This window comes from Henckelia pumila, chromosome 1 (assembly GCF_033568475.1).
Source record: "Henckelia pumila isolate YLH828 chromosome 1, ASM3356847v2, whole genome shotgun sequence".
Classification (NCBI taxonomy): domain Eukaryota; kingdom Viridiplantae; phylum Streptophyta; class Magnoliopsida; order Lamiales; family Gesneriaceae; genus Henckelia; species Henckelia pumila.
In genome coordinates this window covers 176,864,543-176,936,631 of record NC_133120.1, presented here as the reverse complement: position 1 = coordinate 176,936,631, position 72,089 = coordinate 176,864,543, and the positions used below count along the sequence as shown (strand labels likewise).

The following is a 72,089-nucleotide window of genomic DNA, read 5'->3' as shown; positions in this document are numbered from 1 at the left end:
GATGTAGCATGATGATTCTTGTATGATATGTAATTCTAGCATGAGACTTTATTCAAGTATATGGTGATATTGTTCTTATTTAACTACATCTTGTTTGGGATATATGTTAGTTGTGGTTATAAGATTGAATTGTTAGTGTTCAATTATGCCATGAAATACTTTTACATGCTAGGAAGATTACATAGTTTGACAGCAAAAGTTTTGATCTTTTCTTCTGGAAATGTGCTCGCTCGATCGGGTGATTCCTACTGATCGAGCGAGGCTGTTATTTCTTGGACAGAAACTTGAGCAGTTGTGCTCACTCGATTGGTAGAAAATGACCGATCGAGCGAGGCCACAATTTTGTTGCACCCGAGAGTTGGGCCTTTGTGCTCGCTCGATCGGTAGCTTTTTACCGATCGAGCGAGGTTCTCTGATTCTAAAAAAAAAAAAATTTATTTTGTTTAGACTTTGATTCTTGTTTATTATTTATGATCATTTGATTAATGAGAGATTAGAACTCGGGTCATCACATTGTCGCTTATGCTTCTCGACAACTGAAACCACATGAAGTCAGATATCCAATTCATGATCTTGAATTGGCAGTTATCGTCTTTGCGTTGAAAATCTGGCGACAATATTTGTATGGTGAAAAGTTTGAAATCTTTTCTGATCACAAGAGTTTGAAGTATCTGTTTTCGCAATCTGAATTGAACATGCGACAAAGAAGATGACTTGATTTATTGAAGTATTTCGATTGTGAAATCAAGTATTATCCAGGGAAGTGAAATGCAGCAGCTGATGCCCTAAGTAGAAAGGTATGTGCTTTGTCCTTGTCTACTATAGGTGTATCTAATTTGATTGAAGATTGTTGTGTTTCTGGATTAACATTTGAGACAGATAGAAGGCCGATGAGAGTTTGTGCTATCAGTGCTGAGCCAGAATTGTTGATTCGAATTAAAGAAGCACAGAAATCTGATTTGAATGTTCAGAAGTCGATTGACATGATCAGATCAGGACATTAGTCTGAGTACAAGGTTAGTGATGATGATATCTTGTATGTGAATAACCGAATTGTTTTTCCCGATCTTTCAGATTTGAGACAGAATATTTTGAAAGAAACCCATTGCAGTCGATTCAGTGTTCACCCTGGAGGCAGAAAAATGTACAACGATATGAAAAATCAGAACTGGTGGAAGCAAATGAAGTCTGATGTGACTGAATTTGTGTCCAAATGTTTGAATTGCCAACAGGTGAAGGCTGAGAGGAAGAAACCAGGTGGCTTGTTACAGAGTTTATCTGTTCCCGAATGGAAATGGGACCACATTTCCATGGATTTTGTGACAAAATTGCCACGATCATCCCGAGGATACGATGCTATCTAGGTGATCATTGATAGGTTGACAAAATCTGCATGTTTTATTCCATATCGAATAACTTATCGTCATGATCAAATGACAGATCTTTATATTCAAGAAGTGGTAAGACTACACGGTGTGCCAAAGTCAATTGTATCAGACCGAGATCCGAGAATCACTTCGCACTTTTGGCATAGCCTGCAGCAAGCTCTAGGCACGCGTTTACATTTGAGTACCGCTTATCATCCTCAAACTAACGGTCAATCTGAACGAACCATTCAGACTCTCGAGGATATGCTTAGAGCGATGATACTTGATGTTGGTATTACATGGCAAGATTCTATACCACTTGTGGAATTCTCTTATAACAACAGTTATCAGACAAGTATAGAGATGGCTCCATTCGAAGCATTATATGGAAAAAAATGTTGATCGCCATTATATTGGGATGATGTGTCAGAGGTACCTGAATTGGGACCAGATATGATCAGACAGATGATTGAGAAGGTGAAACTGATACAGCAAAGAATGAGAGCAGCGCAGCACAGATAGACCAGATATGCGAATATCAGATGATGGCCGTTATGTTTTGAACAGGGGGATAGAGTATTCTTGAAAATTTCACCGTTCAGGGGCACAGTCAGATTTGGAAAACGAGGAAAATTATCTCCACAATTTATTGGGCCGTATGAGATACTCGAGAAGATAGGAAATCTTGCTTATCGAATTGCTCTTCCTACATCTTTATATGGTATACACGATGTATTTCATATCTCGATGCTTCGAAAGTATCAACCTGATGAATCTCATATCTTGCAACCTGATGAAGCTGAGTTGGATGAAACTCTTAGCTACTTTGAACAGCCAATTCAGATACTCGATAGGAAGGAAAAACAACTCCGAAACAAGACCATTCCATTGGTGAAGATTCAGTGGAATCGGCATGGAGTTGAAGAGGCGACGTGGGAAGTTGAAGATGATATGAAGCAGAGAATTCCTTATCTATTCCACTGATGTGAGTTCTTATTCAGTTTTCTGTTATTCCTTATTCTTATGAGTATACAGACTGCATATCTATATTGTTTATGAATTCGAGGACGAACTCATGTCTTAGTGGGAAAGAAATGTAAGGCTCGGGATTATTTGATTTGATCCGGAATTAATTTAATTTTAATCCAAGTATATTTAATTTGGGAATATTTGGAGTTTTGATTTAAATTCTAATATTCTTAAATTATTTAGGATTGAAATTGAATTAAAAAGAGGGCCGAGGTTGCAATTTATGAAGTTTTAGGGACTAAATTGCAATATTTATTGAATATATCCGATTATTAATTGAGTTGTCAGCATGTATACGTGCACTCTCTTATTTCATTTCAGAAAAATCGAACAGAGCAAGCCGAGATCTTCATTTTCTTTGAATTTCCGATTTTCAAAATCCCGTAAATTTTAAGCCGATCGTCCGATTTCGATTCCAAAAATAGTTCTAGAATCCTTGCGATGAGGGCTTTGATCTAAAGTAAGTGTCTAATTATTTCGGCATGTTTTGAAGATCGAAATCTGGTAGATATCAGAAATTGATATTATGTACACGTTCTTGAAGTTTTATACATTCCGATATCGAAATCGGATCGAAGCGTTTATCTTAATCGTACTTAATCATGAATTCCAGCTTATATTCGATGATTATAGCTGATGATATGAGGATTATGATGATGTTTTTCTGATTTGAATATGCGTATGAATTGTATTGAAGTTGGAAATGGTTTCGATATTTTGTCGGTTACCGATTTTCAGTCGTTATGCCGTCAATTCGTGTTTTGAGACCGTTTTGATAGTTTATGATTGAGCCGGAATGTTCTTTGACATGTTATTGATGTTGTAGAATTTTTATTCTTCAATTTCAAACTAGTTTTGAAGGCTAACGACTCAAGAACTTGAATTCGAACCGAAGAAGAAGTTGAGGTTGAAGTGATTTTGATTGAAGATCTATTGATGATTTTGAATTGATTTGAAATGATAGATTTGAACAAAGTTTGATATGAATGTTTTGATGTTATGTTTCAGATTTGAAGCATTCAAAACCGAGAAAATACGAAGGTATAAGACGACATCGCGAGTCAGGGATTTGAAACTCGAGAATGAAGCTTCTTGAGTTGTCCCGCCAAAATCACATACTTGTTTATTGTTTTGATTTGTTTTTGATGTTGTTGATCCATCTCAGGTAGTGGATCTTTGATTCGATATGATTACGATGATGATATGATATGCTATTGAATTGATTCTATGCCGAGGTCGGAGGCGACCTTATTTTCTAGTCTAGAATGACTACGATAGATGTATATCCATATCAAGATTGGTTACGAATCTTGATGGCAACGACGTTATATAAATCCATTCTCGATCGATATGTGTGTTATTTACTCTATTGTTGATTTGATTATGATTAGAATTGATATGATTTATTTAACGCTTTATATATGTCGATTATACTGAGAATGATTTCTCACTGGAGTTTATCCGGCTGTTGCTTTGTTTTGTATATGTGCATGGCAACAGAGGGGGCATGAGCTAGTCAAAGACGTAATTGACAGCTTGGGAGAGAGATGTAGCAAGTGTGGACTCTGGTTATAGCTGAAATTTTATGTCTAGAAGCATCAAACATCATAGAACTATTTTGGGTTGAAGTTTATGTATAAGTATTGATGTCGTTGTGACTTTTATCGCTTTTTGAACGACTATTTTGATGTAATAAGCGCATGGTTTGATGCTAGGGACTTAATACTTGTATGTATGCATGTTTCCAGATTTTATAGCATGTTTAGAATCCATGTTTGAAGATGAATCATGCCATGTTCCAAGTTTTGACAGCAAAAACCTATTATGCAGATTTTCTGGAAATGGAGCCCGCTCGATCGGGTGAACTTCACCGATCGAGCGTGGCCTGTGAATTTTAAAACCCGAGAGACATGTTTTTGGGCTCGCTCGATCGGCCGAATTCACCCGATCGAGCGAGGCCAAAAAGGATTTCCACCCGAGCGCTTAGATTCTTAGCTCGCTCGATCGGGTGAGTTTGCCCGATCGAGCGAGGTGATGGAATTTAAAAAAATTATAATAATTTTGCTCTTGGTTTTAATATTCCTTTATTATTTGATTAATTTTTAATTAATCATTAATTGCCCTAAGATAAGATTAGTAACCCGAGGTCCCCACAAATGTGTTTTAGTGGTTGCTCACGAAATTCCTACACACTATGGTGCATGTGATCAATATATATATATATATATATATATATATATATATATATATATAATATTTATTTATAGTTTATATGATGTGATTCTTATGTATGAAAGACAACACGACTGCAACAAATCGCACCTCAATTCTATAACAAAAAAATTCAAAGATTTTGTCCCGACTTTGAAACAAGTAACAGATTTTGGAATCTCCACCTCTAGTTGAACCTGTAACTAGCAACAGAGAATCACGATAGAAAACAATCAATAATTCAATTAGACCTTCAAAGAAACCTGTCTTTGACAACCCAATTGAAAATCGATTGACAAACGCCACAAAGCTATGAAACTTTGATAAGTTCGATTTTTGGGTAAAGCAAAAGCTTTGATAAAATTCTAGAGATAATTTTGTATTGAATAATCAATAATCAGAAATCTTAATTCTATATCAATAATGAATGTTTTTGTTGTATTTATAATACAACTACAAATAATAAAAGATATCGCAAAAACATAAAAATATATCTAAAGATATGATAATATCTTCCTAAAATTTTCCTAGTAGGAATAAAAGACTCAAAATAAGAAAATCATACCAAAAATATCAAAAAGTCTCGCACACACACAAAATGCCGAACTATGTGAAAGAGAGTGCAGGCGCGGGCGCGCATAGGACTCTGTCCAGAAATCTTGAAAACGCCGGATCAGGCACGGGCGCGCGTCAAGCAGGCGCGGGCGCGGGCGCGCATAAGGTTCTGTCCGCCAAACTTCAAAATTGTAAGGACGCGCGGGCGCGCGTAGAACAAGGCGCGGGCGCGCATACGTCACTGTCCATGACACTTATTTTTGTGTTTTCTTTGATATTTCCTCCACTTTCTGAACTACTTTGGACTTCAATAGTATTGTAACCTCCTCCAAATTGATCTTCAAGTACTCCAACTTGATTGCCATGAATTCCAAACCCTTCAACTCTCGAATGTAAATCATGAAGCAAATCTTGGAACAATATGAATCTTTGAGCGCCTTCTAGATTCATATCAAACTCCCCTTCTTCAAAAAGATTTGTCCTCAAATCTTTCCCTTTATCTATAAAAACCAAGCAAAGATCAGAAACTTTAAAAATATTTTTCACAAGCAACAATGTACTTTGCGCACTCAAAACTATATCAAGACACACGAAATTTCTCATACTCAAACTAAACACCTTATAACCACTAGCACGTATAAACATGATTAAAATGTCATTAAGCAAAACATAGAGCAAATTCCTCCCCTTCTTAGACCTAGTTAACTCCAACACAAAATTCATAGATAAATACAACCATTGTGCTCTAGGAATAAGGATTAAAGCACATGCAATATGCCGCTTACAACTCTACTCAACATATCTTTTCATGTGTAACCATAACAAATATTCATCCAACATACTCTTTAATTTGGATTTCCCAAAATTACACTTCAAACTGAAAGCACATATCCTTTCGTCAAACAAAGCATGCAATGAAAAATATATAAAGAAAAACTTATTTTCTTTAAACAAATACTTTCTCACATAAAATTTATCATGGACATTGCACAAGTATTTTTCAAACCATAAGAACCATGTAACCAAAACCGATAAGAACTCATACCTTTGTGATAGTGTAGTAACTACCACATTTTCCTTACCTCGTTGGTACTTAATAAACTCTTCACCAACAACCCTAAGTTCTTGAAAATTCTCACCATCCACAAGTAAAGCAAATTTTCTTGTACACAACACATTATCATTCAAACTTTAACACAAACTCTCATCTCTTTGTGTCGACACCACAAGTATAAAATATTCGACACGCCCATTCAAAATTTTGATATATACTAAGATATAATCAAAGTATAACAAAATAAATTTTCCTCTAGATGCATGCAAAATATATCCCATCAATCTCATGAAAGTACTACACACATTAGCTAGCCCAAAAGTCATCACTAACGAATCAAGAAAATAGGACTTACCACATATGCTACTCATGCACAATTGACTCACATCGACACAAACTAACTCATCAAATCTTTTAGTATGCACAAACTTAAGAGAATTAATATCAAGACTTGAAATGAAAGCATAATTCATAGCTCACACTTTCTCAAATCCTTCAACAAAGTAAGTAAATTCATGCAACATAGAATTAAGTTCATACATTTGGAAGTTTGAATTGAAATTGTACCTTCGAATTGCATCTACATCGTACCTCTCAAAGGAAACAACTTTCAAACATTCAACCTCACCTTGACATGGATCCAACATGTTAAGCCTTTTAGTTTTGTATCTCCTTTGCTTCTTCAACAACACATCTCCAAAATCCTGCAAAGAAGAACAAACGATGCTCGGGATTGAACCGGCTATATCATCACAATGAGATAAAACCACTTTGTACATAAGTACTTTAAGGATCTTATTCAATTGCAAAAAAATTTCATCCTCACAATTTCGGACCATAATATTTTCTTTTTTTATTGATCTCTTTCCTCTCTTTTCTTTCCTCTCTTTTTTTACCTCAAAGGTCATCTCACTCTTTTGAACTCTCTTTCTTTCGACCTCTAAATTTTCTTTTTCCTTTCCTTTTTCTATGACTATCTCACTTTTTTCATCACTCTTTTTTTCAGCCATATCACTCAAATTTTCAATTTTCAATTGATCCTCAAGAAATTCTTTTGGACTCAATTGAATAGAAAGATTACAAGACTCATCCAACAACAAATTACTAGTCTCACTATGAACATCCATAGGACTCTCATCTACGACAAAAATATTAGATGACTCTTCAACACCTACAAACTCACCTACCACTTCACATTTGCCAACATTAACACCACTATCAACCACACCATGTACAATAGAAGGTTTCTCATCAAGCCATTCACATTTCACCGCACATATTTCAACACTCATATCATCAATAGTTGAATTATCATCAACCTAAATTTTCTCAACTACTTCCACTTCACATTTAGATTCAACCTCTACACGAGAATCCGACACTTTCATCATTGCCTCCTTAAAACATTGGCTCATATCATGCATATCTTTTCTACGACACCATAAGCATGCAATATCAAAGGAACTATAATTTGAAAGTTTAGATGTACCTTGATGTTCACGTTTGGGATATTCACAGTTATTAGGAGCAAAACGTTTTCGCATAGCTCTCTTCATCTCATCCCATGTAGAAACAGGATTTATTCCATGTCTTTTCTTGTTCACCACAACTTTATCCCACCATGTGCAAGCATAGTCAGTAAACTCTTGTAAAACAAGTTTAAACTTCCTAACTTCAGAAAAATCACGGCCTTCAAATATATTATCTAATATTTTCTCCCAATTCAAGTACGATTCCGAATCCAAATATCCATCAAATTACGGAATTTTATTTTTCTTAAACATATCCAAATAATAATTAAAATATTTTTCTCCACGACAACCATCATCATCTCTATACACATCAATTTTTCTTTCTCTCCTACTCCCATAATCAAACCTCCTTTCACTCTCCCTATACCCATTGAATTTTCTTTCAAACATTGTACCTGCAAGAAAAAGGTTAGTAATAAAATATCCTCACCCAAATTCTCACTAGTCACTCCAAAGAAAATCACTCAATCACTCTTTTTTTTCCACTCAAATATATGGAATAACTTATGCTTTGTGATTTTAAATATCAAACTCACAAGTTCAAAACTTGTAAACACTTGCCAATCGACTCACGTAGATTGCACAAAAACAAGAAATTGACTTTATGAAGATTGAAATAAACTTGACACCCAAGACTCACAAGACAGAAGAAATTTTGACCACAAGTTTATTTTCTTCCTTTTTTTTATTTGACAATTTAGGTCTCTACTTTTTTTTTTGGACCGATTTCAAATCACTTTTTTTTTAAAATTTTCTCTTTTTTTTTTTTGAATTTATAACTTGTAGCACAAGACACGAGACTTGGATAACAAGTTTGGCACAGAAACGAATTAGAATTTCGGATAAGAATAGACTCAGATGAAGAACAAAAGATGAAGAACAAGAATACGAAGAACAGATATAGATGAAGATATATACTTACTTGATTCAAAACCTTGGCTCTGATACCAAATGATGTGAATCTTATGTATGAAAGGCAACACGACTACAACGAATCGCACCTCAATTCTATAACAAAAAAATTCAAAGATTTTGTCCCGACTTTGAAACAAGTAACAGATTTTGGAATCTCCACCTCTAGTTGAACCTGTAACTAGCAACAGAGAATCACGATAGAAAACAATCAATAATTCAATTAGACCTTCAAAGAAACCTGTATTTGACAACCCAATTGAAAATCGATTGACAAACGCCACAAAGCTATGAACTTTGATAAGTTTGATTTTTGGGTAAAGCAAAAGCTTTGATAAAATTCTAGAGAGAATTTTGTATTGAATAATCAATTATCAGAAATCTTAATTCTATATCAATAATGAATGTTTTTGTTGTATTTATAATAAAACTACAAATAATAAAAGATATCGCGAAATAACTTAAAAATATATCAAAAGATATGATAATATCTTCCTAAAAGTTTCCTAGTATGAATAAAATACTCAAAATAAGAAAATCATACCAAAAATATCAAAAAGTCTCGCACACACACAAAATGCCAAACTGTGTGAAAGAGAGTGCAGGCGCGGGCGCGCGTGAACAGGCGCGGGCGTGCATAGGACTCAGTCCAGAAATCTTGAAAACGCCGGATCAGGCGCGGGCGCGCGTCAAGCTGGCGCGGGTGCGCATAAGGTTCTGTCCGCCAAACTTCAAAATTGCAAGGACGCGCCGGCGCGCGTAGAACAAGGCGCGGGCGTGCATACGTTACTATCCATGACACTTATTTTTGTGTTTTCTTTGATATTTCCTCCACTTTCTGAACTACTTTTGACTTCAATAGTATTTTAACCTCCTCCAAATTGATCTTCAAGTACTCCAACTTGATTGCCATGAATTCCAAACCCTTCAACTCTCGAATGTAAATCATGAAGCAAATCTTGGAACAATATGAATCTTTGAGCGCCTTCTAGATTCATATCATTATATATATGTGTGTGTGTGTTTTAGTGGTTGTTAACGAAATTCATGCACAATGTTTTAGTGGTTGCTCATGAAATTCATTTTGGGTTTGGATCCTATGCAAAACTGAAACTGTTTGGCTTGTGTCTTGACAGATGTTGCAATACGTACTGGAACACGACACCAACAGAAAGTTAAAGCTAAGGCTAGAGTTAGACTCTATGTCCTTAACACGAATTTGCCCACACATGATGCTTATGGAATAAGAAAATCGTCTCCAAGAAACAACGACTTTAGTTTTGTAATAGGACCACTCCAAATTACAAAACCCAAAGAACTTTAAGATTTTTTTCGAACTTTTTGACAATGAACAAAATCTGATACGCATCAATATGTATGGACGAAAAATTAGTATATTTCTCGAGTTTCAATGTGTGTAATATTTTCCATTCTGAATGAGATCTATTTATGGAGATTGAAAAACCTCAAATGAAAAGGTGCATCACATCTAATGAGACACGTTTTTTTATCAAAAGATGTCAAGCATAACTACCTCATATATACAATCATTCGACCGCATGAACCAATACCAATTTGAATTATTGCCTAATTCAAATTTGAATGCTGAATTCAAATTCAATTTGAATTTGTATTTCAAATCAAGAGGCACCCATGGCACCTTTGCCACTTGTCTCATGTCTACTTTCCTTTTATATTTATTTTCATGTCATTTAATATTATATATGTATATTATATAATATTTTCTATTAAGTCTTTTCACTCGATAAAATTCGAACCATTATTTGTGAACACTTTATTAATTTCTCATTCACCCTAATTGGTAATCGAAAAATAATTTTATCACAAATATTTTATCGATTCTAAATGGGTACTACACAACCCAAATTTCTAACAATCCCTCACATGAATGGAAATTAATGCATGTATATAATGCTGACTCTTGGAAAGTTCAATCGAAATATTATTGCATCGAGAGAGGTAGCTTGTGGCTTTAAACTATCCGTAGTAGAATACCATCGGATTTACTGGCTGCTTAGTGAACACGATGTCTTGAGCTACTGACCGGCTAAATCGGTATGATTAAAAATCAACTGGCAAGCGTACCAGGTCAAGTTATAATATAGTGGACAAAAGTCCAGATGTCGAATCCACAGGGACTGTATAACTGTGACTACCAGAATATATTTATTTCTACTTAATCTAGACTAATCAAAAATAGTGATTTCAGATTTCAAACTAATAATTAAAAATTGCAATTAAAATAAAATTAATTAAAACACAGCTAGAAAATTTGGATTAATTCAAATATGGGAAAAGTTCGATCAAGGACTCACGTAGGTACCAGACAATTCATGTAACAAGCAGTCGATCTAAGACATCAGAATTAATCTTAATTCACGGGAATTTTCCTAATTTGTTCGAAGGACTTTTTCTAGAACAATCAAACCTATTCAAATATTGATGAAATAATCTTTCTTAATCCTAATCAAATTTGAATGCATGAATAACTGTGAGAATTCAGTTTACACCCAAACCGCATAATGAAACCGAATACTATTTCTAGTCAGTTTTACACTATGTTGAATATCAAATTGATCAAAATCAAAAAGTCCTCTGTCGACTTGGAATCAATTAACATGCAATCAAATAACTGGCCAGGAAATTCACAATACAAAATTTAAATTCGAAAATCAATAAATTAAAATCAAGTCTGCAATTCTGAAATAAACAAACGAGTTTTCTACATAAATTGTCTGGCCCAATCACGTGGCCTTGATCGAAAAAAAAACTACTCAATAAATAAATTCATGATTTAAACAAAGTTTTTAATCATGAAAAATCAAAAGAAAATAATAAAAGAGGAAGAAATCTTCTCCCAAGCAATAGCCGCCTCCCACGTTCTCTGCGTCTGAAATTCTGGAACTGGATCTCCGGAACCCTCAAAAATAATTAAAAACTTCTATTTATAGTGTTCGGATTCCTCAAAAATCAATTCATTACGCCACAATATTTTTTTCTCGGAAATTTTCCTCTTTGCGATCTCGCGCTAGCGCCCGGAATCATCCTCGCTCGCACGCAATTTATCGAAGCAGTGCCTCTTACCCTTTCTCGCGCGCATGCCTGGCATCATCGTGCATGCGCGCACCTTGCTCCAAATCTGCTGGAAATTTGTAGTGCGCGCGCGCGAGGCATTACCTCGCTCGCGTGCGCTATTTATTTTCCGAAGCATGCGCGATAGCTGATCTTCATAGCGCGATTGCCCTCTTCTTTAGCGCTAAATCCATGCGCAGCTGCGCTCATTGAAGCGCCCTTCACCATTCCTTTAAGCACGATAGCGCCCTTTTCTGCGCCAACCACCACCAACAGCGCAACATATAGTTTTCCATGTAGTGCTGACTTTTAGAGCGTTAGCACTAGATGTAGTGCTAACTTTTAGAACGATAGCACAAAATGTTGTGCTAACTTTTCTTTAGCGCTTCAATTCCTTTTTTTTTCTTCTTTTTTTTTTCTCTTTTCTAGCCTTCAAAACTCTTTTAATTTCCATTGTTCCTACAAATAAAACCCGAAGAATGAAATACACATGAATGCAATAAAACACATAAAAACACACAAAAAAATAAAAATGCACACAAAATAAGCATAAAAATATCACGAACTAATGCCTACAAAATGCACTTATCAACACTCTCATACTTAAACCTTGCTTACCCTCGAGCAAGACATGCAAAAACAATATGCAAACAACGACATAAGTAAGGACAATTCATGGGAGTGCACAGCCTCCGAGAAGTTCAATCACATAAACAAAATCACACCCGCTCTCAACTTTTCATAATACACCTTCGGTTTAACGTGAACGTGTGTGTGTGAAATGTCATTCCAGTTTCATACAACTTAGACCGAATTCGTTTCAAAACTGCTTAGCAACCTATGAAAAATCAGTGCAAGTTTCACTCTTCAAGTGCCCATTGCTTCCAACGACCTCTAGACTAAACCCACCTCCCTTGAGATAATTAATTACACACCTCCGAATTTTGAACCCGGTATTGCTTTAGCCCCAATAATTACCCGCAAACTTATCTATAACTAAGATAGGATTCAAAAATTTTCTCTTCTTTTTTTATTTTAATCCCTCCGTCTATAGCCCGGATAGAGCATCAACCCCATGTTACCCGCATACTTAGCTATGGAGCAATAATTAGGATTTCAATCATTGTCCAAGCCCGGATGGAGTTGTAAAAATTTTTTCTAGGTGCGCCCAAGATCATAAGTGTAAACTAGAGCCTCATCAAAATTCATAGAACACAATCAAGATCCACAAACCACCTATTGCCGTGCAATGGTCAAACAGACAGAAACTTCATCAAATCTTTCGTTACACTCCACTGGTCTAACACAAGTTCTTATCAATATTCACGGTTCAATCTACAGTTTCTCATGTCCAGTCAAGAGCAAAGTTTTTTTCAAAAATCCAATTTTTTTCAAATGAACTTCATCACCATTGGCTATTATGACTCATCCTACTCATGCAAGACAAAACAAACAACAACAAAAATAGACTAGATGCAAACAAATACGAAACACGACAGATGAAAAACAAACACAACCAACAATAATGCAATAACTAGTCTACCCCCCACCCCCCCCCCCCCCCATACTTATCCAAAACATTGCCCTCAATGCTTCAGAAAGATGAACAGAATGCAATAAACACACAAATGCAGGACAAACAAAAACACAATGAAGACAAAAATAACATTCTGTTTTTCGATTCATCCTTTTCCTTCTTGACGATATCCGTTGGGACGATATCAGCAGTCTAGATATATCAGCAGGCATGACAAACTGGCATGGGAAAGAAACAAAAATCAAATAAAAATAAAGATAAAAACCAAAAACAAAATAAAAAAAAAAGCAAAAACACTGGGTTTCCTCCCAGTCAGCTCTAATTTATAGTCTATAGCCCGACTATACTCCTTTCTTGAGTGGCGAAATTCAAGGTGGTTTATCCACCGTCTGTGAAAAAATCAGGTCAGTCCTGCACTTGCATGCCACACCATTAAAGAAATTGTGCAAGGGACTAATTCCTACAGAGAGTTGTACCTGCAAACATTCATCATCATAATCATGAGTCTCATCAATCACATAAACAGCAGAGCAAGATTTTAAAGTTGGGCTCTCAGTAGACGACTTAGGCATATTAAACATCACTTGCTCATTATTCAGTCTTAACACTAACTCCCCCTTCTCAACATCAACTAAATCCCTACTAGCAGCAAGAAAAGGACGCCCTAAAATCAGCGGAACCTCACAATCCTCATCCATGTCAAGAATAACAAAATATACAGGATATATAAAGTGTTCTATCTTGACTAGGACATTCTCTACTACTCCTCTCGGGTATTTAATAGATCCATCAGCAAATTTAAAAGAGATAGCAACAGGTTCAATATTTTCTACACCTAATTGTCGAGCAATAGAATAAAGCATTAAATTTATGCTCGAACCTAGATCACACAAAACATTTTCAAAAGATAGACTTCCAATTTGACAGGGTATAGAAAAACTACCTGGATCCTGAGATTTTTGTGGAAATTTATCTTTCAGCACCGCCGAGCATTCCTCATTCATTGTAAACTGCGTCAGATCATTCAATTTCTTCTTGTTCCTCAATAAATCCTTCAGAAATTTTGCATAATTAGGTATCTGAGCTAAAGAATCTGCAAATATGTAGTTTCTTGAAAATTTCAAGAAACTTTTTAAATTGATAATCAAATAACAGTTGCTTAGCTCTAAGGGGAAAATGTAAGGTAGAAATATCAACATTATCATTAACTTCAAATTTTGAAGTCTTACCTTTCTTACCTATCTTGGAGGAATTTTCAGCACGCATATCCTCTTGATTTCTGACTGTTTCGACCCCTCCTTCATCTTTTTCCTCGTCCCTCTGCTGCTCCTCAGACTGTGCTCGAGTCGCGACCATGATAGCATTCACGCCTCTGTGATTTGGTTCAGTGTTGCTAGGCAACGCTCCAGTAGGACGAGTAGAGAGTTGGGTTGCTATCTGAGCCATCCGAGTCTCCATCTTTTGTAGCATAGCTTCTTGATTTTGTAGCCGAGCTTCTGTACAAGCCACATACTTCATCATGATTTCCTCAAAACTCAGCTTCTTCTCCTCTTGGTTTGGCTGCCAGTTCTGATTATAATTGTTGTAGGAGTTGTACGGCTGTCGTCCTTTATTTCCTGCAAAATTAGCCGCTTCAACTTCAAACAACTGCTGCTCTTCTTGCAGATTCCCTTGTGCATGATTTACTGGCGCTGCTTTCATAAGCGCTACTTGATGTGTTAGAGCGTCGATCTTAGCATTCATGGCCATTAAAGCATCGACCTCTAGAACTCCATCCTTCTTCTCTCTCTTCACATCCGGCCATCCAATGTTACTCTCTGCCATGTTGCCAATGATCTCCCAGGCTTCAGCTGGCGTCTTCCTGAACAAACATCCATTAGTCGCAGCATCCAGCATAGATCGAACCGACTGATCGGCTCCATTTTAGAACGTCTGAGTCTGCTGGTTTTGAGATAAATTATGCTGAGGACACATCCTCAACATCTTCTTGAATCTGGTCCATGCCGCATGTAAAGATTCACCCTCCTTCTATTTGAATGAAATAATATCTGAAAATAATTTCGCCATCTTCGTAGGAGGGAAATACTTGTTCAGAAAAGTTTGAACAAGTTGGTTCCATGTAGTGATGGAACCCACAGGTAGATCATCTAACCACTCCGTAGCTTTTCCTTGTAATAAAAATGGGAATAACCGCAGTCGCACTGCATCCGATGTTACCCCATTAACCTTGAACGTGTCGCAGATCGAAAGAAAACGCTCCAGATGAGCGTAGGGGTCTTCCACAGATGTGCCCCCAAATCTTGCTTGCAGTTGGATCAGCTGAATATTAGAGGGCTTCAGCTCAAAATTTTTTGCCTCAACAGCGGGGCGAAGGATGCTAGATCCATAGCCTTCAGTTGGCGGATGGATTAAATCAAGAACAGTACGGTTGTCTGCCATCTCTCCTAGCACCTGAAAGTTACAAAGAAAAGAGAGGAATCCAGAATTTAATAAAATAAATTAAAGTAATGTGTAATCTCAATAGAAACAAGAATTTTGATATCACAATAGTCCCCGGCAAGGGCGCCAAAAACTTGACCGGCTAAATCGGTATGATTAAAAATCAACTGGCAAGCGTACCAGGTCAAGTTATAATATAGTGAACAAATGTCCAGATGTCGAACCCACAAGGACTATATAATTGTGACTACCAGAATATATTTATTTCTACTTAATCTAGACTAATCAAAAATAGTGATTTCAGATTTTAAACTAATAATTAAAAATTGCAATTAAAATAAAATTAATTAAAACACAGCTAGAAAATTTGGATTAATTCAAATATGGGAAAAGTTTGATCAAGGACTCACGTAGGTACCTGACAATTCATGTAACAAGCAGTCGATCTAAGACATCAGACTTAATCTTAATTCACGGGAATTTTCCAAATTTTTTCGAAGGACTATTTCTAGAACAATAAAACCTATTCAAATATTGATGAACTAATCTTTCGTAATTCTAATCAAATTTGAATACATGAATAACTGTGAAAATTCATTTTACACCCAAATCCCATAATGAAACTGAATTCTATTTCTAGTCAGTTTTACACTATGTTGAATATCGAAGTGATCAAAATCGAAACCTCCTCTGACGACTTGGAATCAATTAACATGCAAGCAAATAACTGGCCAGGAAATTCACAAGACATATATAAATTCGATAATCAATAAATTAAAATCAAGTATGCAATTCTCAAATAAGCAAACGAGTTTTTTACATAAATTGTCTGGCCCAATCACGTGGCCTTGATCGAAAAATAAAACTACTCAATAAATAAATTCATGATTTAAACAAAGTTTTTAATCATGAAAAATCAAAAGAAAATAATAAAAGAGGAAGAAATCTTCTCCCAAGCATTAGCCGCCTCCCACGTTCTCTGCGTCTCCTCAAAAATCAATTCCTTACGCCACAATATTTTTTTCTGGGAAATTTCCTCTTTGCAATCTCGCACTCGCGCTCGGAATAATCCTCGCTCGTGCGCAATTCAACAAAGAAGTGCCTCTTACCCTTTCTCACGCGCATGCCTGGCATCATCGCGCATGTGCGCACCTTGCTCCAAATCTGCTGGAAATTTGTAGTGCGCGCCGCAAGGCATTACCTCTCTTGCGCGCGCTATTTATTTTCTAAAGCATGCGCGATAGCTGATCTTCATAGCGTGATTGCCCTCTTCTTTAGCGCTAAATCCATGCGCAGCTGCGCTCATTGAAGCGCCCTTCACCATTTCTTTTAGCGCGATAGCTCCCTTTTCTGCGCCAACCACCACCAACAGCACAGCATATAGTTTTCCATGTAGTGCTGACTTTTAGAGCGTTAGCACTAGATGTAGTGCTAACTTTTAGAGCGATAGCACAAGATGTTGTGCTAACTTTTCTTTAGCGCTTCAATTCCTTTTTTTTTCTCTTTTTTTTCTCTTTTCTAGCCTTTAAAACTCTTTTAATTTCCATTGTTCCTACAAATAAAACCCGGAGAATGAAATACACATGAATGCAATAAAACACATAAAAACACACAAAATAATAAAAATGCACACAAAATAAGCATAAAAATATCACGAACTAATGCCTACAAAATGCACTTATCAGATACTCAACCTTTTGTGTAAACCAAGACAATAATACCTACACAATAAGCCTTCTCACATCCTTTTGTTCTCATGGTTGTGTCCGTTTTAGCTATGGACACGCTCTTGGATTGATAAGTATTTCATTAAAGCTGCTCATCTTCACACTTGCATTGGTGATCCCTTATAACAAGTATCCTACCATACTCGAATTTTTAAAGTATATGAATCATTAAAAGTATAAACTTAACCTCACAACATGGGATAGGCAACACGTTTTTCACCCTAGGAATGAGAAAACAACTTTTTTCAAAGCTTGTCTCAATTGCTGTTGTAACAACTCTCAAAACTTTGTTGTCCCATTAAACCAATGTAGTGACCCATACCGTGATCACCTACTAATCAATAGCTTAAGCATGCATTTAACTTAATTAAATAAAGGTCAGAAATAAATAGCAAAAAACATAACCAAATACAATACCAAGGAAAGGAATCTATAACTATTTAAGTTATACAACCAAATCGAAATAACTGTATAAAAACATAATACTAAAAACCCCACTAGAACCAAACTCCACCACTGCTGTCATCCTGCAACTACGGTCTCCCAGAGCCTCCTGATCCATCAAGTCTGAGACCTGCCCCGTGGAATAGGGTGTCCAAAAATAGTATGAGGACGTGAGCATAAAACGCTCAGCACGAGAGTATGAGTATACAATATTATATGTGCATGTATGCAAGTGTATGGGTACCAAGACAAGAGGTCAAGAAATCTTGCTCACAGACCGGCCCAGGTATATAGCACGTTGCACCGTCGCATCAGGAGGTGGCTCCTATACCCAGTGGATTATGTGATCTGATTACGATTCCACGTGTCCAGCCATCCACTACATGTAGGGTGAGCACCCTACTACTGACTATCTCAAGAATACAGGTCAATATGATCATGCATGAAGCATAATAACGTGACATAATATATGCAGATAAAATCATGCAATATAAACAATGCAACAAATAATACATGCATACTGATCAAGGTATCTCAAACAGTACTTTCGTACCTTAATTTTACTAGGGAAGCTACACCACCTCTGTGTCCAAGACTATAGTCTGCACTATAATGCAAAATACTCATGCATCATAATCTTATTCTAAAAGTCTTAACTAGACTAATAGCTACTCCCATTAGCTACTAAGATTCTAGACTTATACCTGCGTCCTTCGTCAGTCCTTTGATGAAGATGCCCCAGAACATGGGCACAACTTCTCTGTGACCGCCAGATGCCTTGCCAAGGCCTTCCCCTTGACTACTATGGCTAGAAAAAGCCACTAAACACTCAAGAGATGAGAGAAAGAGAGAGATTGTGAAATGGTGTGAGAATTCTAAATCTCGGAACCCCTATTTATAGGTGGAGGTCGGACGCTCCGATCGGGGGTCCGGATGCTCCGATCTCTGCATGCAGACCACGTCACTGCATGCACAGTTTGGATGCTCTGAACTCTACTTCGGAGGCTCCTAACTTTTGCGTGTCCGATTTGTGTTGACATCTCAACAGCTGCATGGCCAAACTGATTTCGGATGCTCCGAACTCAACGTAGCCTCCGAACTATGGATTGAGCCTCCGAAGGGTTCGGACCCTCCAAACTCTAGTTCAGACCTTCCGAACTGTCCTTGGTCAAAAATCCATAATTCGTCCAATTAAATCCAATTTAAGTCTCTAATATGTGCTTAACCATTTTTAATCATTTAATCTTGTAAAATGGAACCGGGCTACTACATTCTCCCCCACTTAATATATTTTTGTCCTCAAAATACATCTTAATTATGCAAACTGAACACTGAGTAAAAAATCTTTATTAATCAATAGTATTTTACAAGATACATCAAGAAGATACAATCATAATAATTCAAGATGCTCTAAATGCATACGACTCTCTAGTTCCCAAGTGGTTTCCTCTGTGTCTCGGCGCTGCCACTGGACTAGAACAAGAGGAATAATATTATTACGTAACACCTTGTCCTTATGTCCCATAATACGTAATGGTCACTTTACATATGTCAAATCTGATCCAACTGTACTTCAGACGGCTGCAAGATGTGGGACTCATCAGCCACATACTGTCGCAACAGCGATACATGAAACACATTGTGGATATAATAGATCGATTTATACACAATGGTTCCTCAACCAAGTCTTTTGTGTCCAATATGAATTTTTCATCACAATAGCCTTTTAATGATATTACATATCTCATATACATCTTCGATGTTTGTTGACTTTTAACCAATATCAAAACGTGTACAGTTTGTGACGTACATCAAACTTTCTATTACACTTGAATATTGCAATCATAATATGGGTTATCCATTGTTCTTATCCAAATGTAATTTGCATCTACTGGAGTTTCGATATGAATAGCATCGACTCTTATTAGCACCATCATAATTTAATGAGAATGTGTGAGGACAATTCCTTCACATGTTTTAATGATCTTAGTTCCACATATCACATGAGTAGTATCCATATCCCTCTCAAGTAAAAGTCATTTATCAACAAATTTTGTGTTCATAATCACTGTAGAAAGTGAACATTTCATTCAATCATCAATTCTATGATTGTTTACACTTTTGTTTCTTTTCATATTGACGAAACTTCTACAACAAATTTTCTTCTGTCTATAATTTATTTCTTATTTTATGTTGTAACGAACTTCAAATTCATCTCTATTTCACTTTACACAAGTTCCAGTTACAACTTCATTGTCATTTATTACGACGGACATTCTGTCTTAGTCATGTCCTAACAGTTAACACGACATGCTTCACAATATTAACATTTCTTTGCAATGTTTCACTGGTTCACCGATTTCGATTGTCACTGCAATTATTGACATCTTTTACTATTTATTACGTCTAAGAACCTTTTAAAAATCACTATGGTGTCTTGGTCTGTTTTTCACTCTACCTAAAATACCCTTTCTACTCAATTATTTTTGTTCTTCGGTTCTTCCCACGTTTATTTAGTCCATCTCTCTCCCACGCCTTCCAAAATACACAAATCCTAGCCAAAGCCTAAAATAACTGAATCGATCAATTCTAAAAATCCAAAACCCAAAGCCAAAAGGATGACATGGTTCAGAACTTCAGATGGTGCAGTAATCGCTGCAAGGGGCCAAGGTTGATGCTGACGAGGTTGTTTTTTAATTGCTACAAATCTCTAATTTCGATGTTTTTCTCTGTATTGCTGATGAATTATTTTTCATCTGTTTTCATTTTTTAGAATAAATTTCCCGTTCAAAGAAAATGAGGGCTACTCTCAAAAGCTAAGAGTACCACAGGTTTTCGTACATACTTCCTCTTTTTGCCCCTATTCTTTCCTAATTTATCGCTGAACTTTATCTATGTGTATTGTAGGGAACGGTTCATGCCTACATGGGTATGTGTTTGAGAGTCTAAAACACAATTGAAAGCTATAAATTTTTAATTAATTATTATCTAAGATGACTTTTTTGAATGCGTTTGTGCTTATTCAGTTATTTGTGGTTATTTCTGTTCTAACTTTTATAAGATACTCTGTACTTAAAGTTGTGATTTTTTTATTGAGAATTCTTATCGGTATCACTCATATGTCTTTCAGGTGCTTTGCATTTAGTGGAATTATTGCGTGCTTGAATTAATCCAATGTAAGTGTTTGAAATTTAACCAATATTCAAACCAATAGGGTCCATAACATGCATTTAATATCTTAAACTTTTAATTCATTATGGTTAGATTTTATTTTTGCACTGTAGGAATAGTCACATACTTCAATGAGTCAATTACAATTTTTTTCAAGATTTTCTATTATGTCCATTTTTTTTTAATAAATAAATATGGCCTACTCATTGCATTTATTATTTTTTTGTCTGAATGAATATTTATATTCAAGAGAAAAGGGTAAAGTGTGATTCAAAAGTATGCATTTTTACAACTTCAACAGAGGAGAATCTAAAGGTTTGTGCAGCAATTACAGTGGTTGAGAATACAGGAAACTGTCTGGTGGTTTTGGACTTCCTCTATTTAAGTGATAAATCATGAAATTGCAAGGTATGAACTGTAACTCTACTGTCTCTTTGATTTGAGTTGTACTCAAATTTATTGTTTTTTTTCTGATTATAACTTCATGAGCGCAGCAATTACAATGGTTAAGAATATAGGAAACTATCTGGTGGTTTTCGACTTGCTCTATTTAAGTGATAAATCATGAACTTGCAAGGTATGAACTGTAACTCTGCTGTCTCTTTGATTTGAGGTATAGATCATATTTGTTGTTCTTTTCTGATTAGAACTTAATGATCAATATAAATGTGTCATATTACGCTTGCACAAACATTAATTTATTTTCTCTTCATTAGGAAGAATCGGGATGTGCAAAAATATTGCTTTAGTGTGCAATCATTCAAAATCTAACAATATTAATTACTCGCTTCATATCGCCTCACTGATCGTATCTATTGATAAGTGCATTTTGTGTGCATTATTTTATGTCTATTTGGCATGCATTCATATGGTTTCTTGTGTATTTTTATATGTTTTATTTGTAATTAATCTCATGCATGAGCATTTCACTCTCCGGGTTAATTTTGTAGGAAATGGGTTTTTGAAGAATAAATTACGGAGCAGCCTTGGTAAAAAATTCAAATTTAATTTTAGGAAGCTCCAAATCAAATCTCCACCGTCCAGATTGTAGTTCAAGATTTTTACAGCTACTGTCAAAATTTCAGCTCAATCCGACGGCTAGAACTGAAGTTATGAATTTTACAAAATTGTTGCGCGCTGGAAAAAACAGTCGGCGCGCTGGCTGCTATTTATTACCGCGCGGGCGCATGCCTGTTTGAGAAAAAAGTTCAGAACAGAAGCCCCAGCGCGCGAGCTGCACTTTTCTACCGCTCGGGCGCCCGTGCGTAAGTTGAAAAAAAGATATTTCTGGGTGTTTTACATGGAAAGAACTCTTGGGCACTATAAATAGATAAAAATCTGACGTTTTAAGGGTTCCACACATCAGAAACGTAGGAGAAAGGCGGCCATCCAAGGAGAAGAACGAAAAGAGGGAGAAGAACGTGAAGAACTCAAGAACCACAAACTAGTTTTCTCTTTTCCTTTTCTTTTATTTGTTGGGATTTAGGGGATCCTACCCCCAAAACTTATGTTTTGATTTCTTCTTGAAGATTGAAATTAGTTTTTAAGGATTCTTGATTATATTATTGTGTTTATTGCAATTTTGGAGATTGATCAACTTCTTATTGATTTTATGTTTTATAATTGATACCGAGAGGAGATTTTATGACATGATAGGGTAATATAATCCATGGATCTACAACTTACATAGAGATATGAGGTTGGATACATGTTGATAGTCATAGTCCACCAGGGTGAAAGCTAGAGGATTCCAAAAATCGTTAATGCAATTGCAGTTGTTAAATAACACAAGGAAACTTGGTTATTACAATTCGTTAATTAGATTAATATAGCTCGAGAGAGTATATTGATAGATTAGGGAATTTCGTCAAAAGCATGACTTGAGAATTAAAATTCAATCATTAGAGTAGAAAAGGGGTAGGTGAACCGAGATCCTAACAATCGTTTATTTATTTTCTGAACTTAATTTATTGTTTTGCTTTTAATTTATCTTTTTATTTTAGTTTATTAATTTATTCTCTCTCTCGTTTTAATTAATTAAAGAATCATACTTGAGGTAATCTTGTCATAAATCAATCTCTGTGGGACGATACTCGTACTTTGTACACTATATTATTACTTGACTCGTGTACTTGCGATTTATTCGAGCTTAATTGATAGATATATTTACGTTGATTTTTCGTGGTAGTATTTGCTCGATCATCTACCAATAAATTCAAAACTGCTTTCAAAAGATCAAAGCCTTGGAGAATTTGACATATTGGGAGTTATATTAAGATTTTAGCTTCATTTGGATCCTGATGATTTTATGGAGCAAGTTACTAAAGAAACATAGTTGAGGGATTAAACTCTCCATTTATGGACAAAAGCTTGACTATAACTATACCCTAAATCAGTATCCTCTCCTTAACAGGAAATAAAAAAGATAAGAAAAATTGCAGAATTTACATTTTTTTTTGGCATCATGTGGCCATATATAAGGTGGAATCATGTACTCTTCACAGTTAGCTACCTCAAAGGTGATTCTGTTTATTTTTTTCATTGTGAGATCATGGATTTGTCACGTGGTTTTTGTCAATTATCATTTAAGACTGAAATTAGTTATCATTTAATTTAGAGTTAAGTTTTAGTTATCATTTGATCAATAACGATGGAAATAATTGAGAATTTTAATTAGTAGAGATCAGTTTTTTTTTCTTCTTTTGATAATTGTAGAGGTTAGTTTTGCATTCAACTTTATCACTCATTATGTTGTGATTTTTGTTTATATTTTTCTCAAGCATCAACAATTTAATATATTCTCATGAAACGCATAATTTTTTTTTATAAAGGATGATTATATTTTCAGATATTTTATTTATGATATAAGCGCGAAAGATTCAAGCTAAGGGGATAATACTAACACTCGAATTTTGTGGTCATGTTGTCATTTGGGTTATATGATTATGGTCAATATTCTAGACATCCAATGAGTGTGTGACGTCCGATAGTGTTTAAGATAAGCTAATTTAGATTTCATGCCTTAATACCTACAGAGTTATTGTTGATCTTGTCGAGTTCCATGAATGATGGGGTAGATTCGAAACGGTAGAAATGGGTCACTGGTGCATTATTTGGACATCCGGTTGACAATTTGGGTAATCTTTTGAATTTTGAAAGTCTACATATGAGAATAAAAAGGTGTGTATTGTTTCATATATATATATATATATATATATATATATATATATATATATATGGAGTAATGTCTTTTCTCCAGATATATTGGAACCATCGTGCTGGTTGATTATTATTTTTACACATTTCAAGCAGTGAGTTCTTCATGGTGGAATGAATGTTGAGATGCTCGACATCGATGGTGTCACATGGTGGAATGGATGCAGAGAAATGAGGATAACAAGGTTGGTGTGGCTTTAATATATTGGCAAAAGAACAAAATTCACGGCGCTGCTTTTAAAGTTCAAGTATGTTTTTGGTTTATTGAATAGATTGAGAGAAAGTGCATGTGTTTTAATAGTTTGGATGAGTGATTCAATAATGCTTAACAAGATTTGGCAGAAAAAGATTGAAACTGGACAGATGTGGTGTGCTGACGTTCATAGACTTCACATCTTCAACTGTTAAATTTAGTGTTTTGGTCACCATTAGCCTTTATAAGCACTCTAGGATGGAACAAATACGTGTTTATGTGGATGAATATTCGTATGCTACAAAGCTAGGAAAAATGTGTCATGTTTATGTCATTGAGTTGCCAAAATGTACATGATAAGTTATTAGATTAAATTAGGTTGTATTGAATTGGTGTCGACGAATTAACCTTATCTTATAACAATCAAGATTTGTGTGTTGTGGTTATTATTTTACACACGCAACGCGTGTGCATCGTCCGCTAGTATCAATAAAGACAATGCACAATTTTTGGTGCATACATTCATTTGTTCTTGAATGAGAACCTTTAATTTGCTAAAAAAAACCCCAAATTTTCATGATATTCCTAGAAATGTTTGTGGCATTTCTATAGTTCATAAGGAGTTTTTACTTCTTCGTATGTGATTTAAATTGAGAATACATGTTTTAATTTCAATCGATTGCCCCACATATTTTGGTAATCATAGCTTTTCGAATTCTAATTTGAAACTTAGAAATCCAAACTCAAGATTTCATGTCTTGTTAAATTTTGATTTAAGCATGATTGCGTAAAGAATTCAAATATCTTACATTGTCATCAAATTTCACAATATTGTATTCTTCAATTTATCATTTCACTAGTGGATTGACGTTGACATTTCCAAGTTTTTCAAATTTTAAGCATTATAGCTTAGAACTCTAAATTCAAGATTTTATGTCTTGTAAATTGAGATCAAGCATGATGTCTTATCAAATTGAACTTGAACTATCGAGTTTCATTCACAACTTGAATTCTATGCACCAAAATCTTATAAAACTTGATTCAAGATTTTATTTCTTGTAAATACAAAGCTTTAAGCATACAAATTAAAACTTACAAAATTAACTTCGAATGAAACACTCGCTTGTGACAAAAACTGGATTTGTTCGCGTCTCATGCCTGGACCTGTACCACTGATGAAGCTCTCTTCTATTCAATCTTGGACACCAAGCGTGTCTTCCAATTTCTGTTGGGCCTCCATCCATCTTTCGATGCTGTCCGAGGCCGAATTTTGGGCACTAAACCACTGCCTGGCCTTTGTGCCGTCTTTTCTGAGGTGCTCTATGATAAAAGTAGGCGCCACTTGATGCTGGGCTCTCCTGGTTCTTCTCCATCTATCGATGGGTCAGCCATTGACACTCATCGGCCCACTTTCAACACAGGCCCAGAACCTCCAGCCCATCCACCAGCGATTGCTGCCCCCTTTGGTGAGCCTAACATCTGCAATGGTAGACCATGGTGTCCAAAGTGTAAACGGCCAAATCACACCCTCGAAACTTGCTGGCGCATCCACGGGAAACCAGCCGATTGGAAGCCGGCTAGGGCTCACCAGTCCACCGCCGCTGCCACTGACAGTTCCTCCTCCACCCCGCTGCCTTTCACCAAGGAACAATTGGAGATGTTGAAATCCATGCTCACTCCATCCGCTTCTTCCCCGACTCTCCTAGGGGCTGGTAACATTGCCCATCACTCAGCTATTGCTCACTGTGCCAATGCTCTTCTTTCGAAACCCATATTATCCGATGTCTGGATCATTGATTCGGGTGCCTCCGATCATATGACTGGGAATTTTTTGTTATTTGACTCTTATAGTCCTTGTGAGGATTCTCGTTCCGTTCGCATTGCTAATGGGACTACCTCCTCGGTGGTTGGTATTGGTTCAGTTACTCTCAACCGGGATATTAGTTTACAGTTTGTTCTCTTCGTGCCCGAGCTTACATGCAATTTATTATCTGTCAGTCAACTTAATTCCTCTGTCCATTGTCGGACTATATTTAATAGTGACTCTTGTATCTTTAAGGATCTGGCTTTGGGGAAGACGATTGGCTATGCTGATCTTCGTGCTGGTTTATACCTTCTCTGGATGGACGCTTCTCCCAAGAATGGGCCTCCATGTGTTCCAGCCTCATTTTCTTCTACTTCCTGCTCCGTTTTTAATTCCAATAAGGATAGTGACTTGTTATTATGGCATTATCGCTTAGGGCATCCAAACTCTTTGTATCTCTCCAAGTTGTTTTCGTATCTTTTCAGTAATAAAAATTTAAAGTTGTTTCAGTGTGATGTTTGTCAGTTTTCTAAACACACATGTTACTCTTTTACGTCTCAACCTTACACACCATCATCCCCCTTCTCCCTTATCCACAGTGATATCTGAGGTCCGTCGCGTGTGAATAATGTCACTGGCACCCGCTGGTTCCTCTTATTCGTAGATGATCATACACGGGTCTCTTGGGTCTTCTTGATGAAGGACAAATATGAAGCCACATCATTGTTCAAAAATTTCCATACCATGATCCAAACACAATTCTCAGCCAAGATCCAGATACTCCATTCTGATCAAGCTCGTGACTATTTTAATGATGTATTGGGTGATTACCTTGCCCTTCATGGCATTGTCCATCAAAGCTCGTGCGTTAACATCCCTCAGCAAAACGGGGTTGCTGAACATAAAAATCGTCATTTGCTTGAGGTCGCTCGTTCTCTTTTATTCACGATCAAAGTACCTAAACACTTCTGGGGCGAAGCTGTCTTGACTGCCACATACTTTATTAATCACATGCCTTTTCGGGTACTAAAATTCAACTCCCCTGTCAGTTCCTTTCTTTCCTCATATCCAAACACACATCTTATTCAGTCTCTTCCCCTCAAAATCTTTGGTTGCTCTGTCTTTGTCCACATTCATTCCCATCACCGCAGCAAACTTGACCCTCGAGCCTTCAAATGCATTTTTCTTGGTTACTCATCCAATCAAAAAGACTACAAATGTTATTCTCCTATCACTAGAAAATTCTATCATACAATGGATGTTACCTTCTTCGAAAATGAGTCTTTCTACCCCAATTTCTCCATTCAGGGGGAGCGTAGTAGTAAATATCCAAATTGGGATCCTTAACTACTTAAACCCTTGCATCATCTAGAATCGAATTCTTCATTTGACCTCCAGTCAACTCTGCCTGAGTCTCCGCCTGACCCCGCTCCTCGTCAAACACCTATCAAGGTCTATTCTAGGAGACATAAGCTTCAAAAGGAGACGCCACATGAACAGTACCAAATCATCTAGACCATGACACTTCTCCAAAGTCATAATCTACAAAAGATGACCAAGGTACTGTTGACCTCAATTATGATTCGAATAATGATGACATACCTATTGCATTGAGAAAAGGGAAGAGGGCATGCACTCAACATCCAATAAGTAACTTTGTCTCATTTGAATGGTTATCACCTGCATATCGTGTTTTTGTTTTTGGTATAGATAAAGTTCAGACTCCATCATCTATCGAGGAAGCTTTCAAAGATCCAAAATGGAAAGCAGCAGTCTTTGAAGAAATCAAAGCCCTCGAAAGGAACAAAACTTGCAGATTACTGAACTTCCACTAGGGAAGCAAACTGTGGGGTGCAAATGGATCTTTACAGTCAAACATAAGCCGGACGAAAGTATTGAAAGGTACAAAGCACGTCTAGTTGCAAAGGGGTACACACAGTCATATGGAATTGATTATCAGGAGACATTTGCACCAGTTGCCAGACTTAACACTATCAGAGTAATTTTCTCCATTGCGGAAAATCTCTATTTGCCCTTATTTCAATTGGATGTCAAAAATGATTTCCTGAATGGTAATCTTAAAGAAGAAGTCTACATGGGCATACCTCCAGGATTTATGCCAGAAACAATGAAGAACAAAGTGTGCAGGCTGAAAAAATCTTTGTATGGGCTGAAACAATCACCTAGAGCATGGTTTCATCGGTTTACAAATGTGCTGACTAGTGATGGACATTTACAGTGTCAGTCTGATCATACTCTGTTTGTTAAAAATTCTGATGGCAAGGTTACAATTCTTATTGTCTATGTGGATGACATTGTTCTTTCTGGAAACCATGAGAGGGCAATAAATCGGATAAAAGGTGTCCTTTCAAAAAAAATTTAAAATAAAAAGCCTTGGACCTCTTAAGTATTTACTATGCATGGAAGTGGCCAGATCTTCACTTGGGATTTCAATTTCTCAGCGGAAGTATGTTCTTGATTTATTGAAAGAAACAGGAATGCTAGGGTGCAAACCAACTGACACCCCCAATGGATCCAAATGTCAAGATAGGAACTGAAGAAAATCATGCACCTACTAACAAAGGCATATCAACGATTGGTGGGTAGACTTATATATCTCTCTCATACCCGACCAGATATTGAATTTGCCGTGAGTGTGATCAGTCAACATATGAATAACCCAACTGTAGAACACATTGAAGCAATATATCGCATACTGAGATATCTAAAGGAAACACCTGGAAAGGGATTACTCTTTAAGAAAACTACAATCAGAAATGTGAAAATATTTTGTGATACAGATTGGACTGGTTGTCCAGTTGACAGACGATCTACTTCTGGGTACTGCTTTTTTGTGTGGGGGAATCTTGTGACTTGGGGGAGTAAAAAACAACCAGTTGTAGCTCGCAGCAGTGAAAAATCTGAATATCGTGCATTGTCAAATGGGATATTTGAAGGAATATGGATAAAAAGTTTGTTCACCGAGTTGAGATTAGAAGATAATCATCCTATAGATATTATGTGCGACAATCAGGCTGCCATAAGAATTGCCAAAAACCCAGTGCACCACGATCGGACCAAACATGTTGAAGTAGACAGACACTTCATCAATGAAAAGATTGAGCAGAAAGTAATCAATCTCCATTATGTTCCTAGTCACTTACAAATTGCAGATATCCTGACAAAAGCTCTTGCTCGACATACATTTGATGAGTTGATGTCCAAGTTTGGCATGATAAACATTTACTACTCAGCTTGAGTTGGAGTGTTGAATATTCTTTTCCTTAATTCCTAGGATTCTCTATCTTGGTAATATGGGTAAATTATATTGGTAAAGTAGGAATATATTATTTTCTTAATTTAACTTTCATTCATATTTATAAATTAGGTTGTATCATTGATTCAAGATCAATGAGAATAATATTTTTCTCTACAATAAATTATTTCTATACTTTCTATATATATATATATATATATATATATATATAGAGGAATTTTCAGCTGTCCAACCATATTTTCCCACTTAGTCCGCGATCACTAAAACCTGGTAGTGGGTTTTAGTGATGCGAAAAAAAAAAATAAAAACCACTAAAATCCACTACCAGGTTTTAGTGGTAGCGGATCAAGTGGAAAAACATGGTTGGGCAGCTGAAAATTTCTATATATATATATATATATATATATGTCTTGGGAGGACATACAAATAGATGAGTCTTAGCGACTAATGAATGTCTGCGAGTGGAAGCATGTGATAGTATCTACGCTCTAGGTGATTGTGCAACAATAAATCAACGTAAAGTCATGGTACGAGTTGTTCTTCGTGATTCAAGATTGATTTACTTTTTGTGAAATTAATAGATCGTATGTTTATAATTTGTGTTGTTATCAGGAAGATATTTCGGCCATTTTCAGCAAGGCAGACACGAAATTTTCAGCAAGGCAGACACGAATAACACAGGTAGTCTCAAAGTCGAAGATTTCAAGGAAGTGACAAATGACATATGTGAAAGGTATCCCCAAGTGGCAATTTACCTCAAGAAAAAACAGCTAAAGAACTTTGTTCATCTACTTAAGAACTTACAAGGGAAAGCTGAATTGGACATCGAAAAGTTCAAATCAGCACTTTCCGAAGTAGACTCGCAGATGAAAAATCTTCCCGCAACAGCACAGGTAAAAAAAAAGGAACATATACAAAATAGAATTTATGCCTTCAAACTTCATCTCATTAAATGCATTAGACAATTAAATTTCTGAAAAAGAAAACTTTACCTTGTTTGTAGGTGGCCGCTCAACAAGAGGCATATCTTGCTGACTGTTTCAATAGGATGACATTGTGTGAGAAATATCTTGAAGATCCATTGAGATTCATAGGAACAAGGAGACATCGCTTCCACCCATTCAGGTATGTAAAGATTTTGCTGTAATTACAGTGAAAATGAAACACATAATATGTGGGTACACTATTTACTGAGGAATAACAAAATAATTCGGAGTTATTTTTCGTAAAAATAAACTTACCATCCCAAATAAATGAGACTAGCTAGCTTCTTTCATAAATTTGATGTCCATTGATCACGGGTTAGGTAAATGAAAGGTACAAACATTTCGGGCAATTTGCTCCATTGGGAGGAGAACAGACTGCAGCTCAGCTTCCAAGAGACTGGGTTTCAATAGGTCAGAGCACCCAGTGGTTGTGGTACTTTGTGTATGCCAGATAAATCTTTTCCAGTTCCACACAGATACAGATTCAGTTCTCGTAGCATTTCTCTTATTTCAGGTCCATTTTCCTTCATAATAATGCAGTAAGCTAGTGAACTGGCGCACAAGAATTCTGGTGATCCCTGACTGGGGAAGGCGCTTTATATTTGGAAGAGATTCAAGTAGAATATGATGCGATTCGGAAGCAAATGATTACTACTGTCTCTTGCCTCCAACATTGCTATTGTCAATTGATTTATTTGCACCAAATACCCCTCTGAAATATTGAAAATACACACTTCATCCCTGTGAAATTTTAATAGACATCTTCAACTCTGACCTTTTATAAAATTAGCACACGTGCCCCTTCATATGAGCGATTGGTTGAGCACGCGCCACTCATGCGACTGAGAAAATATTTTGAGGTTTTTTTGCACCAAATACCCCGTGAAATATTGAAAATGCGTATTTGATCTTTTGAGAGTATAATTTTTTTATCTATTCAACCTATAATACATAATTTTTCTTAAAATTCAATTATAAAATACTTATTAAACATTTTTAATTTTATTAATTATTAATTATTTCATATTATTAATTTTTCCGAAATTTTTTAGATATTATAAAAAAAATTAATTTAATACATTAAATAATATTTATAATTAAGTTTATTTATATAATTAATTTAATTATTAAATTTTATTTTAAAAAATAATTTAACCCATTACTTAATTTAATATAATGATAAAATTTACTATTAAAATAAATTTTTCGTATAACTAATATTAAGATAAAATAAATAATAGTTTTCAGTTATTTAATTAAAATTATATTATTTATTCAATTAAATATATAATTATAAACAAAACTAATTTAATTATTTATTTAAATGAGGTAATTTTTTATATTTTATATCTATTTAACCCATGATATGTAATTTTCTTAAATTCAATTATAAAATATTTATTAACATTTTTTACTTTATTATTTTATTATTTAGTGCAAATTGTGCAATGAATATTCTCGAAAAATTTAGAGTTTGGTTCAATACTATATTTTACTAAATCAAAAAATTAATATGCATGAACTTATCATTTTAGTTCAATATTTTGGTACTTTTAGGTATTTAAAATCTTGTTTAATAATGCATGTTTAATGGAGAAACTGGAAACATGAAGTGAGTTTAATAAAATAATGATATCAAGATAAAGTAAATAATATTTTTTTTGTAGAAACTAATTAATTATGAATAATAAATTTAAAATAAAAATAAAAATTAATAAAATAAAAATGTTTGATAAATATTTTATAATTGGATCTTAATAAAAATTGTGTATTATGTGTTGAATAGATTTAAAAATTATACTCTCAAAGGATCAATATGTATTTTTAATATTTTACATGAGTATTTGGTGAAAAAACAAACCTCAAAATATTTGCGCGGACACATGAGTGACGCGTGCTCAACCAATCACTCATATGAGGGACACATGTGCTAATTTTCTAAAAGGTCCAGTTTGAGATGTCTATTAAAATTCACGCGGATGATGTATATATTTTCAATATTTCACAGTGATATTTGGTGGAAATAACTCATTGTCAATTTGACATGCGAAATTTTGTCACCACTGCTTTTCAGACTTGAGAAGTTTGTATTTTTTCAGTATTGACCAAAGATAAGTTCCGTTACAGAAAATTGATCATCAACTCCGCAATTTGTCAATCCCAACAGGGTTAACTGAGAAACCATTGGCTAATGAATATTTTACAACAAATTTTATCATCTGCAATGGGGTAAAAAGTCACTTTTACACATTCAAAGCAAGGCAGTTTTTCTGCAGTCTGCACTATATCACATCAAGAACGAGGGGAATATGTCTCCGAGACCGTTGAGACTGCTGGAAAAATGACGAAAATTGAAGATACGTAAACTATCTATTATGGCTGAAATCTCTCCGAATATCTCGAGACAATTCGTTCATCTCCTTAGAGAATTTTAAAGCCAACCACATCATTCCCATCTTCTTTAAACTGAAAATCAATGCTCGATAGATGTGAATTGATTGATAAATCCCCCTACATTTCATATCATCAAAAGCTTTGAGGGCTTCTTGAATGTGTCCTGTTCTACCTAGGATCTCAATCAAAGCTTTGAAAGAATACTCATCAGGTGGAAGTCCTCTTTCACTCATCTCCTTAAAATATGCTAAGCACAAATCCAATCTACCCATTTTTCGTAAACTGTTTAACATGGTATTGTATGTAACAACATCCGGAAAAACTTGTACTGTTTTCATAGAATTAAATTCTTGTAGCATTTCATCTACTCGACCAAGCCTACCCAAAAATGTCAAAATTGTATTATACGTGACCAGGTCTGGTTTACAGTTCAAACCCTTCATATGATTAAATACCAACAGTGCCTTTTGGACATGTCCACATTTACCCAAGGCGAAAATAACTCTGTTCAAAACTACATCTTTTCTCGCTAGTTCCATTTCTGAGATTTCTTCAACAAATTTCAGCAACACAATAGAATCCTTATGCTTTGCAAGAGCTCCAGCAAGGATGAGATATGAAGTTAATCCTATTTTTCCACATGAAAGCACAAGATCCTTGAAAATTTCAGACAAGAGGTGAATATCATCCTTTTCACCAGCAGACTGAAGAAGGTAATCATAAGCATGATGGCTAAGAAATATGTTTTTACTGTGTAGGCTCTTAATTAGCCCAACAGCATTTGTAATATTTCCGGGCGCACAAAGCACTTTAATATAGCTGAAGCAGGTTTCCTCTTTCGAAACACTTGGATCCTCTAAAGCAGCAAGAATTTGACTCAAGACTTCATCAGTGTTTACTTCAAAAGGAGATACTTTAGCTGCTAATGACCGTTTGCCAACCGAACTTCTCAGAAAATCATTGAGTGACCCAATCGGACCTACTCTAGTCAAGCTTTTCTTCATGTGACTCTGTATTGGAAACAAAGTCATTCCTTGTGTAATATAATTTCTTGAGCTTTGAAAAAATAGCGTATCTGTTAAAATTATGGAATTGGCTCTAATTCCACACCAAAAGCTAGCCAAGGGGTGAGGATTGTCCAAGTCCGTATATACAACTTCCAAGGACTTATTCCAACCGACCGAACATCTAACAATATCCCATCTCAATATTCTTGTATCCATCGGAATTCAAGACAGTCAACTTCAACTCATACTAGATTTTTTAACTACTACGTGAATTCATATAATAAGTAATAACAATTGTATCACCATTACCTTTCCATTAAAAGTGAAAGTTCCCATAATTAAGAAAGAAATTATCCAAAAAAATACAGCGAAATGCAATTTGCAACGTATGTGTAAGACGAAGTGGGCTCACCAAATATAGGAGATTTCTGGTTCTTCGCAAAGAACTGAAGCTCCAAACTCCCTTCACAGATGGCTGCTGAGTGAAGCCATACTTGCCGGAGTAACTGGAATTTTCGTAAAATTCACGGCGAAAATTGGAAGCATTAAGCCTTCTGCTGCATTTTGAAGCAATGGCAATAACAGAAAACATTCCTGTAATAGCTTCATCATTTAGCCATTAAAATCCATCTCGATTCTGCTCAGTACACGGTGGTTTTCTCACGGGCATAGGATCAAACAAATTTATCATACATTTGAAAATGGTTTGAAATTTTGAATTGAAAATTCAATCGTCTGTAAAGAAGGCCACGATCAGAAAAGGGCCACAAGCTAGGGTTTTGCTTTCTTAAGATAGTATTTCATTTGCCCAATTAATTTTAGATTAATTAATATTCCCCCGGTAAATTGGATATAAATACCCAATCAAAAATTTAAATCTATGTTCAATATACATGTCATAAAATTATATTTTAAAGTATCTGCATACACCGAAATTTTTCTTTCCATTCCTTTGCTCATGTTTTATCTTATTTCATCTTTAATTTAATTTTATTTACTTTTATAATTTTGTTTCCTCTCACTTTTCTTCGGTCCCTCCTTTTCCCGTAACCTTTTTTCTTGGAACGTCTCTGGTAAATCCCTAACAACCTATTTCCACCGATTTCCATCCCCTTCTCTCATGTCCCAATTTTTCTCGACCAATTTTCATCACTTCTCCTCAACATCGAGCATCCACGCAAAACTCGCAGACCATAAGCCCCCACTAACTTGCAACACTTATTAAGTGCTAACGACGATTTGGAAGCTGGCAACGACGTGGGACAACGAGCCAAATCAAAGCAAGCGAGGAAGTGAGTTTTTTTTCATATGTTTGATCTTCTAATATGTTTGTTTGATTTGTCCAACTTTTTATTCAATTTTAGCTAAGTTGTTAAAATCTTCTCAAAGTTGTGAAAATCAATTTTTAAAATTGTTTGTGTGAAATTTTGAAATTTTTATTTGTAGTCTTGACAGTTCAAACTAGATTTATCAATGATTTGTTTAGAGAAAATGAGGTATAGACAGTTCAAACTAAAAGAATCTTGTAGTGAACCGTCTCGGAATCAACTACCAACAGAGTCTTAAGCATGCAATTAAATCTTAAAGCAAAATTAATTAAATACAGCAGAAACTTAAAACCATGATTAAGCATAACCGACAGAACAACCGGACTAAAACTGAATAATATTTTACAACCCCGTCGAAATGAAACTGCTAAAATCCACAATTAGAAACTTGATACAGAAATAGATAAAAACACGAAATCCCTGCAGCTCAACGACCACTATCTCCGGGTCCGTCCAACCTAAGCCCTGGCCCATGGAATAGGGTGTCCAACACAAAATACTATGGACGTGAGCATAAAATGCACAGTACAGAAGTACGAATATACATATACCATGCGTGCACATGCAATATAACGGTTATTGGAAAAACCTATCCAGAAGACTGCTCAGTCAAGGTACCATGGTATGTAGCACGCTGGGACGTCGCATGAGGAGGTGTCTCTCATACCATAAACTATGGAAATATCTGGATCCAAAACTATGGAATCCATCCACGAAACTACGGGGCTGAGCGACCCCTACTACTAGCTATGCAAATCAAGGCATAAAGCTCAACGTGTTCATGAATGCAACATAAAATCAATGCATATAATAATGTCACAGAAAACATGCAAAGATAATATTTTTATATTCAACCTGGTATCTCGGATAATACGTCTGTTCCTTTATCCAGACAATCAAGCACCATAGCAATCTAGTAATCCAGGTACTCAATCCAAGCCTATAAAATAACCACCATATCACTTATAATACTCTAAAAGCCTTAACTAGACTAATAGCTACTCACAAAAGATAATCGGAGTTTAGTATAATGTCTGCGTCCGTCATTAGCCCACTGATGGCGAATGTCCCAAAACTGGGGCACAGCTCCGCTACTATCCCTGTAGCGCTCTACCGCTCCTGGCCCTCCAGTAGGACGCCTAGAAAGCCCTAAAACCAAGCTAGAAGGGAGAGAGAAAATTTTGGAAGGTGCAAATGAGAATGAGCTCTCGGCCCTCTATTTATAGATGGAGATCAAAACATCCAATCGCGAGTTTGGACCATCCGATCCCTCTTTGGAACGTCCGATCTATCTTCCGATCTTCCTTCGTCAACCACGTGTCCTTGATTTGACAACACTCTGCCGACAGAGTTCGGATGGTCCGATCCTAGCTTCGGATCGTCCGACCTCTTCATGACTTAATCTTGCTCACCTCACTCTGGACACCTTGCCTTAGTGGAGTTTGGAGCGTCCGATCGTGCATTCGGATCCTTCGATCCCTACGCAACTTTCGAACCAAGTCTTTCCTTCCGATCTTGTTCGGACCCACCAAACCCGAGTTCGGAGCTTCCGATCCACCCGAAACTCAGAACCCTTTCGGACAATGTTTGATCGTTCTAAATCCATTTTCCAACTCCTTAAACCTATTTGGAGATTCTTAATCTTTTTTTTAGCCAATTTAAACATAATTAGGCATTGGATTAGCTTAATTTGGAAACGGGCTACTATATTCTCCTATACTTAAGAGATTTCGTCCTCGAAATCCAAACTAGGATGACAGAACAATCTACACAGAAAAAAAACGTGTTATTACCATACTGCAGTTTTAAAAATTACAACTGAACTGCTGAAATAAAATACAATAAAAACAACTTCGGATGTTTAGAACGCATACGACTATCCAACTCCCAAGTTCTTCCTCAACGCCTCGACGCTTCCATTGAACCATGACTAGAGGAATGCGCTTATTCCGAAGCACTTTGTATTTCCGGTCGATAATTCTGAGCGATCTCTCCACGTACGACAAATTCAACTCTAAATGTACTTCTTTAGGGAAGAATTTGCGACTCATCTGCAACGTACTAACAAAGTAATGACACATAAAACACGTTGTGAATGCTGGAAAGAAACAGCGGTAACGCCAAACGGTAAGCCACATCCCCGAATTTTTATAAGATCTCGAACGGATCGATAAACCTCGGCGCTAACTTACCCTTGAGACCAAATCTTATCACCCTCCGGAAAGGTGAAAATCGTAAGAAAACATTCTCCCCTATCTCAAAGTGTAAAGGTATGCGCTTGGTGTTGGCATAGCTGGCCTGCCTATCCTGTGCAATCTTGATCCTCTTCTTGATTAGTTCAACTTTATCAATTATCTGCTGAATTAACTCTGGTCCTTCCACCCGTATTTCCCCTACTTCATCCCAGAATAAGGACGTTCGACAACGGCGAACATAAAGAGCTTCAAATGGTGTCATACCAATATTGCGGTGATAGCTATTGTTATAAGAGAACTCTATCATCGGCATATGATCTTACCAGGATAACCCAAAATCCATCACTAATGCCCTCAACATATCTTCCAATGTCCGAATCCAGAATTGATAATTAATGTAATAATCATGTTTAGAATGGGTAAAACATGATTAAGGAATCTCCAACTTGGATTAAGAAGTTGAAAATAGGATTTAGGAGGTCCGAAAATCACTCGAAGGGTTTCTAGTATTCGGATGGATCGGATTATCCGAATCCAAGGATCGGAGGATCAAAACTTGGGAAGTTTGGAGGCAGCGATCTAGTTCGGAAGGGAAGAGTTTGGACGATCTGAACTACAGAGAGTTCGAAAGCTAGAATTGAGTTCGGAAGCTTGGTGAGATCGGATGATCTGATCTGGTAGATTAGACGATCCGAACCCAAGACAGGACAGGTGGTCGGTTTCAGTCTACGAAGCTAAACAAAATCATTACGTCACAAGCCAAACTGATCCAACGAGCCAAACTAAAATATAAATATTGGAAAATTGCAAGATTGAACCATTTGAGACTGCATGACCAATACTGAACTCCAGATATCAGTCTACTTCTATTCGGATAGAATTTTCCATACATAACTGACACCGAGAAGCCACCAAGTGCAACAGTTCATGTCAAAAGGAGTACGATATAGCAGATAAGACAAGTTAACAACAATTTGAATTGAAAGAGCCGTTACAATCCACTTATAAATAGATATCAAAGACAATTTGAAGAAACATCCGGCTCTCCGAAGAACATCAAGGATATATTGCGCAAAGTGTTGACACTGAGGCTGGAATTTTGAGATGATCGGTTGATGCCTTGTGTTTGCACTGGGAATGCAATATCAGTGCCAGATCAGATAAGTGATACAGTGTAGATGTATCTAATCCTTTCGGTTGGTATTGTCGGATGTTAGCAAGAGTAATTGTAGTAACCCAGAACTCATTTTAAGATAATAATATGTTAAACATGATTAAAGGTTGGTAATTAATCAATTTCGGAGTGTTATTGGACTTCGGAAGAGAATTTGGGCTTTTTGACTTTGGGCCGGATCGAAAGCTCCGAACCCAGATCAAAAGCTCCGATCCCAGCCACTTTGGAAGCTCAGCGGAAGCACCGAGATCGGAAGCTCCGATCCTGGAACGGACGTTCCGATCTCTGGCTGCCAGCTTTACCCGATGACTCAGTCGCGAGTTTTGACAAGTGTTGATCGGAGGCAAGATCGGAAGCTCCGATTGTCAGATCGGACGTTCCGATCCCGGCGTGTCATGCATGCAAGGCGTGAGCTGGATCGGAAGCTCCGATCCCGAGATCGGTGGTTCCGATCCTGGCCGGGAATTTTGCCTATAAATAGGGCTTGGGTGATTTCATTTGAATTACAAATTTCCGAGTTTCTTTCTTCAGTTATATAGTGTGAGTTATATACTTGAGAGCCCTATCGATTATAATAGAGGTTTTGGAATAACCAAGGAGTAGTTATAGTCATCTGGGACTAGCGACTCCAAAGGGCTATCTACGGACGAAGGTATGGTCCGGGAATCTATTTAAGTTTTGGGAGTACTTATTAGCTTAGTTAAGGCTTATAGAATTTATGTAGTGATACGGTGAACTTTTGAATATAGGCTTGGAACCTAGGATCCTACTATACTTGAACTAGCCTAGAGGTACGTACACATTGACTGAGATTGCCAGCGAGTATACATGTTTATATTTTGCATTTATTTGGCATTATTATATGGCATGATATATGATTTACCGCTTTCTATATTCATATGTCATGTGCATATACACGTTGAGCCTATACCTTGTTATACCTGACTATAGAGCCGCTCAGCTCTATACTCGATAGTCTGTCACTGAGAGTACCGCGACGGAGGGGGCATTTATGTCTGTCTACTCTAGTGTACTAGACGAGTGTGGTTGCACCCAGAGGTTGATCCGTGCGGTGGCAGCACTCATGTGGCGCCGGTTCTGAGCATGACTTTTCAGATGACCCTTTACCAATCATCATGTTGCATGCATTATATACATATGTTTACTCATGTCTATGTACTGGGCGTTAGCGCTCACGTCCTAGTTATTATCTTGGACACCCTATTTCATGGGGCAGGTCGCAGGATGGACGGAGCTGGTGGTTCAAGGCAGGATTAAGGAGCAGGCCTTGAGGAGTTAATTATACAGCATGATTCGATATAGCTGTATAATATTTACTTTTAAGTATTTCGATATGGTTGTATCACTACTGATGAATAAGCTTGACACTTTTATACTAAGCTGATATGTAAATTATGGTTAAGTTTCCGCACGTTTTTACTCTGTTAAGTATTTTGCTGTATTAAGTTTAATGCATGCTATTAGTTGCCAGTTAGTAGGTGATTCCATGCAGGGTCACTACATTTTTGGTATCAGAGCATGCCTAGATTGATTAGTACTTGGGATTTAGAATTAGTTTTGAGTAATTCTTGCGCATTTGGGATTTTAATGTGCAAGTCTTTTCAGGATATGGCTGACGAGAGTCACGGAAGTGTTGGCTAGGGAGGTGGTCATCATCATCGCCATCACCGCCATCATGATGATCAACATCGTCATCATAAGGGTAGACGTCGCTACTCTATTAATAAATTCATGCAAGTAGGACCGAAACCTTTGGTGGGAGGCGAGAATCTTGAACAAGCAGGAAGTTGGATGTCTAAACTCGAGAGTACTTTTCGTGCTTTCGATTGTACTGAGGATCAGAAATTGGAAGTTCTAGAATTTGTTCTAGAGGATCGAGCACGTTTTTGGTGGGATGCCAAAGCTGCTCAGGCACGTACTGAGAGAGGACAGGTGACTTGGGGAAATTTCTGTCAGCAGTTCCAGAAATTGTACTTTCCTCCAGCTGTTCGCCAAGCACGATCGATGGAGTTGCTTACTCTGAGGAAAGGATCAATGACTATTGATCAATATCAGCAACGATTTCTTGATCTGCTACCTTTCACTCCTCATATTAATGAGATTGATGCATCGAAGTATGATCTCTTTCTACAAGGCCTGAACCAAGATATCTACTAACAGGTTGTCGTCTATGATGACCCGGTATCTTATGAGACTTTGGTGAACCGTTTCCGTCTTGTGGAGACCAGCAACAGGCGGGCACAGTTGATGATGCCAGCACAGCCTAGTGGAACTTTTGAGCCTCGAGCTCAATCTGTTGTGCAATCTGGACCTACGTCTTCTTCTACTCCTACTACTTCATCTGGATCTCGTGGTTCACGAGGTATGTTCCGTTTTGGGAAAAAGAAGAAGAAGGAGGAATTTTGTAGTCACTGTGGAGGGAAGCATCCTGCAGCTTCATGTCGGAGAGCTACTGGTACTTGTTATATTTGCGGTCAGCAGGGACATCTTCGGAGAGATTGTCCTCAGCGCATGGGTTCTGCTAGTGGATCGGGATCACAGGTTGGATCTCATGCTTCTACTTTTCCACGACAGCAGCCAGCACCACAGAGTTCTTCTGGTTACCGTCCCCAGACTCAAGGGCAGGTATTTGCTCTGTCTCAAGAACAAGCTACTGAGAGAAGCGATCGCATGTTGGCAGGTACCTTTCTGTTATGTGGTATTCCTGCACTTGTTTTAATTGATACTGGAGCATCGCATTCCTTTATTTCTAGTCGCTTTGTTAAGAGACATAGATTACCTTATGTATCATTAGATATGGATTTAGTTGTATCTACTCCGCTGGAGCAGGAGGTAGTAACTAAGCGTCTAGTGATGGGTTGCCTTCTGAAGTTTGAGGGTAATGTGTTATCGGCTAATTTGATGATATTAGCGATGACAAATTTTGATTGTATTTTGGGAATAGATATACTGACTTTGTATCACGCTACTGTGGACTTTTATCAGTGTCTGGTACAGTTTCATCCTGCTAAGGGTGATAGCTGGTATTTTTATGGTGAGGGTGCGCGACCTCCGATGCCACTTGTTTCGGCTCTGAAGGCATGTCATGTCTTGGAGTCAGGTGGGGAGGGCTACCTTATCTATGCAGTTGATATGTCCATGAGTAGTACGGGTATTGATCAGTTACCGGTAGTCAGTGAGTTTCCTGATGTATTCCCTGATGAGATTCTTGGTTTTCCTCCGGTGCGAGAGGTTGAATTTGGTATTGATTTAGTACCAGGAACTACGCCTATATCCCGAGCGCCTTATCGTCTAGCACCATCAGAGATGAGGGAATTGAAACAACAGTTACAGGATCTGCTTGATAAGGGATATATTCGCCCGAGTGTTTCTCCGTGGGGAGCACCTGTTTTGTTAGTCAAGAAGAAGGATGGATCGATGCGATTGTGTATTGATTACTGGCAGTTGAATCGTGTCACCATCAAGAATAAGTATCCTTTGCCGCGGATTGATGATCTATTCGATCAACTACAGGGTACTTCTGTTTACTCCAAGATAGATCTGAGATCTGGATACCACCAGATGCGGGTACGAGACTCAGATATATCTACGACTGCTTTCAGGACCAGATACGGGCATTATGAATTTCTGGTGATGCCATTCGGTTTGACGAATGCACCGGCAGTCTTTATGAATCTGATGAATCAGGTATTTCGAGAATATCTGGATAGATTTTTCATCGTCTTCATTGATGATATTCTTGTCTATTCTCATGACAAGGATGAGCATGCACAGCATTTGAGGATTGTTTTACAGACATTACGAGATAAGCAGCTGTATGCAAAATTGAGCAAGTGTGAATTCTGGCTTGATCGGGTAGTGTTTCTCGGTCATGTGATTTCTAATGAAGGGATATCTGTTGATCCTAGTAAGATAGAGGCAGTGCTGAATTGGTCTCATCCGACGACGGTTGTTGAGATTTGTAGTTTCTTGGGTCTAGCTGGATATTACCGTCGGTTCATCGAGAATTTTGCACAGTTGGCCAGACCTTTGACACAGCTTACACGGAAAGATGTTGCCTTCATATGGTCCTCGGATTGTGAGGAGTCATTTCACGAGCTGCGTGGACGTCTTACTACTGCACCTGTACTACCTCTACCTTCTGGATCAGGAGGTTATGTTGTCTATACTGATGCCTCTGGTCAGGGGTTAGGATTTGTTCTGACACAACATGGACATGTTATTGCCTATTCTTCTCGACAGTTGAAGACGCATGAGAGTAATTATCCAGTACATGATCTCGAGTTAGCCGCCATTGTATTTGCACTCAAGATCTGGAGGCATTATCTTTATGGCGAGAAATTTGAGATATTCACGGATCACAAGAGTTTGAAATATTTATTCACTCAGGCGGAGTTGAATATGCGACAGAGACGCTGGATGGATCTTCTGAAGGATTATGATTGTGAAATCAAATATCATCCAGGTTCTGTTAATCTTACTGTTGATGCCTTGAGTCGGTAGGTGAGACTTTCTGCACTTCAGACTAGTGAAGTATCTCATATGATTCAAGAGTGCTGTTCATTGAGTTTTATACTCAAGCACAAGAAAGAGAGAAATGGGATTCGGTTGTATACTATTTTGTCTGAGCCAGAATTATATTCTCGGATCAGAGATGCTCAGATATCTGATGTTAAGACTCAGCGTTTGGTATGTTTAGCCAATGGAGTTAATACATCTGGATTTCATTTTCAGGCAGATGGTTTATTGTGCTTATCTAATCGAGTGGTTGTACCTAATGTTGCGGAGCTCAGGAACGATATTTTATCTCAAGCTCACATGAGTCGATTATCAGTTCATCCTGGAAGCATGAAAATGTATAAGGACTTGCGAACTAGATTCTGGTGGAAAGGGATGAAGAGGAGTGTATATCAATTTGTTTCGAGATGTTTGGTTTGTCAACAGGTCAAGGCTGAACATCGACGACCAAGTGGATTACTGCAAAATCTTGAGATTCCCGAATGGAAGTGGGAGCACGTAACTATGGATTTTGTTACCCACTTATCTATGACTTCACGTCAGTGTGATGCTATCTGGGTCATTGTTGACCGTTTGACGAAATCAGCACATTTCATTCCTTATAACCGGGAGTATTCTTATGATCGCATGGCACGCTTATACATCCAGGAGATAGTGCGATTGCATGGGATTCCAGTGAGCATAGTTAGTGATAGAGACCCACGATTTACCTCACGTTTTTGGGGTAGTTTTCAAGAGGCGTTGGGTACCACTTTGAGTTTGAGCACTGCATATCATCCGGAGACTGACGAGCAGTCAGAGCGGACGATTCGTACATTGGAGGATATGCTACGTTCATCTGTCATGGATTTTGGCTTATCTTGGCAGGATCAATTACCTTTGATCGAATTTGCCTACAATAACAGTTATCATCATAGTATTGATATGGCACCTTTCGAGGCAATGTATGGTCGACGGTGTCGTACTCCGTTATTCTGGGATGAAGTCGGGGAATGACAAGTCGAGGGTCCTGAATTGGTGCAGCAGATTGTAGACAAGGTAGATTTGATCAAGCATAGGATCAAAGTTGCTCAAGATAGACAAGCCAGTTATGCTAATATTCGTCGCAGGCCACTTCAGTTTGAGCCTGGTGAATATGTGTTTCTACGAGTATCACCTTTCAGGAAGGTGATGAGATTCGGCATGAAAGGCAAGTTGTCTCCTCGTTTTATTAGACCTTTCCAGATACTAGAAAAGATCAGAGATGTTGCATATCGTTTGGCTTTACCGCCAAATCTTTCCAGTATACATAATGTTTTTCATGTGTCGTTACTTCGATAGTATATTGCTGATGAATCTCATGTGATTCAGTCTACTGATATTCAGCTAGAGCCAGATCTGTCTTTTGTTGAATGACCAATCCGTATCTTAGACAGAAAGGAGAAAGTTCTTTGGAACAAGACTATACCACTTGTGATGGTACAGTGGCAGCGCCGAGGCGTTGAAAAAGCAACTTGGGAAACTGAGAGTCGTATGCAAGCAGAATATCCTGAGTTGTTTGCTTTGTATTTTTGATTACCATGTAGTTGTAATTACAGTTGTTGTAATAAAACGTGGTTTGATATTTCATATTGTTATCTTGATTTGTCTTTAGATGTTATTTCGCGGACGAAATATCTAAAGGTGGGGAGAATGTAGTAACCCAGAACCCATTTTAAGATAATAATATGTTAAACATGATTAAGGATTTGTAATTAATCAATTTCGGAGTGTTATTGGACTTCGAAAGAAAATTTGGGCTTTTTGACTTTGGGCCGGATCGAAAGCTCCGAACCCAGATCGGAAGCTCCGATCCCAGCCACTTCGGAAGTTCAGCGGAAGCACCGAGATCGGAAGCTCCGATCCTGGAACGGACGTTCCGATCTCTGGCTGCCAGCTTTACCCGATGACTCAGCCGCGAGTTTTGACAAGTGTTGATCGGAGGCAAGATCGGAAGCTCCGATCATCGGATCGGACGTTCCGATCCTGGCGTGTCATGCATGCAAGGCGTGAGCTGGATCGGAAGCTCCGATCCCGAGATCAGTGGTTCCGATCTTGACCGGGAATTTTGCCTATAAATAGGGCTTGGCTGATTTCATTTGAATTACGAATTCCCGAGTTTCTTTCTTCAATTATATAGTGTGAGTTATATACTTGAGTGTTGGAAAACTGGCGAGTTCCCAGACCAATTACGATTGATACCCGGTGCAGCGGAAGTTTAAAAATTTTTCATGGAACGTTTCCATGGTATGGGTATCAACCGTTCATCGATTGAATTACGTGTGTGTAAAATTTAAATAACAATTAAATAAATTTTACCTCAAATCTCGCAACGAGATTAATGGACACCAACAGAACAATTCTGCTCTTGTTGTCTCTCCCTGGAACCGATGAACGCCTTCAATCAGGTCCACGAACAGAGGTTTAATCCCTCTGATAGATTGCACTAGAAAATCTATCAGAAGTTTTCTGCGAAGAGAATACACGAATTTGATTCGTTATTCCTTACTGCGATTCAAAATCACAGACCGGAATTTCTCGGGCAGAGCAAGGAGGGGGCGGCCGAAATATGTTTGAGAGAGAGGGTAGGGTTTTCGAAAATTGCTCTCAAAATAAATGACCTGTTGTGTGTAATTTCTGTACTGAAATAACTTATTTATAATGCAGGCCACTAACTCCTTAGGGCCCATTAATCATAAGCTGGGGCCCGACAAGCAAAGCCCGCTCGTTCAGAAATTAATATAAAATTTATCGTGACTCCGATTGATGAACCGATTTCACCAATGTGTACAGAAACCATTTCTGCACGTTTTAAAGTCAAAATAAATTTTCCTGAATCCGAATTCAGTGGTTTCCAAAAATGTCCATCCCTATGTCATTTTAGGAAACCCTACTCCCTTACTCTTAATTAAGAAGTCCAACTCCTTAGTTCATTAAATTTAACTCTTTAAATTTAACTATCTCAACGGGGATTAAAACTCCATTACACTGTGTGACCCTCAATGGTTCAGGGATACAGCTAGCCGTGGGCTCACAACTCCTTGTGACTCGGAACAACACTTTCCGACTTGCCCAACGAATCATGGTAAAGCGCCTAGCAACATCGCCCCATGATTCCCTAGGTATCACTGATAGTGCCTACAAGAACCAGTAGATTTTGGTTAGCGTACAGTACGGTCCCTTCATCCATATATCCCGATCGAATCAACAACCATTGGTATATCGAGAGTCGCTCAAGATTCGATAACTATGCAATGCATCTTGAAGATCAAATTAGTGACATCGCATGTGCTACTAAGAAACCATTTCTTAAATCACATCAAGTACTCTGGCCAGAGATTTGTCACACTAATATCTCCTCAGATCGCATAGGATATCCACACTCGCAAGTATGTGGTGAATCCTTGACAACAATGCATTGACTCCTATATGTGTCGTAACTGTACCCAATCTCGACACCTGATGACCCCCTCAGAGTCGGTAAACGAGTCAAAGCACAGTACTAGCATATAGAGTCTCCATGATGTTTCAAGTCGTAAGGACTAATGGTGTACAACCAAAACCGCGGACTTTATCCACTCGATAAGTGATAACCACTTGGAAAGTCCGGATAGGGTAGTTCGACTATTCATCCTATGAATATCCATTTGCATGCTTCGAACATCTCCATGTTCCCTACCAATGAAACGTGGTACTCCGCATCGCAAATGCTAGTCTCAAACTCGAGCGATCCTTATCCTTATTATCGGACGGCTCAATCGACTAGGAACGGTTTTAGAATATACAGTGACTATAAGATGTATTTCATGATAGACATCTCCATGTTCTACCACATCTTACATACACTATAGTATATTCAAGGTCTTTATCAAAACAACAATAGTATATCACAATATAACAATATGAAGTAATATAAAGTCATTGCCATAAAAGTGTAAATAATATTAAACAAAAGATTGTTTATACAAAGAGTCAACAAAGCCCATAGCCACACAGTTGGCTCACTGGGCACCCACTCTTACATTGAGGGCCCTATCGGTTATAATAGAGGTTCTGGAATAACCAAGGAGTGGTTATAGTCATCTGGGACTAGCGACTCCAAAGGGCTATCTACGGACGAAGGTATGGTCCGGGAATCTATTTAAGTTTTGGGAGTACTTATTAGCTTAGTTAAGGCTTATAGAATTTATGTAGTGATACGGTGAACTTTTGAATATAGGCTTGGAACCTAGGATCCTACTATACTTGAACTAGCCTAGAGGTACGTACACATTGACTGAGATTGCCAGCGAGTATACATGTTTATATGTTGCATTTATTTGGAATTATGATATGGCATGATATATGATTTACCGCTTTCTATATTCATATGTCATGTGCATATACACGTTGAGCCTATACCTTGTTATACCTGACTATAGAGCCGCTCAGCTCTATACTCGATAGTCTGTCACTGAGAGTACCGCGACGGCGGGGGCATTTATGTCTGTCTACTCTAGTGTACTAGACGAGTGTGGTTGCACCCATAGGTTGATCCGTGCGGTGGCAGCACTCATGTGGCGCCGGTTCTGAGCATGACTTTTCAGATGACCCTTTACCAATCATCATGTTGCATGAATTATATACATATGTTTACTCATGTCTATGTACTGGGCGTTAGCGCTCACGTCCTAGTTGTTATCTTGGACACCCTATTTCATGGGGCAGGTCGCTGGATGGACGGAGCTGGTGGTTCAAGGCAGGATTAGGGAGCAGGACTTGAGGAGTTAATTATACAACAGGATTCTATATAGCTGTATAATGTTTACTTTTAAGTATTTCGATATAGTTGTATCACTACTGATGAATAAGCTTGATACTTTTATACTAAGCTGATATGTAAATTATGGTTAAGTTTCCGCACGTTTTTACTCTGTTAAGTATTTTGTTGTATTAAGTTTAATGCATGCTATTAGTTGCCAGTTAGTAGGTGATTCCATGCAGGGTCACTACAGTAATTATACACATCCGGAGATAGTTGATGACTAGAATTCACAGTCAATAATTGTTCAGTTTAGGAATAAGGTTCTTATTGAGTCTTGTGATAGGTTTCACCTCGTTCATGTTTGGGTTAGATATCATAGGAATCGTAAATAGCCAGTTAGCATCTATTAGAATACCGACAGCAAATTGAGAGCAGTTGGGATTTCAGGAGATCGCATAGTTAATTGAGCAGTAAGTTCGATGTAAAATTTTGTATGATCTATTGGGTAATTAGACTTGTCATTCGAAGTTGGTCGAAGGATTAGAGATTTCGATGATTTAGTAGCCATTGAGGTTTCTGACTGGTACCTTGTAAGGTTCCATAAATTCAGTATCAGTCTTAGGATGCATTAGTTAGACTGATTTTGCTATTGGGCAAGACAGATTCTTTTTAATCATTTTTCAGTTATGAGATTTTGATAGTGGTGCTGCTTAAAAATTCCAGAGGATTGTGGAATTACACAAAGTATACAGTTGTCAGAAGGCATATTTCAGCGCTAGCTTGGGTTTCTTGATAGCGGCGTGTTGGGATAGAACTGGGATTAAGTTCTAAGTTAGACCTTCGAATTTTGATGTTTTTCAGTGAGAGACAGACCATACAGGTTTTGTGGGGTCTAGATTGTCAAAAGCTATTCGACCAGATGTTTTGGTTTAGATCAGAACTATCAGTGAATGTGATAAGTTGGGTGTGTGTTACATTCTCAGGAATTACCCTAGATTTCAGGGACGAAATTTTTTTCAAGGGGGTGGGGGAGAATGTAGTGACTTGAATCCAGAATTTATAATTAATTGGTGATTAATGTAGTAATCATGTTTAGAGTGGGTAAAACATGATTAAGAGATTTCCAAATGAGTCTAAAGAGTTGAGAAATGGATTCAGAACACTCGAAAATGGCCCAGAGGATCTCAAGCCCTCGAGGAGATCGGATGATCCGAACACCAGGATCGGAGGATCCGAAGAGGAGGAGTTCGGAATGATGGTTTGGGTTCGGAAGCTACGAAGGGATCGGACGATTCGAATACATGATCTGACAATCCGAACTCAACTAGGGACAGGTGCTTTTTGTGCATGCGATCAGTGGGATGCATGGCATGGGATCGAACCGTCCAAAGTTGGAGATCGAACGATCCGAAGTATACCAGCCAGGTGTCCAAATATGAGGTCATCAATATGATGTCACATGGCAGATAGAATGATCCAAAGTGTTAGATCGGATCATCCAAAGTGCTGGCAGGATAGATGGCTTACATGCAAAGATCAGACGATCTGATGAGGGAGTTTGGACCATCCGAACTCCGGCTATAAATAAAGGTTTTGAGAGCCTCATTTGGTGCACCTTCCAAACTTCTTCCTTGCTTGTTTAGTAGGTTATTTAGATGTTCTAGTCACCTAGGAGGGTCCGGAAGTTGGTGGATTGTCTTCGGGGTAATAGCGGATATGTTCCCAAGTAGCGGGGCAGTCGCCATCCGCGAGCTGACGACGGACGCGGGTATAGTCCGAGATCCCTAAAAATATTAGGGAGTATTCATTATATTAGTCAAGGCATTCAAATCATGATTAGTGATGTATGTTTATATTGACTTGTAGGCTTGGAACCTAGAGTGGTGCTTCTAGGACTGCCTTAGTGAGGTACGTAAGTACTGACTAAGATTACTAGTGGGTATTCATGCTTATGTATTGCATTTATGTGCCATGATTGCATGATTATTGCTTTTATATATTATGCTACATATGCATAGATCATATTGAGTCAATGTCTCTTTCGATATGAGCCAGAGTTGTAGGATGCTCAGCCCTTGTTAAGAAGTTGTGACATTGAGAGTCACTCCGAGCGATGGGTCGCGTAGAATCTAGTGATCCACGGACATTTTTAGATCCACATCCAGTAGGAGTGAGTGGTTGGACACAGTGGTTTGATTCCCCGAGGTTACAACTCATGTCCTAGGCGCCAGTCTGAGCAGATTTGATCAGTATATATGTGGTGACCTCGGGTGCTAATCTCATATTCAAAATAATTACTCAATCTGACCAATTAAGCATAACTAATTTAAAAAACTATTCAATCTGAATATTAATCTGATTTAAAAACCAAGTAATAAATTTTTTAAAAAAATTTTGTATGTGGCTCGCTCGAGCCGCAACATGCTGCGCTCGAGCGAGAGAAGCTCTGCCCAACAAATAAATGGGCCTCACTCGAGCGACAGAAAGCTGCACTCGAGCAAGAGGTGCTCGAGGCAAAAACTAAAAATCTACTCTTGTGCCATCTCATGCATTTCCTGATGTGTTTTCAATATTTAAACATCTCAAATGAATTCTAGGATGATCTAAACACATGATTCTAGATAAAACACATTATCCTCATATATGATTTCAAATGTGTGGTACAATAATTTCAAGTCTAGTTTTCCAATTCTCAAACCAATCTAAGACTTTATAAACATGAATCTGACAGCAAATATACATCTCTAGCTCTTAACCAGAAACCCCACATCTATGACTCCCAATCTTGAGCTATCCAAGTCCCTTCTGACTTGCTCTGTCCCACCTGTTGCAATGTACACATACAACTAAAGCAACAGCCGGATAACTCCGGTGAAAATAATATTCCTAGTATGAACGATAATAACATGCAAGATCAAATTAACATATCAATCATTTATACATTTCAAATTCATGAATCCATGAACATAAAAGATCTTTTATGGCAAATGAAAAGATGCAATGCATGTTCAATAAAAAAGGATATCAAACCATAGATTAAATATAAATCTTGGTGCTTGGGATCCCGAGGAAAAGAACACACAACCATCTCCCACCTACTCTCCCGATCGAGGTGGCGTTCAGCTTCTTGTTCCCGGACTTTGGCCATCTATATCGAGTATTCTATCTATAGGAGCTAATCTGCAACCTATGCCTCCAATATAATTCCAAACATCCCTTGTAATCTAGGCGAATCTGCCTTCAAAACTCAAAGAATTTGGCTCATGATGAATGCAATGATGCATCACAATCTATTTAAATTCTTGCTCAAATAAGAACATCTAAATTCTAGATGTCATCTCATTCAAATCATATTTAAATCATATAAATAAAATCAACAATCATTGAGCTAAAGAAAGTAAGAATAATCCATTATATTCAATCAAATACCTTATCACAATATTTCACACAAGTTCTTCTAGCCATGCTCATGCTTTTCAATCAATGTAAAAATCCTAAAGATCAAATAATAGCACATAATCATGCAAGTATGTGATTTAGTAGGAAACTCAAGAATCTGAGTCTTTCTTGAGTATTCTTCGAGTTCGATAATCCTTTAATCAAATCTGACATGAAGTATTAAAACATGTTTAATATCATATTCCATCTTAGATTCAATGCCTAGTTCAATCAAGTATTCAAAACTCAATCAATTATTGAACCGACGGCGTAACGGCTACGAACCGGCATACCGAACTTCAACTATATCAAAATCTCAATCAAACCTAACTCCTGTCATCCTCATATCAGTAGAATATACACGAAATCAGCAGCCCATATTTTTCATAATTCCAAAAATCATTCAAAAATTCATAAACATGTCTAAACGACAATCTTTTCTCGATCCGTCTTAGATATACTATCGTCGTCTAGACTAGAACATATCTATACAATCAAAATCTGATCCTAACACCATCTCAAAATTAAAACATGGTAGAACTTAATAAAACTTACGTCAAAATGAAGCCCTCGATACGAGGATCACAAATATACGATCAATTTTGAATTCTACCGGACGGATCAATTTTAATCGGAGCTTGAAGATAAATGGAATAGCTTAGAATCTGATTCTCCATGGCTCTCGGTTCTTGAATGAAGAAGATTGATACATACACTACACATGCATATACACAAGCCATGTGTATCCCACTTGCAAGGCTTAATTGCACTTTAGTCCCTGAACTCTTGAATATTTGCAAAACAATCCCTGGTCAATTTTTCAGCTTCTACTTCAATCCTATTAATTTAATAATCCTCAAATTCAAATCTCAATCCCGCAAATTCTCAAATTAAATATTTTCGGGGCCTTACAATATCCCAGATATGGATACCCGGACATTTCATTATGCATGCATCATGTTTGTATGTTTACCCGTACTAGCGTACCGAGCCTTATTCTCACGTCCAATGCTTTTTGTATTGTCTGGACACCCCATTCGACGGGGTAGGTACATGTGCAGGTAGTTTTAATTAGAGACTTGGAGTAATTGGTGGCCAGGGAGGGACAACCGGGTTAGCTTCTAGGATGTATTTTTGAATCAAGTTTATTTCAATTGGGTTGTGTCAATTTAGATTTGGGTTTTATTTTTCGGTTGTATTCTGCCGGTCCAGTTTTAGTTTTTGTTTTCCACTACTTATCTCTGATTATTGTTAAATTGCATGCTTAATTAGACACTAATCTCTGATTAGTAAGTGACCTGAGTAAGGGTCACTACAATAATTCTACAAGAACATATTGTAAAAAAAGGTGCAGAATTTTTCGGAGATTCTCGAAGACAAGAAGCAACTCCAAAGCTTCCTAGGAGTTGTTAATTTTGCTGGTATGTTCGTTAAAAATGTAGCAAAACACATAAAAATATCCAGCCCATTACTGAAGAAGGATGCTAGATTTGTATGGATAAAAGACCACACTAAGGGCCTTAACCAATTAAACAGATTTGCAAGAATCTCCCAAAAATGGCTATCCATCAAGATGAAAATGAATTAGTATTATACACAGATGCTAGTAATCATTGGTGGGCGGTAGTTCTTGAAAAGCTCGCATAAGATGGAGAATAGTCATGTAGATAATGTAATGGTCTATTCTCAGATGCAGAGGCAACAAGATGACATATCAACGAAAAAGAGTTCTTTGCGGTGAAAAAGGCCTTTGAAAAATGACCATTATTCTTACTTGCTAAGAAATTTACGTTAAGTTGATAATACATAGGTTAAAGCCTTCTTAAAGAATAAAATTGAATCTAAACTAGAAAAGCTAGATTATTAAGATGGAAATCTTTATGTCAAAATTATATTTTTTATATTGTTATTATCATATCTTATGAAAATATTCTTGCAGATTTCTTAACAAGGGATGGATAGCATGGATGTCGATGTCATCATGAAAATGCAGAGTCATTTGAGAGAACACCTTGAAATGCTTTAAAAAGAGTTCAATAAGCTTGCCCTAAATGCAGAAGTGGCGGGTAGGATACAAAAAGTCTATAAGAGAACCGTCTCTGATCGAATCACATGATGCATACAGGCTTATACCCATTTATGGTCTGTATTACAAATCCGATCCTCCAGGATATTGAGAAACCACTGGTTTCACAAAAGGAGAGTTTTCGATTACATGGAGCAGGGAATTCAAGTACCCTTAGAACAAGTGCTAAGCCGAGATCATCTTCGGATGAGTCGACCCAAAAAATTGAGGCTCCAGATCCTTATCTCTAGCCATCAAGTCAACCCTTCACCTCGGGGATTGAAGAGGGAGAGATCTACCTTAGACCTCAAACTGAGAAGGAAAAAATTAAGGTTGATACTAACAAAACTAAAATTTCTCCATTTCAGGTATATTAACAAACTTGGGAGAAATTAAAAACCAGAGCAGGAATTAATCCGGATACAAGTCGGTTTGATGTTGCAAGAAAATATCCAAGGATGTGCATGAAACCCAATGCCATCGAAAATATGTTCAACTATGGTATATTTTGGGACTCTTGCCTCGGTTTATACCACCTCACTAGGTTTCCCATAGATAACATTGTTACCAAAATGGATCCAGGAAGTAGTTCATGAAACTTGGGAAAATAATGACTATTTGTCCAGAGGAGATATTTTGGAGCTATAATTTTTCAGTACAACACCAAAACTAGCTGGAAAAGGTTCACATGAAGCTTTTCACTTCATCAAACTTAGGAGGCCGGAGGTAAATGCTCAAAAACCTATTAAGGACCCTCCAACAGAAGAAATTCCCTGATTGACACACTTAGTGAAGAAGACATCTCTACCAGGAGAGCATGGGAAATATTGGTCTGTCTCAAAGAGATGGACAAAATCAAGTTTTCGTTCAAATTTGACAAAAATTCAGTTAACGAATCTTTCTTGTTAAACACAATGACAGAAAAACCACAGGATTTTCAGAAGAATCATTTGAAAAGAAAATAAATTTTCTGTGGAACAAAAAGCTGTCGGGGAGTAAAGAAACTCGTCGTAAATTTTTCAACATGGCTCACGTCAAAAGATGGATAGAAAAAATCTACCCAGACTGCCCGAAAAAAAGGGTCCATAATTCAAGAAAGCTTTTTGACCAAGATTTGATCGAAAACACGTTCAGAAACAGATCCAAGTGAGGAAGGCTCACACAAAATGTATTTTACTCGGGGACCTCAAAATCCAAAGATTCACCGACAAAAATAAAATGAAATATGTGACTCAACGACCACTAGATAGGGGGGAACCACTCAGGACCACCCGAAAAAAAAAAGGTGCCAGCAATAAGTCACGATTACAACTAGCCAGCAATAATGTAAAAAAGTTAGCAAGACTTGAAGAAAAATGAAGGCATCGACCATTTTATTAATTTTTCTTCAAAATAAAAATTGTAATATTTCTCTTTCTAGTTTATGTCTTTTGTAATTTTCGCTACTGTAAATAGTTAAAGTAATATCGTCCTCTACAGGAGGTTACTAATGTAATAATATTTAGTATGTCTGAATAAAATTCAAGGCCTTTGCCCCTCTCATGTTGATTTTATTTGAAAAGTAAGTTTATTATTGTACGCTTTGAGGTAAGAAACAAAACAAGGGTGTGCTAAGTGTTGTTGAAGAATTTCATGACATGAACCATTTGTTGCGACTAGGGGTGCAATCGATTGGATAGAAATATAAACTGCTCAATAATGGCTCGAATATTTCGAATCGAGCTCGAATTTGAGACATAATGTAGTAACCCAGATTCTATTATAAGATAATAATATGTAAAACATGATTAAGGGTTGTAATTAAACAATTCTGGGGCTTAATCGGACTTCAGAATCAAGAATAAGACTTTCAATATTTGGGCCAGTTCGTACGGTCCGAAGAGGACTTCAAACGATCCGAACTTAGCAAGTCGGGGGCTCCAAAGAAGGGCATGTTGACTTTGGAGTTAAGGCACATTCGGACGGTCCGAACTAGGATCAGATGGCCCGAACTTCCTCATGTCAAGCAAGCAAGATTACTTAACCATGGATTTTGACAAGGGTCGGATTTAGGACACTTCGGAAGGCCCGAACGGACGGTCCGAACTTGGCGTATTCTGTATGCAGGCATTGAGCTGGATCGGACGATCCAAACCCGATTTTGAAGGATTCGAACTTGACCGACTTTGGGGTCTATAAATAGGGATTGTTCGGATTCATTTTGAATTACGAATTCCGAGTTTCCTTCTTTAGTTATATAGTGTGAGATATACACTTGAGGGCCCTATCGATTATTATAGAAGTTCTAGAATAACCAAGGTGTGGTTATAGTCATCCGGGACTAGCGACTCCAAAGGGCTTACTACAGACGAAGGTATGATCCGGAAATCTATTTAAGTTTTGGGAGTACTTATTAGCTTAGTTAAGGCTTATAGAACTTGTGTAGTGATACGGTGAACTTTTGAATATAGGTTTTGGAACCTAGGATCCTACTAGACTTGAACTAGCCTAGAGGTACGTACACATTGACTGAGATTGCCAGCGAGTATACATGTTTCTGTGTTGCATTTATTTGGCATTATTATATGACATGATATATGATTTACCACTTTTAATATTCATATGTCATGTGCATATACACGTTGAGTCTATACCTTGTTATACCTGATTATAGAGCCGCTTAGCTCTATACTTGTTAGTCTGTCACTGAGAGTACCGTGACGGCGGGAACATGTATGTCTAACTACTCTGGTGTACTAGACGAGTGTGGTTGTACCCAGAGGTTGATCCACGAGGTTACAGCACTCATGTGGCGCCTGTACTGAGCATGACTTTTCAGATAACCCTTCACCAGTCATCACGGTTTCATGCATCATATACATATGTTTACTCATGTTTATGTACTGGGCATTAACGCTCACGTCCTAGTTGTTATCTTGGACACCCTATTCCACGGGACAAGTCGCAGGATGGACGGAGCCAGTAGTTTGAGGAAGGACTAGGGAGCAGGAGCCTTGAAGAGTTATTTATACAACAGAATTCGATATAGCTATATAATGTTTACTTACTAGTTGTTTCAATTTGGTTGTATCACTACTGATAAATAAGTTTGAAATTTTTGTACTAAGCTAATATGTAAAATTATGGGTTTTGTTTCCGCACATTTTTCTCTGATTAGTGTTGCTTTTATTAAGCTTAATGCATGCTATTAGTTGCCAGTTAGTAGGTGATTCAATGCAGGGTCACTACATTTTTGGTATTAGAGCATGCTTTGATTTTGGGATTAGTACTTGGGATTTAGTCTAGTCTTGAGTAATTATTGCACATTTGGGATTTTAATGTGCAATTATTTTCAGATAATGGCTGATGGAGGTAACAAGAGTCATGGTAGTGTTGGCCAGGGAGGTGGTCATCATCGTCACCATCGCCATCATCATGAGGATCGACATCGTCCTCACGAGTGTAGACGTCGCTACACTATCAATAAATTTATGCAGGTGGGACCGAAACCCTTGTTAGGAGGTGAGAATCCTGAGGAGGCAAGGAACTGGATGGCCAGAATCGAGAGTGCTTTTCGTGCTTTTGAGTATACTGAGGAGAAGAAGATGGAAGTTCTAGAGTTTGTTATAGATGGACGAGCACGTTTATGGTGGGATGCCAAGGCAGCTCAGGCACGTACTGAGAGAGGACGGGTGACTTGGGAGGATTTTCGTCAGCAATTTCAAAAGTTATATTTTCCTCCAGCTGTCTGTCAGGCACGATCGATGGAGTTGCTTAATCTGAGTCAGGGATCTATGACTGTTGATGAATATCAGCAGCGGTTCATTGATCTGCTACCTTACAGTCCCCATATAAATGAGAGTGATGCGTCCAAGTACAATATCTTTCTGCATGGTTTGAATCAGGATATTTATTCACAGGTTGTTGTATGTGATGATCCGACATCGCATGAGACTCTGGTTAATCGGTGTCGTCAAGTGGAGAACAACAATAGGTGGTCACAGCTGATGATGTCAGGACATCCTAATGGATCTCTTGGGCCTAGGGCTCAATCTGTTGTGCAGTCTGACACTACGTCTTCTTCTTCTACTTCTACTACTACTTCTTCTGGATCTCGTGGTTCACAAGGTATGTTCCGATTCGGAAAGAAGAAGAAGAAAGATGAATTTTGCAGTCACTGTGGTGGGAAGCATTCTGCAGCTTCTTGTCGGAAGGCTTCTGGTGCATGTTATATCTGCGGTGAGTAGGGACATCTGCGGAGGGATTGTCCTCAGCGTATGGGAGCTACAAGTGGATCGGGATCATAGATGGGATCTCAGGCTTTTACTCATCCACATCAGCTGCCAGCACCACCTAGTTCATCTAGTTTCCGTCCGCACAGACAGGGGCAGGTGTTTGCTCTGTCTCAGGATCAGGCTACTGAGGGAAGCGATCGCATGTTGGCAGGTACCTTTCTGTTATGTGGTATTCCTGCACTTGTTTTAATTGATAGTGAAGCATCGAATTCCTTTATTTCTAGTTGCTTTGTTAAGAGACATAGATTACCTTATATATCATTAGACCTGGATTTAGTTGTATCTACTCCGCTGGAACGGGAGGTAGTAACTAAGCGTCTAGTGATGGGTTGCCTTCTAGAGTTTGAGGGTCACGTGTTGTCTGCTAATTTGATGATCATAGCAATGGCAGATTTTGACTGTATTTTGGGAATAGATATTCTGACTTTCTATCATGCTACTGTGGATTGTTATCAGCGTCTGGTACAGTTTCATTTGGATGAGGGTGATAGCTGGTACTTCAATGGTGAGGGAGCACGACCTCCGATGCCACTTGTATCGGATCTGAAAGCATGTCATGTCTTAGAGTCAGGTGGAGAGGGCTACCTCATTTATGCAGTTGATATGTCCACGAGTAGTTCGGGTATTGGTCAGTTACCAGTTGCTAGCGAGTTTCCTGATGTATTCCCTGATGAGATTTCTGGTTTTCCTCCTGTTCGAGAGGTTGAATTTGGTATTGATCTAGTACCAGAAACAATGCCTATATCCCGAGCACCTTATCGTCTGGCACCGTCAAAGATAAGGGAATTGAAACAGCAGTTGCAGGATCTGCTTGATAAGGGATATATTCGTCCGAGTGTTTCTCCGTGGGGAGCACCTGTTTTGTTCGTCAAGAAGAAGGATGGATCGATGTGATTATGTATTGATTACAGGCAGCTGAATCGTGTCACCATCAAGAATAAGTATATTTTGCCACGAATTGATGATCGGTTCGATCAATTACAGGGTACTTCTGTCTACTCCAAGATAGATATGAGATCTGGATACCACAAGATGTGGGTACGAGACTCAGATATTTCTACGACTGCTTTTAGGACCAGATACGGGCATTATGAATTTTTGGTAATGCCATTCGGTTTGAAGAATGCACCGGAAGTCTTTATGAATCTGATGAATCAGGTATTTTGAGAATATCTGGATAGATTCATCATCGTCTTCATTGATGTTATTCTTGTCTATTTTCATGACAAGGATGAGCATGTACAGCATCTGAGAATTGTATTGCAGACGCTACGAGAGAAGCAGCTGTATGCAAAATTGAGCAAGTTCGAATTTTAGCTTGATCGGGTAGTGTTTCTTGGTCATGTGATTTATAGTAAAGGAATATCTGTTGATCCTAGTAAGATAGAGGCAGTGCTGAACTGCTCTCGTCCGACGACGGTTGCTGAGATTCAAAGTTTCTTGGGTCTAGCTGGTTATTACCGTTGCTTCATCAAGAATTTTGCATAGTTGGCCAGGCCTTTGACTCAGCTTACACGGAAAGATGTTGCCTTCATATGGTCCTCGGATTATGAGGAATCATTTCACGAGCTGCGTAGACGTCTTACTACTGCACCTGTGCTAGCTTTACCTTTTGGATCGGGAGGTTATATTGTCTATACTGATGCCTCTGGTCAAGGGTTGGGATGTGTTCTGACACAGAATGGACATGTTATTGCCTATGCTTCTCGACAGTTCAAGACGCATGAGAATAGTTATCCAGTGCATGATCTCGAGTTAGCCGCCATTGTATTTGCGCTCAAGATCTGGAGGCATTATCTTGATGGCGAGAAATTTGAGATATTTACGGATCACAAGAGTCTGAAATATTTATTCACTCAGGAGGAATTGAATATGCGATAGAGACACTGGATGGATCTCCTGAAGGATTATGATTGTGAAATCAAGTATCATCCAGGTTCTGCTAATCTTACTACTGATGCCTTGAGTTGGCAGGTGAGACTTTCTTCACTTTAGACTAGTGAAGTATCTCGTATGGTTCAGGAATGTTGTTCACTGAGTTTTACACTCAAGCATAAGAAAGGAAGAAATATAATTCGTTTGTATACTATTTTATCTAAGCCAACATTGTATTCTCGGATCAGAGACGCTCAGATATCTGATGTTAAGACTCAGTGATTGGCACGTCTAGCCAATGGATTTAATACATCTGGATTCCATTATCACACAGATGGTTTATTGTGCTTATCGAATCGAGTGGTTGTACCTGATGTTGCAAAGCTCGGGATTGATATTTTTTCTCAAGCTCACAGGAGTCGATTGTCAGTTCATCTTGGAAGCATGAAAATGTATAAGGACTTGCGAACTAGATTTTGGTGAAAGGGGATGAAGCGGAGTGTATATCAATTTGTTTCTCGAAGTTTGGTTTTTCAACAAGTCAAGGCTAAACACCGACGACCAGGTGGATTACTACAGAATCTTGAGATTCGCGAATGGAAGTGGGAGCATGTGACTATGGATTTTTTCACCCACTTGCCTATGACTTCACGTCAGTGTGATGCTATCTGGGTCGTTGTTGACCGTTTGACGAAATCAGCACATTTCATTCCATACAACCAGGAGTATTCTTATGATCGCATGACACACTTATATATCCAGGAGATAGTGCGATTACATGGGATTCCAGTGAGCATAGTCAGTGATAGAGACCTGTGATTTACCTCACGTTTCTGGGGTAGTTTTCAACAGGCGTTGGGTACCACTCTGAGTTTGATCACTGCATATCATCCGGAGACTGATGGGAAGTCAGAGCGGACTATTCCTATGTTGGAGGATATGCTACATTCTTCTGTCATGGATTTTGGTTTGTCTTGGCAGGATCAGTTACCTTTTATCGAATTTGCCTACAATAACAGTTATCATCGTAGTATTGATATGGCACCTTTCGAGGCATTGTATGGTCGATGATGTCGTACTCCGTTATTCTGAGATTAGGTCGGAGAACGACAAGTTAAGGGTCCCGAGTTGGTACAACAGATTGTAGTAAAGGTAGATTTGATCAAGCGGAGGATCAAAGCTGCTCAAGATCGGCAAGCCAGTTATGCCAATATTCACCGCAGGCCACTTCTGTTCGAGCCTGGTGAATATGTGTTCTTGCGAGTGTAACCTTTCAGGAAGGTGATGAGGTTCGGTCTGAAAGACAAGTTATCACCTCGATATATTGGGCCTTTTCAGATACTGGAAAAGATCGGAGATGTTGCTTATCGTTTGGCGTTACCGCCATATTTTTCCAGTATACATGATGTTTTTCATGTGTCGTTACTTTGACAGTACATAGCTGATGAATCTCATATTAACCAGCCTACTTATGTTCAGCTAGAGCCAGATCTGTCATATGTTGAACGACCACTCCTTATCCTAGTCAGGAAGGAGAAAGTTTTTCGGAACAAGACTATACCACTTGTGATGGTACAGTGGCAGTGCCAAGGTGTCGAAGAAGCAACTTGGGAAACAGAGAACCGTATGCGAGCAGAATATCCTGATTTATTTGCTTTGTACTTTTGATTACCATGTAAAGATGTAATTGCAGTTGTTGTAATAAAACATGGTTTGATGTTTCATATTGCTATCTTGATTTGTCTTTAGATTTTATTTCGTGGACGAAATATCTAAATGTGGGGAGAATGTAGTAACCCAGATTTCATTTTAAGATAATAATATGTTAAACATGATTAAGGGTTAATAATTAACCAATTCCGGGCTTAATCAAACTTCAGAATCAAGAATAGGACTTTCAATATTTGGGCTAGTTCGGACGGTACGAAGAGGACTTTGGACGATCCGAACATAGCAAGCCGGGGGCTCCGAAGAAGGGCATGTTGAATTTGGAGTTAAAGCACGTTCGAACGGTCCGAACTAGGATCGGATGGCCCGAACTTCCTCATGCCAAGCAAGCAAGATTAATCAGCCATGGATTTTGACAAGTGGTTGATTTAGGACACTTAGGATGGTCCAAACTCGACGTGTTTTGCATGTAGGCATTGAGCTGGATCGGACGATCCGAACCCGAGTTCGAAGGATCCGAACTTGACCGACTTTGGGGTCTATAAATAAGGCTCGTTCGGATTTATTTTGAATTATAAATTCCGAGTTTCCTTCTTCAGTTATATAGTGTGAGATATACACTTGAGGGCCCTATCGATTATTATAGAAGTTCTGGAATAACCAAGGTGTGGTTATAGTCATTCGGGACTAGCAACTGCAAAGGGCTTACTACGGACGAAGGTATGGTCCGGAAATCTATTTAAGTTTTGGGAGTACTTATTAGCTTAGTTAAGGCTTATAGAACTTGTGTAGTGATACGGTGAACTTTTGAATATACGCTTGGAACCTAGGATCCTACTAGACTTAAACTAGCCTAGAGGTACGTACACATTGACTGAGATTGCCAACGAATATACATGTTTATGTGTTGCATTTATTTGACATTATGTTATGACATGATATATGATTTACCATTTTTCATATTCATATGTCATGTGCATATACACGTTGAGCCTATACCTTGTTATACCTGATTATAGAGCCGCTCAGCTCTATACTTGTTAGTCTGTCACTGAGAGTACCGCGACGGCGGGGACATGTATGTCTAACTACTCTGGTGTACTATACGAGTGTGGTTGTACCCAAAGGTTGATCTGCGAGGTTACAACACTCATGTGGCGCCTGTACTGAGCATGACTTATTAGATGACCCTTTACCCGTCATCACGGTTGCATGCATCATATACATATGTTTACTCATGTTTATGTACTGGGCGTTAACGCTCACATCCTAGGTGTTATCTTGGACACCCTATTCCACGGGACAGGTCGCAGGATGGACGGAGCCGGTAGTTCGAGGCAAGACTAGGGAGCAGGAGCCTTGAAGAGTTATTTATACAGCAGGATTCGATATAGCTATATAATGTTTACTTACTAGTTGTTTCAATTTGGTTGTATCAGTACTGATAAATAAGCTTGAAACTTTTGTACAAAGCTAATATGTAAAATTATGGGTTTTGTTGTAACACCCGGTATTTTTAATACGTTAATTCGCATGCATAATTAGAAAATTTATTTATTTGAAATTTTCGATTATGGGTTAAATATTTATGTGAATTATTTGTGCATGATTTAATTGATTTTGAAGCATTTAACCCATAATTAGAGATTTTCATGATTTATGGTAATTGAATTATTTTATCGCGTTGACGAGACCGTGGACGGACGAGATGACAACTTTCTATCCAATTTATTTCATAAGCATTTTTAGAGCCCAAAAATATTATTTTGAGTTTTATTTTCTCAAAATTTTCAGTATTTAATTTTATATAATTTTAGGAGTCCATTTTTATCCAAATTTCTTCGAAGCTTCAAGGTTGCTCGTCGTCCCGTCGTCCCGGATTCGTTCTACACGCTCCTATCTCTTCTTTTAACGGTGCAAGGCATGATTTCTTCCCTATTTTTCGTACCTATCAGATATTATAATGTGTGTATTATTGTGTATGCATCGAAAACTTTCAAGATTTTCAGAAAAATGTTTCGGCTTTCATGAAAATTGTGACTTGTCGTGTGTTTTTGATTGTTATGCTCATGTTTCTTAGCCATGGTTGCGTATGACTGCTGGTAGATGTTCAGAGGGTGTGTGTGAGTGGCCTGGACTCGAATGGCTCGAGTGGTTCGAGCCAAACGAGCCCAGGAAAGCCACAAAGTCGGACAGCCTTCCATGGTGCGCAGAATAGGGTTCACGGGAAGGGTTTGGTTTGGCTAGGGGCTGGGCTGCATGGTTTGGGTACAGGGGCTAGGTTCAAACCTTCCAGACGTGGGCTACGTCTGGGCGGTGGCGCTCCGACCATGGGCGGCCGGAGCTGGCCAGCAGCAGCCAAGGAGCGGCTGCTGCTCTCGGCCGCAGCAGAAACGGGAGTAGGGTGGATCGGGCTAGGGTTCCAGGGTGGTTTCCGGGTCGGGTTGGTGGTCCGGTTCATGTCAGTGGGTCATGGGTTAAGTTAGTTGGGTCCGGGTCCGGGTTAAGTTAGTTGGGCTAGGGTATTTTATTTTTTAAGTTAATTAATAAATTTAAGTATTTTAATTGGGCTAATTAGATTAATTAAATTAATGGGCTACATTTAATTTTCTTAATGGGCTTAGATAATTAATTTAAGTTAGTCCAATAATTTTCATGGACTTTAGAGCCCATGGAAGTTATTGGGCCAGTCTTTGGGCTTTTGGGCCCATTGGGCTAGAATAGAATGTTATTGGGCCAGGATTGTTTTAATGGGCTTTAATTAATTATTTGGGCTTAGAATAATTAATTATTGGGCTTAAGTATATTAATGGGCCAGTCTCAGGATTAATGGGCCAGATTTAAGAAAATGGGCTTGAGAGTTAGGGCCAGCAGTTCAGTACAACCCATGAGAAATTGCATGTGTCCTGAATATATATTTAATTATTTTTATGCATGGAAGTTATTTTTAATATTTATATGTTAGTATGAAATTAAATTAAATATATATGAAGGACACACATTTTATTTAAGTACATGCATTCATGAAATAATTTTTATGCATGATTTAATGTTTGAGGTTGAGCAAAAGAAAACAACTTTATGTTGGAAGTTGAAGTAGTATGACAATTTAAGGGAGATTCGTCCCCATATGTGAACTATTGAAGGCCAGTTTACTGCCAATTTAAGAGGTGATTCGTCACCGCCACGTACGTTGGTTTACCACGCTGATCAATATTTAATGTATGTATGGTTACACTATGGATGCAACCTTTCGATGTTAGAAAATACTTTGCTCAACAATGTTTATGTATTATTATGATATTCAAGTTTAATTTAAGTTTATGTTATGTTCATGATATTTTTAAGCATGCTCATTCATGTATATGTTATGTATTAGTATTAAAGTGATTTAAATTATTTTAAACCCTTGTTATGTTAGCATGTTGGGCCTCTAGGCTCACTACACTGATATGGTGCAGGTGAGTACGTAGAGGAGGATGTAGTACCCACCGGCGGCGAGGACCTATGAGCGGACATGCAGTAACCCCGTGACCGTTGTCTGAGTCTATATGCATGTTTCGAATATTTTATCGTGTTATAAATTTTTATTTATTTTCAGTGGTGGATATTATTACTCGTCTTATTTAAATATTTTCAGTGCATGCAAATTTTATTTATTTTGCTTATGTCAGTATTTTATAAAATGTTAGACTCAGATATTTAATTTATTAAAGGTTGCATTTTTATTTAAGTTATTTATTTTTTTTAAATCTATTTATTCTGTGCATATATGTATGGGCATGTATGTACATATTATTATTTAGTAAGTAAATAAAAAAAAAAATTTCCGCATATTTATATTTAGAGAGTTAGGGTCGTTTCAGTTGGTATCAAAACACGGTTCTTGGAGGGGTCATTACTGCTATGCGAGCTCAGAAAATCCACGCTACCGGTCTGTAAGTTTTACGTGTTTATAGCATGATTTACTTTTAAGAATTTAAGTTAGCATTAATGTTAAAACACTTAGTTATGCATGGCGATTTACGTAAAGAAATATGTGGTGGTGCAGAATGCCTCCGAGACCTATGAACAGACGTGGGGAATCTCCACCTCCACCTCCACCTCCACCTCCGCAGAACCCACTTGCAGCATTGGAGCAGGCCAATGCTAATATGATGGCAGGGATTACTGCTCTGCTGGAGCAGCAGGCTACACGTCCTAGACTATCCCACGAGGAGGACGTAGCTGAGCGGTTCCAGAAGAAGGGGCCGAAGGAGTTCACTGGTACCACCGATCCATTGGTGGCTGAGGGGTGGATTCGCTCTTTGGAGTCCATCTTTGCATACATGGGGATTACTGACGTGGACAGGGTGAACTGTGCGACTTATATGATGAGGGGAGATGTAGCTCTTTGGTGGGAGGGTACTTCCAGGGGAGTACATCTTCCTACATTGACTTGGGCGGAGTTTAGGCGTATCTTCTATGCCAAGTATTTCACGGAGGATGTGCGCAGTCGCATGATCCGGGAGTTTATGAGTCTCCGACAGGGGGACAGGTCGGTGGTTGAGTATGTGAGGCAGTTCGAGAGGGGCTGTCATTTTGTGCCTCTGATTTCAGATAGTCCACTGGAGAAGATGAGGCAGTTTGTGGAGGGACTGAAGGCAGATATCAAGCATGACGTACGTATGATGGACGTCGCTACATATGAGGTGGCAGTTAGTAGAGCACTGAGGTCAGAGGAGGGTAGGAGAGAGATACAGCGAGAGCAGCAGAAGAATAGACAGATTCAGTCTGGATTTCAGCGACCATCTTCGCAGCCTCCTGCGAAGACGCAGTATACTGGGCCATCTAAGGGCCCGAACCAGCAGCAGAGGCCACAGCAGCCGAGGGGCGGGGCCCCTAATACTGGAGGTTTTCCTACTTGCCCAAAGTGTCAGAAGATGCATTCGGGACCTTGTCTTTTGGGAGCAGGAGTTTGTTTCCACTGTAGAGAGCCGGGGCACCAGATAGCTAATTGCTCGAGGAAGAAGAACACTGCTGGTAGAGTGTTCGTTATGCAGGCAGAGGAGGCTGACCCAGACACCTCCTTGATCACCGGGAGAATTTTAGTTGGAGGCAACTCCATGTTTGCGTTGCTAGATTTAGTGGCTACGCATTTTTTTTATCTCCCTGGAGTTTATCAGACGGATAGGCATCACACCCGAGATTGTTGTTAGTGGTTATGATGTCACTATGCCGTCAGGACAGATTATTTCTACCTCTAGTGTCATTCGAGAACTGGAGTTGGAGCTTCAGGGGCACTCCATTCGCGCAGATATGGTGGTTTTGCCATTGAGTGGATTTGATTTGATATTGGGTATGGACTGGTTGACAGTCAATGGAGCTTCGATTGATTTTTGTCGGAGGACAGTGTCAGTGAAACCGCCGGGAGGTGACCCGTTTACTTTTCATGCATCTCAGAGCAGTGATATTCCTCAGGTGATATCTCTTATTCAGGCGAGGAAGCTGTTGAAACGGGGTTGCCAAGGTTTTCTAGCAAGTATTGTCACGGCCTCAGAACCATCTAGCAGATCATTATCCGAGATAGAGGTGGTTCGTGACTTTTCGGGCGTCTTTCCGGAGGATGTTGCAGGAATTCCACCAGTGAGAGATGTGGAGTTCAGCATCGACTTAGTGCTAGACACCGTGCCTATCTCTAAGGCACCATACAGACTTGCTCCTACCGAGATGAAAGAGTTGAAGGAGCAGATACAGGAGTTATTAGAGAAAGGCTTTGTTCATCCTAGCTTTTCTCCATGGGGAGCTCCAGTGTTATTTGTGAAGAAGAAGGATGGCAGTATGAGACTGTGCATCGATTATCGAGAGCTCAACAGGGTCACAGTGAAGAATAAGTACCCACTGCCGAGAATAGAGGACTTATTTGATCAGTTGCAGGGAGCTTCAGTGTTCTCCAAGATCGACCTGCGATCTGGTTATTATCAGCTGCGAGTTAGAGATGCAGATATGTCTAAGACTGCTTTCTGGACACGTTATGGGCATTACGAGTTCTTAGTGATGCCATTTGGGATGACCAATGCTCCAGCGGTTTTCATGGATCTCATGAACCGGGTTTTTCAGCCGTATCTTGATCAGTTCATCATAGTCTTCATTGATGATATTTTGATCTACTCTAGGAGCGTTGAGGAGCATAGGCAGCATCTACAGACAGCCTTGCAGACTTTGAGGGAGCATCGTTTGTATGCCAAGTTCAGCAAGTGCGAGTTTTGGCTCGAGCAGGTGGCATTTTTTGGCCACATTATTTCGAGAGATGGGATTGCAGTGGATCAGTCGAAGGTTGAGGCAGTGCAGAAATGGGGTATTCCGAGGAATGCTTTGGAGATTTGCAGTTTTTTGGGTTTGGCAGGATATTATAGGAAGTTCATCAAGGGTTTTTCCTCTATTGCAGTACCCTTGACTTTCTTAACCAAGAAGAACGCGAAGTTTATTTGGAGTTCAGACTGTCAGAGGAGCTTCGATCAGCTGAAGGAAGCACTCACTACTGCACCGGTTTTAGCGATGATAGTACCACACGAGGAGTTAGTGGTGTACACCGACGCGTCTAAGCTAGGTTTAGGCGCAGTACTTATGCAGTGTGGTAAGGTTATTGCTTATGCGTCGAGGCAGTTGAAGATTCATTAGCAGAACTACCCGACACATGACTTGGAGTTAGCAGCAGTGGTCTTCGCTTTGAAAATCTGGAGGCACTATCTGTATGGCGAGAAGTGCAATATTTTCACTGATCACAAGAGCCTCAAATACTTCTTCACTTAGAAGGAGTTGAACATGAGGCAACGGAGATGGTTGGAGTTGGTTAAGGATTATGACTGTTACATTAGCTACCATCCGGGTAAAGCTAATGTAGTGGTCGATGCTTTGAGTCGAAAGTCGTCAGTGGTATCGTGTTTGTCAGTGAAGTTACCACTGCAGAGTGAGATTCAGAGGTTTGATTTGGAGTTTTACTCGAGTGGTCATGCACCGAGCTTGTCAGTGTTGACGGTGCAGCCGATTCTACGGGATCGGATCAGAGAGGGACAGTCTACAGATGAGGAGTTGCAGCGTTGGAGACAGAGATATGAGGCCAAGGGTGGTCTTCTGTATACAGTTGTGAATGGCATTGTTCAGTACCGTGGTAGGATGTGGGTACCGAACATCGATCAGTTGAGAGCTGAGATTCTAGCAGAGGCTCACACATCTCCGTACTCCATACACCCCGGAAGTACGAAGATGTACCGAGATTTGCAGCTATTATATTGGTGGCCCGGGATGAAGAGAGACATCGGAAGAGTTGTGTCAGAGTGCTTGACTTGTCAGCAGGTCAAGGCTGAGCATCAGCGTCCAGCAGGACTTCTTAGACCTCTTCCTATTCCGGAATGGAAATGGGAGAATATTACGATGGACTTTGTAGTTGGCTTACCGAGGAGTGCCAGAGGTTGCACAGCTATTTGAGTGATCGTAGATAGACTCACCAAGTCAGCTCATTTCTTACCGGTGAGGACTACTTACTCGTTGACACAGTATGCAGAGCTTTACATCAAGGAGATTGTTAGACTGCATGGTATACCAGTGTCGATAGTATCAGACAGAGATCCGAGATTTACGTCTGCGTTTTGGAAGAGTTTGCACACTACATTGGGGACTAGACTTTTGTTCAGTACAGCGTTCCATCCCCAGACACATAATTAGTCTGAGAGAGTGATCCAGGTTCTCGAGGATCTACTGAGAGCTTATGTTATCAACTTTCAGGGCTCGTGGGAGACTAGACTGCCATTAGTGGAGTTTACCTATAACAACAGTTTTCAGTCGTCTATAGGTATGGCTCTTTATGAAGCATTGTATGGGAGGAGATGCAGATCTCCTGTGCATTGGGATGAGGTTGGTGAAAGGATTTTACTGGGTCCTGAGATCGTGCAGCAAACAGCTGACATTGTGACTCAGATTTGGGATCGCATGAGGACTGCTCAGAGTCGTCACAAGAGTTATGCAGATACTCGACGACGAGATTTGGAGTTTGCTGTAGGTGATCACGTATTTTTGAGAGTGTCACCTATGAAGGGAGTAGTGCGATTTGGCCGGAGAGGCAAGCTTAACCCTAGATATATAGGGTCATTCGAGATCTTGGAGAGAATTGGCACGTTGGCCTACCGTTTAGCTCTACCGCCAGGTCTTGCGGCAGTGCACAACGTCTTCCATGTATCCATGCTTCGGAGATACATCTCGAACCCGTCACATGTGTTGGATTTTGAGCCTCTTCAGTTGACACCGGAGTTGGCATTTGAGGAGAGGCCTATACGGATCTTGGCTAGGGAGGAGCGGAAGCTTAGGACGCGAGTCATACCGATGGTCAGAGTCCAGTGGCTGAATCACTCAGAGGAGGAAGCTACTTGGGAGACCGAGGCAGACATGAGGACTCGCTACCCGGAGTTGTTCGGGTAAGTACTTTAATTTCGAGGACGAAATCCAATTTAAGGGGGGGGAGAATTGTAACACCCGGTATTTTTAATACGTAAATTCGCATGCATAATTAGGAAATTTATTTATTTGAAATTTTAGATTATGGGTTAAATATTTATGTGAATTATTTGTGCATGATTTAATTGATTTTCAAGCATTTAACCCATAATTAGAGATTTTCATGATTTATGGTAATTGAATTATTTTATCGCGTTGACGTGACCGTGGACGGACGAGATGACAACTTTCTATCCAATTTATTTCATGAGCATTTTTAGAGCCCAAAAATATTATTTTGAGTTTTATTTTCTCAAAATTTTCAGTATTTAATTTTATATAATTTTAGGAGTCCATTTTTATCCAAATTTAGCCAAAATAATGACTTTTTGCTATCTTTAAAATTCCCTTAATTATTTATTTCGGGATTTTTAAATTATTTATCAGATTTTAATTATTAGTTAGAGCTTTTAAGTTATATATTTCATAATTAAAAATCCTTATTAATATTTTATTATCCTAAAAACCTATTTCTAATTAAAACCTTACCCTAAACCTACCCAACCCTCACGCCTCCAAGCTCTCAGCCGACACCTCCACCTCTCCTTCATCTTCTTCATCGATCAGCAGGCTCTAGGACTCCATAGCCGATTTTCTTCGAAGCTTCAAGGTTGCTCGTCGTCCCGTCGTCCCGGATTCGTTCTACACGCTCCTATCTCTTCTTTTAACGGTGCAAGGCATGATTTCTTCCCTATTTTTCGTACCTATCAGATATTATAATGTGTGTATTATTGTGTATGCATCGAAAACTTTCAAGATTTTCAGAAAAATGTTTCGGCTTTCATGGAGATTGTGACTTGTCGTGTGTTTTTGATTGTTATGCTCATGTTTCTTAGCCATGGTTGCGTGTGACTGCTGGTAGATGTTCAGAGGGTGTGTGTGAGTGGCCTGGACTCGAATGGCTCGAGTGGTTTGAGCCAAACGAGCCCAGGAAAGCCACAAAGTCGGACTGCCTTCCATGGTGCGCAGAATAGGGTTCACGGGAAGGGTTTGGTTCGGCTAGGGGCTGGGCTGCATGGTTTGGGTTCAGGGGCTAGGTTCGAACCGCCCAGACGTGGGCTACGTCTGGGCGGCGGCGCTCCGGCCATGGGCGGCCAGAGCTGGCCAGCAGTAGCCAAGGAGCGGCTGCTGCTCTCGGCCGCAGCAGAAACGAGAGTAGGGTGGATCGGGCTAGGGTTCCAGGGTGGTTTCCGGGTCGGGTTGGTGGTCCGGGTCATGTCAGTGGGTCATGGGTTAAGTTAGTTGGGTTCGGGTCCGGGTTAAGTTAGTTGGGCTCGGGTATTTTATTTTTTAAGTTAATTAATAAATTTAAGTGTTTTAATTGGGCTAATTAGATTAATTAAATTAATGGACTACATTTAATTTTCTTAATGGGCTTAGATAATTAATTTAAGTTAGTCCAATAATTTTCATGGGCTTTAGAGCCCATGGAAGTTATTGGGCCAGTCTTTGGGCTTTTGGGCCCATTGGGCCGGAATAGAATGTTATTGGGTCAGGATTGTTTTAATGGGCTTTAATTAATTATTTGGGCTAAGAATAATTAATTATTGGGCTTAAGTATATTAATGGGCCAGTCTCAGGATTAATGGTCCAGATTTAAGAAAATGGGCTTGAGCGTTAGGGCCAGCAGTTCAGTACAACCCATGAGAAATTGCATGTGTCCTGAATATATATTTAATTATTTTTATGCATGGAAGTTATTTTTAATATTTATATGTTAGTATGAAATTAAATTAAATATATATGAATGACACACATTTTATTTAAGTACATGCATTCATGAAATAATTTTTATGCATGATTTAATGTTTGAGGTTGAGCAAAAGAAAACAATTTTATGTTGGAAGTTGAAGTAGTGTGACAATTTAAGGGGGATTCGTCCCCATATGTGAACTATTGAAGGCCAGTTTACTGCCAATTTAAGAGGTGATTCGTCACCGCCACGTACGTTGGTTTACCACGCTGATCAGTATTTAATGTATGTATGGTTACACTATGGATGCGACCTTTCGATGTTAGAAAATACTTTGCTCAACAATGTTTATGTATTATTATGATATTCAAGTTTAATTTAAGTTTATGTTATGTTCATGATATTTTTAAGCATGCTCATTCATGTATATGTTATGTATTAGTATTAAAGTGAATTAAATTATTTTAAACCCTTGTTATGTTAGCATGTTGGGCCTCTAGGCTCACTACACTGATATGGTGCAGGTGAGTACGTAGAGGAGGATGTAGTACCCACCGGCGGCGAGGACCTATGAGCGGATATGCAGTAACCCCGTGACCGT

General features: G+C 38.4%; 3 protein-coding genes and 1 long non-coding RNA gene across 4 annotated transcripts; 2 read left to right on the top strand and 2 right to left on the bottom strand.

Annotated features, from left to right (window-relative positions):
* The first annotated feature begins 20,335 nt into the window (after nucleotides 1-20,335).
* LOC140876297 (uncharacterized) lies at nucleotides 20,336-21,230 on the top strand. The gene is made up of 3 exons (XR_012148731.1): nucleotides 20,336-20,585; nucleotides 20,674-20,731; nucleotides 21,031-21,230. It is a non-coding gene; the product is annotated as an uncharacterized lncRNA (long non-coding RNA).
* Nucleotides 21,231-29,598: 8,368 nt separating this feature from the next.
* On the top strand, nucleotides 29,599-31,410 carry LOC140874514 (external alternative NAD(P)H-ubiquinone oxidoreductase B4, mitochondrial-like). Its single transcript, XM_073277805.1, has 5 exons — nucleotides 29,599-29,602; nucleotides 30,174-30,454; nucleotides 30,565-30,686; nucleotides 30,879-30,958; nucleotides 31,062-31,410. Exons 1-5 carry the CDS (start codon nucleotides 29,599-29,601, stop codon nucleotides 31,088-31,090), a joined length of 516 nt encoding a protein of 171 aa, XP_073133906.1. The 3' UTR covers nucleotides 31,091-31,410.
* A 1,005-nt stretch (nucleotides 31,411-32,415) lies between these two features.
* LOC140875389 (uncharacterized) lies at nucleotides 32,416-34,741 on the bottom strand. The gene is made up of 2 exons (XM_073279054.1): nucleotides 34,361-34,741; nucleotides 32,416-33,951 (listed from the first exon to the last, which is right to left on the bottom strand). Exons 1-2 carry the CDS (start codon nucleotides 34,538-34,540, stop codon nucleotides 32,914-32,916), a joined length of 1,218 nt encoding a protein of 405 aa, XP_073135155.1. The 5' UTR covers nucleotides 34,541-34,741; the 3' UTR covers nucleotides 32,416-32,913.
* Nucleotides 34,742-37,024: 2,283 nt separating this feature from the next.
* LOC140874513 (uncharacterized) lies at nucleotides 37,025-37,784 on the bottom strand. The gene is made up of 3 exons (XM_073277804.1): nucleotides 37,469-37,784; nucleotides 37,151-37,374; nucleotides 37,025-37,042 (listed from the first exon to the last, which is right to left on the bottom strand). The coding sequence occupies exons 1-3, from the start codon at nucleotides 37,782-37,784 to the stop codon at nucleotides 37,025-37,027; spliced, it is 558 nt and encodes a 185-aa protein (XP_073133905.1).
* Nucleotides 37,785-72,089: the final 34,305 nt, after the last annotated feature.

What these genes read in the sequence shown, in the direction of transcription:
- LOC140874513 (XM_073277804.1), bottom strand. Translation starts at nt 37,784, where the DNA reads ATGCCGATGATAGAGTTCTCTTATAACAATAGCTATCACCGCAATATT. An exon ending in GATAAGATTTGGTCTCAAGG is followed by an intron (nt 37,375 to 37,468) that starts GTAAGTTAGCGC and finishes GTTTCTTTCCAG; the next exon opens with CATTCACAACGTGTTTTATG.
- LOC140874514 (XM_073277805.1), top strand. An exon ending in ATCTTCCCGCAACAGCACAG is followed by an intron (nt 30,455 to 30,564) that starts GTAAAAAAAAAG and finishes CCTTGTTTGTAG; the next exon opens with GTGGCCGCTCAACAAGAGGC. An exon ending in CATCGCTTCCACCCATTCAG is followed by an intron (nt 30,687 to 30,878) that starts GTATGTAAAGAT and finishes GGTAAATGAAAG; the next exon opens with GTACAAACATTTCGGGCAAT.
- LOC140875389 (XM_073279054.1), bottom strand. Translation starts at nt 34,540, where the DNA reads ATGTTTTCTGTTATTGCCATTGCTTCAAAATGCAGCAGAAGGCTTAAT. An exon ending in CCAGAAATCTCCTATATTTG is followed by an intron (nt 33,952 to 34,360) that starts GTGAGCCCACTT and finishes TTTCCAATACAG; the next exon opens with AGTCACATGAAGAAAAGCTT.